The sequence below is a fragment of the Rosa chinensis genome, chromosome 1, assembly GCF_002994745.2.
Source record: "Rosa chinensis cultivar Old Blush chromosome 1, RchiOBHm-V2, whole genome shotgun sequence".
Taxonomy (NCBI): domain Eukaryota; kingdom Viridiplantae; phylum Streptophyta; class Magnoliopsida; order Rosales; family Rosaceae; genus Rosa; species Rosa chinensis.
The window spans coordinates 14,440,480-14,512,568 of record NC_037088.1 but is presented as its reverse complement, the minus strand read 5'-3'; the positions used below and the strand labels follow the sequence as shown (position 1 = coordinate 14,512,568).

Genomic DNA, 72,089 nt, shown 5'->3' with positions numbered 1-72,089 from the left:
CTATATATTACTCTTAAGTTCAAACTAGAAGTTCACCCATGACTACTATTGCATGATTTCTATTACCATGCAATCCACGTGATTACATGATTTCTATTCTATTACTATTGCATGATTTCTCAAACCTTATTATGCTTGATTACATAACCTTTTAATTAAGGCATATATGTACTATTTCGAACAGCACATACCATGACTGCACAAATTACGTCATGCAATTTACGTGTGGTAGCCACATTAATTGGTTAGAGGCTTTGGCAAATTATCATACATTTGCTGCACTCAAACTTTACGCTCCTCATAATTATATATTTTTACTAGCCACCCTGGGGGCTAACATCTATTTTCTATTTTGAGGAGTCTCGATCACTCGATCCGGATATATCACTTACACATTCTAATGTGATGCTACTCCAAAATATAGACACCTATATTTGGACAACTACAGTTTTTCTTACAATATTTACGTCATTCTAGGACGGCTCCAGATAAGTTCTCACTTATGCTCTTTAAATTTGAGCTAATACAAATGCTTTACATGCTTCAATAATGACTACAATAATCTAAGCATGCCTATGACACTTGCTAATTTAATAGCATATCCTATTATGCCTACGCGTTTATGTCATACTTTAACTTGATTGCAAATCAATTAAATTGCTACACATGTGCGTGACACTAAGTAACATGCGGCACTTAAAATCCCCGCCCCGAGCGAGGTACCCCAACGGGGTCACGAGGCACAAGCCCTCATTATACCCGGGGCCATGCCACCGGGTACCGGGGCCCAAGGCCACCTATTACCCCAACGGGGTTACGATGCTCAAAGGCATCATTCTACCCGGGGTCATGCCACTGGGTACCGGGGCCCAAGGCCACCAGTTACCCCAATGGGGTTACATCATTCTACTCGGGGCCACGCCACTGGGTAAAGGAGGTCTACCGGCCCTCATTCAACCCCATTGGGTTAAGGAGGCTCAAGCCCTCATCAATCCCACCGGGATCACGGGCTCACTCACCTCATCGGGTACATGAGGCCTCGGGCCTATCTACTCCACTAGGTATACGAGTCAGCCCAAACCTCATCGGGTACCGGAGGCTCAAGGCCAGACACCCTCATCGGGTACCGGAGGCCAACTCCACCAGATACCCCACCCGGGGCCAAGCTACAGGGTACCGGAGGCGAAAGCCACTAGGTAAAGGAGGCCTACAGGCCCTCATTCAACCCCATTGGTTTAAGGAGGCTCAAGCCCTCACGTGACCCCACAGGGCCAAGCTGTACAAGCCCTCATGCTACCCTATCAGGTACTAGAGGCATCAAGTCCTCACTCTACCCTATCGGGTACTAGAGGCATCAAGCCCTCATGCTAGCCCATCGGGTACGAGAGGCATGAAGCCCTCACTCTACCACAGCGGGTACCAGAGTCGTTATACACAAGGCCCACAGGCCCTTAAATCCTCTACTCGAGCGCGGTATCCCAATGAGATAACTAAAGGGTAGCTCCCTTACATAAGCCAAGGTCCAATCCTTTGCTTTTGAGTCATCCCACCTCCCGAGCATTCTCTATACTTGGGGGACTTATTCATACCACTTATCACTAGAGGTTGTACCCGCCCGGGACTATCATTGAGCTTCACGCTCATACTTTCCGTGCTACGGTCTATTAATGGAAATATTGAAATTTTTCACCTATTGTTGATCGCAACAATTAATTTCTTTTACATCCCATTAATAGGACCATAGGACCTAATTCACACAACCTACTGCTCGCTCAATATGAGCGATCACAATTCTTACATTCATACTTGGGGGACTATCATGGTCTTGCCATAATCTCGCTAGTATGACACGTAACTTCGATACTGGTGCTTCATTCTTAGTCTCACCGACATCGTCGAACATAATCTAAGTCCGAATTCCCGTTTTACTAACTGCGTGACTTGGGGGATTCGGCGAGTAACAACACTCCCGATCCTAACACATGTGCATCATGTGCATACAACATTCACATATCATGTCTTACTGTGTTCATCACACATCTTTGGATCATGCATCTCATAAACATTCATGCACATTGGTGCATTTAACACAAATGTCACTTCGATTGCCCTAGAGAAATCCATATGCTTTTGTGCACTCTCATCATATTTGCAGGTACTAGCTTGATGAGGGCTCCGGGGCACCAACATACCCGTAGAGTCCCTTCTTACTTACGGAGTTGGGGGACTAGTATGGGTATGGCGTTCAACAAGGTCATCACTCATACTTGGCGGCATCACATTTAAACTCCCCAACCAAGAAGCGCCTCTCACTCGGGGACTTGGGGGACTTGTACATACCACCTATATCACATACCACCAAGCATAAGCAGCGACCTCTTAGGTGGGCCCCGCGACATGGCTAGTCCCCACTACAACATGCATCCGGTAGTCCAACACCCGAGCTACCTCACTATGGTGGAGGTCGGCTGGTACCTCGTAGGGAGGCCACCCTCCTATGCTCTCCAAGAGGCTTCAAGAGAAGCAATATGTATGTTGTATCCCACATTGGAAATATAGAATAGAGTGTGACTTCCCTTAGCTATAAAGGGAAGTCCTCTCCTTCTTAGAGAGGATGGATCCATGATCCCTATACTTGTATCACTACAAAGGCTACTTGGCCTCACTACTAGTGAAATCTCTAAGTGGACATAGCCTTGCCTCAAGGGCAAGGTGAACCACTATACATGCTTGTCTCTCTCTCTCTCCCCCCCTTCCATGATCCACTGTTAGTTCTCGTTTTGTATTCTTCAGTAGAAACACCACTCAACTTGAGCCTTCTTACTTTCAGGAGTTTCACATTTTTTGTTTCATGCTTTGGCAACCAAAGAAGCTGCATCTTTCATGTTGGAGACCGCCAAATCTATGCTGCTCTGAATTGCAGGTGGATTGTGATCTATGAAAATCATATCAACTCTATAGATCATTGCTGCGAGAAAAGACGAATAAAATCATTCTTGCAAAAAAAAAAACTCAGAGCAAGAAATTTATGCATCATGCACTTAAAGGCTTATTCGCATCAACCAATTCAAGCATTCCAGGCTCTGTTCTTGTTACTGCTGTGAGCACTTAAAAAAAAAAAAGGTGTACTGCGATAAAGGCACAAGCACGCCTCTTACACGATATGCAAGCATTCTTTTACACAGCAGTCATATACGTGACTCTAAAAGGTCAATATTGCAACTGTAGAAAGGCACTTGCTCAGCAAACCAGACCTACCCTAGCATGCTAAGCTTTATTGTCCTAGAAGCTTAAAACCAAAATTTTAGCCTAGCACACAAATTCCAACACCATACTTTAACCCCACATTTCACATGTATATCCACACCCACCAAATCAAGCTGGTACCTCTCATAAGTGCATTGTGAGCTGCAGTGGACTTTTCTTGACTTACTGTTATACATGTTTATCCATTCAAGCCTTCAAGTCAAAACGAGATATCCAAACTTAAAAAAATAAAGAGCTAGCCAAGCCATTCATGCTCTTTCCCAAAGCTCATTGCCTCAACCATGCTGATTTGAAATACTAAACACACATCGAAGGAAACAATTAGAACAAGCAACTAATACTTTGTTAAGCCAAGACTATTAGGATATGCAAGCAATACTCAATCAAGCAACAAGCAATACTCAATCAAGCTAAAACCATTAGAACAAGAAATTAATACTCAATCAAGCCAAAAGCATTAGAGCAAGCAATCACTATTCGATCAAGCCAACTCTAAGCAAAAGGCATTATCCATCATCACACTCAAAAACAATCAGTACTCAGAATAATATGCTATGACACTTGGGGGCTAACTAATGGTGGTCTTGTTCAGGCTTACTGTGAAGTTTTAATTTAGTCCCCAGTACATGCATGTGATCATCATATATTGTAGTTCAAGCACAAATATTTCAAAATTCCCTTCTCTCGCGTATCAACAAGCCAATATCTCTCCCAAGCCTTTGTGTCAGCCATAATCATAGATATGCCATAGTCATTGTTTTCCACCATGGCTAAGTGATTCTAATGTCAAAATGACCTTTTTATTCCAAGTCTTTCTCTAAGCCAAAGAACCAATGCTAGTCTTAATACTATGATTTGTATTCTGGATTATTCTTTCTCCCCGCAGCTCCCAGACATGTTTCACACTTTCACTACAACAATAGAAAGCTTCTTGCTGTAGCCAAAACTTCCACTACAGTAACTATTCTACTCCAAAACCTTAGCCCCGACATTGATCACAACACTCAACTCTATACCCAACCAGGTCTGATGTCAAACCAAGACCATTATTGCAAGCGTTTCTCAAACCAAAGTAATTAGTACTATATCCAAAGTTTTACTGCTACAACAAGCAAAACCCCATCTACAGTAATTACAAATTCTATATTACACTATAGTCTTATCCTTGTAGTCATGCTAGTACACTTACCAATATTCCAGTTTGTGCATGGCATTTGCCATTTTCAATAACTTGTGTCCTCTACCATGGAGAAGTCACAACTTCAAGCAACAAAATTTAAGATCCACAAAGTCAATCCTTTACCCATCATATTTTCAGCAGCAAACTCTATTAACTTAAACCCAGATTGACATGTAAACCTTTCCTTGGATCAAGGCTTTTTACCACATTTATCGTGGTGGTGAACACACACACATTCCTCAAAACCCAGCTTCATAAACTTAACTTCTCCTAAATCCATGTCCAAACTCCATAATTCATGAATTTTATCTCTATCTCATATCCTTTTTCCATAGCTTCCCACAACTATCATCTTATACCACTTTTTTGTAGTTAACTACCCCAACAGCAAAATTACAGATATTTCATGCTCATTGCTCTCGAACCAAATGTTTATGCAGTAAATTAGTCAGGCAAAGATCTATATGCTAGATATCAAGCAAAAAGCTTTTTCATACTTAAAGAATTCATTTGTGCACCCATAGAATTCACAAGTCTACAAGTCACTGTAGCTGGAACTAATGTTATTGCAAATAGCATGATTCTTGCAATCAAGTCATGAGTAGAACGAAGTCCAACAACTATTCACAAAACTAGCTCTTGAAGAGATATTGAGATCACCTCATGAGTCATGACATATATAATACATCAAAAAGTGAATAACGGCAGTCAAGCAATGCACAACCAAGCCAAGATGTGACATGTTCATGCCCTGCTCAAAATTGATAAATCCTAATAAGTCAGCCCATGCATGAAAAAAAAACAGAGAAGGAGAAAAGAAGACGAACATACAATAAAATGCTATTCATGATCAACTCCAAGCATACACGTGCCTATTCCAAGCTAAAGCTGCATACCTTTTCCTCTTCATAGTACCTACCTCAAACACATGCACAATGCGCACACATATAAGCACGCAGAGTGCACACACAAAAAACAAAGGGATAGTTAGCTGCGGTGATTCTTGTTAGCTTAAAGAGAAAAAGCCTGGAGAAGAAGAAAAATGCAGAGAAAATAGAAGTTGTGCTACTGTATTGATCGGCCTCAGTAAAAGTTGACAAGCTTGCCTACAACTCATCATAACTTTATGTTTCCTGAAGTCTACTTCCAACTGTTCTATCAATCCTTAATGTTCCCAAAATGCCTCCAATGTGTTTGGCTTCTCAGAATCACTAACTGCCAAATCTTCACTACTGACATGTTCAAATTGTTCCATCATACCTTCAATTTCTTCATCAAATCCATCAGGCTCACACCCAGCATCTAAAGTCTGCAAATCCATATCTTCTAAAAATACCAAAGTCAACCCTTTCCCCAAAATCTATTGCTAACTAAATACCATTATCACTAAATTGGTCCATCGGTGAAAGCTCAGGGCTTGAACAGGGAGAACCCAAAAACAGAATTGGAAGTAGATTCTATTGCAACAAAAATCCTTTTTCTTGCCAAAACCCATTTTCATTTGAGGCATAAATAGCCAATTTAACATCATCACACACGAAGGCATCAGGCAATTCAGAAACCAATGTATGGCAGCAGACTTCTCAATTAAGTCCTCCTTCTCAAGGGAGAACTCCTTGTACGTGCAGCAGCCCAAACATCCTCAACAGAATTACTTGGCTCATTTTTTTATCTATGGTAGGGGATGCGGATTTTGGATGTAAATCAAGAATAACCTCAGAAACATCTTTCTATTCAATAAACTAAGTCCCAAAAGAAAAGAAAAAAAAAAGAGTTGAACATCGCAGAAGCAATTTGAATGCAGGCCACAGCAAAGGCAAAGATTGGTTCAATATCAAAATTCACTCCGGGCATCACAAGACATCCCAACAACCCATAACCCATCTGCATGCATAAGCCATTCAACATGGAAGAGCGAGAATTACCCAATTCAACAAGTCCCAAGGATTCAAGATTACATGAGATGAGAAGAATCATGCAATCAACTCCACGAATTGAAGAAAGCGTAAGATTCCAGACAATTCCCTGTAGTAGAAGAAGAAATTACAATTCCCCGCAGTAGGAAAGGGAACGCAATGATTACACGCTGAAGAAGAAGAAGAAGAAAAGAAAGAAAAAAGAATCCTAATTATTCAATGCATACAAGCAAGTGTACTTACAGAGGCTACCCAGAAGTTTTACTTGCACAGTGAATCTCAAGCGAGGGATCGATTTGAACTACCAGATCATAGTCGGATCTTGTTTTCTAATTGCTCCTCAATTTTGTCTATACATCTGGAAGTTTTGCGCTTAAGGCCCAATTCATGGCCAATTGCTGCAGTGATCACCGCAGTAAGTGAAGATCCACACCTACATTGAAGCTGGCTTGCTCATAATTGGATCATGCTTTACAAATGTAAATTCGTATACAATCCTAAAACAAAATGCAATGGAAGTCAGAAACGCAAGCAATCTGTCCAAAATTCTATAATGCAACAAGCAACTACTCAAAATTAAAGCCCTCACTTGCCATGAGTTCATAAATCAAGCCTAAACATCCTAGATATCAAGCTCTAAATGCTGTTTTTCAAACATTTGAAGCCTACCCATTCAAAAGCCAGAGAAAATTTGCCATTGCAGTAATCATCTTACCTCCCAAAGCTCAGCCCATGAAGAAGAAAATCCCCTGATTTGTCAGCCTCGGTACTGAATTAGAAAAAGCATATATCCCGTAGAATCTCTCTTAGTCTTAAACCTATGATTTGGTGAGAAAAGAGGAATTTGGCCTTACCTCCCCTTTTACCCTGCAGCAACATGAGAAAAGAACATTTTCTTATAAAAAAAACTCGGGCCAAGTTTTCTACCTATTAGTCTTGTTTTCCAAACCCAAAAAAAAAAAAAAAAAAAAAAAAGTCCAAGTGCAACTCTCTCACAAGCTCATGCCCATGCCCTCTCTCTTAATTGTTCAAAATATTTATGAGAACTCTTATCATTCATTTTTCTTTTCATGCATATCACCAATTCATATGCTAAGTCGTATATACAACAAGCTAATCCACATTCCGAGCCCATGCCAAGCTAAACACAATGCAAGGATTCATGACCAAAAGAGGTACGCCGAGCCTTACACAAGCTCATGCCAAGCACCTACTAGCTAACAAACAATGCCAAGCTCCTCTTTGTCAAGATCGTGCATATATCCGAAACCATATGGGAGTCATGTCAAGCTTAAGCATGTACATGTCAAATTCTACGCACTCTCCCTTTGTCTGCTAAATGATTAAGGCAACCTTAAGCGATCAATGCACATGCCTAACACATGCCTAAGCATAGTTACCACAAGCTCAAGCAAATTTAAGTCAACCATATATAAAAAAAACTCTCATTCTACACATGCCGAACGCATAATCAAGCATGTATAAGCCAAGCAAAGAAAATATATCTTTTTACACATCATGCGACACAAACCATCAAGCATATCTATAAGCCAAATGCAAATGCCTATTCTATCTTTTAAATACTTTATATGCTCACTATTTTCATTTTGCACGCCCTATTTTACTTTAACCACATATCATATTTCACACACATACTTACCTATTTCGTTTTAACTTCCTTTTCATTTCTCAATTATTTTGCAAATTCTTTTCTCCTTATGCTCTTCGCCATCAACTTTGAAGTCAAAAATCGTTTCTACTCTTCTTTAGCTTATTATTCTCACTCGCCAAATTACTTGTTCATCTAATATTCATGTTCTTCATTTTTGAAAGAACAACTTATTTTCTAAATCTTGTGATCGATTATCCTCGTTTGCTCATTACTTACCTATTTTTCATAAACTATGCTCAATCCTTTATGCACTTTTTCATTACGTTTAAAATTTATCCATTTTCTTGTGTTCACAATTACTCTACTAGAATTGATCAAATTGTTCTTACTCTTCGTCCAACCGCACACATGCTTTACTTTCAAACTCACTCTTATTTTACTCTAATTCATTATCAATTTTTACTTTTACTTAACTCATTCTCATTATCTTATGCTTACTTATTTTCTTCATCGTCCTCGTAAACATATTCGCTCTTCCTTAAAACAAATCACGTGAATACTTCAAGTTCTTATGCAACTAACTCTTTTAAATTTCATGTTTCTATACTCTTGGTTTTCGATCATGCTTAACTTGGGTCACTTTCTTATTGATTATGTAGCCTATTTCATAGTCATTGCATAGCCTACATAATCAAGGGGGCTAATGTTGATACCCAAAAAATCAATATTCATGCCCAATAGTTGTTTGAAGCCCAAATACAAATATAAAGGCGCAAAACTACAAACTATGGGCTTTAATAGCTTAAAGCCCATTATGCTAGAAAGAACTCTTGATCTTGTAATTCACTCTCGATTCTGCCTTATTAAGTGCATGTCATGCCACACACGTGGACCCAAGCCACAATCATGCTCTTGGGGCTTACAAGATTGGGTATGGTGTGGAAGGTAACGGAAGTACATGAGGCCCATTCTTGATTTTCGATCGTCGGCGGTTTTGGACTTGGGACCAAAATCCAGGCACGACAATCTAAATCATTACATGGACATGCATGTAGTGACCCGAGAGGGGGGTCCCACAGCGCCGCGACTCCGAGCCAATGAGGAACCGACATGTCACGAATGACATCCCGATAACTCATCAACCCGAAATCGCAAGGCCTTTTGGGTTCAGACTGTTGGTTTACAAAACATTTTCTTGGACAAGTCGTTCTAGCAACCAAACAACACATTTTCAAAAGCGGAATTTGAAATGGGCTAAGAGTTTTGGGCTTGCAATCGGAGCCCAATTTGGAAAATAAAACAAAACACTAAGTAATTACAAGCATGGGAGACGCGCCCCAGGGTTACGGGTCTCCCGGAATTTTTGTAAACAAGTAGGAAATAAATAAATAAAAAGTAACCAAACAAGTGATTTCAAGACCCAACCAGGGGCCAAAACCTCCTTTTAACAGAGTCAAAGAGAAGTGTGCCAAGCCGGACCATGTGCCTCCCAAGTACGCTTCCCGACCACATGCTCGAAACCCGCACACTATTGTAGGGGTGAGCTTTCATCCTCGCATGCCCAGTAGGGGCCGACCCAACCATGCTAGGTTTGAAAGATAATATACTTGAAAATATTTACTACATAATATTGTGCACGTTTATCGAAAATAGATTTAAAAAGAGGCAACCACAAACATTTATTCACTTTTATGAAATATATGCAGTATGCTTCACACAACTTGGAGCTCCGAGATACTTACCTGCCGGCTAAACTCAAACAAATCGGTGACCGACCTGGTTCGTCATCCTTCGAGAACCGGCCAACTACTCTATAGTCCTTGTGACTACAACTAGCGAAAGTGTCCATTTCCTGGCCCTGAGTCTCCTATGACTGGTTCACTGTCTGTACTCACTTTTCCTCGACAAACATAGGAGCACGGCCCCCTCCGGAGGTTCATGGTTATTGACACCGTGGGATCCCTAGGAATCTACGCGTCTAGGTCCCATTCACTTTCATGTCAAAAGTACAAACATACAATGGGGTACAGTATCTTAACATACAAGTCTAGCCTCGGTTTTCGTAATCTGCAAATATCAGTTATTGAAACACAGATATCACGAGGCATCGACTAATGAACAACCAAAAACGTATTTACAGGCAACATACTATCTTGGAATAGCATTCCACATATACCGAAAAGCCTCTAACAAGAAAGGGACAGCTCACCCTACCTGGATATGGAGTGCTTGTCCACATTCGGGTTCGATCCCGACTTTCGATCATTTGTCCGAATCCAAGTTCACACGCTCGAGTCCTTTGAAATAAAATTAAATCAATAAGTACATTGACGTCATTATAACTCAACTAACCGAGCTACCAAAGCATTTACTTAATTTCCTTATAGTCCATCGGATTATCCTTTAATCGAACAATGATCTAGAACTTGTGTTTGTAGAGATCTTCCTTTAATTGATAAATTCTATTACCCATTCCCAAATAATCCAAATGACTAATGTAGCATTTGAATTATTCGAGATATGGTGATTATACTTGGCACTTTCACCTTCATTTCTTTACCCTTTTTACTTTAAGAAAACAAATGGCAATTTCCATTCCCGAATATTCCACTAAATAAATTTCTTTCAATTTCCGGGACATGGAGAAATTAACAAAGCTATGATCCGAAATTAAATTTTAGGTCAACTCGTTAGACCTTTCTATTTTCTTGGTATACCTTAGCTTCTTTAATTCCCCTTTTTATCACCAAAGTATTTACTAAACGGATTTCCCTTTTTGGGTTACGTAACCAAATTATTCGGCGACCAAAACCTACATCAATTACCAAATTTAGCATCCAACTTTCTTTCCATTTTCATTTACCAATCCTGAAGTCATAACGCTAAAGCACCAATTACATTCTAGTACAACATTTCATTTGTCACATTTACTAACTTTGCACATTCTCAACAAACCAAAACTGCAGTAGAAACAACTCTAACAAGACTTAAACCTTAATAATTTTTCCTTGTCCTTACCAAAAGGATTTGATTCCAAAACAGAGGCATCCTTCATGATTCCAAGCCTTCGATCATTCCTTAACAAAGTTAATACCGATAAAACGTATCAATAAACACTTCGGATACATTAGCAACTTCAAAACGAGAATTCCAATAGAGTATTCATGTTTCTTACCCAATTCTCTTCGAATATAAGTCGACTCTAGCACTCTCACAAGGCAGTTCCATCACCCTTGGTTGTCTGGCTACCACAATAGTGAAACTGACTAAGCAGCTCCCCTTCTCCAAAATCTCAGAATTTCACAACCTCATACCCCAAATCAAATAACCAGATATTAGGGTTCACTCTACTCAAACCAGAAGCTCCAGCTAAAGAGAAATCAAGGAATTACCTAGTCGAGAAGTCCTGACGATTTCCGGCGACCGTGATCGACTGAGCTATGGTGGTCCACCCACCTGCAGTGGCGCGTGAGGCGCATGCAAGAGTTCTGGGCAGAACCAGAGATCGGAACCATGGGGTTCTGGCGAACAAGAACACGCTGACTCGATTTATGGTGGTGGTTTGGCTCAATCGTGGCCGGAAGTCATAACCCATGTTTTGCAGAAGCCCAGATCGCCGGCGAAGGAGTGTACGAAGTTCTCCGGTGTCGGGTCAATGACGAGGCTTTGGAGTAGTGATAAACAATTTGCCCTGAGCTTGTTTGTAGCGGCGGCGGTTATGGGACAAGGTTCGAAGACCGGTGAACTCAGATGGTATGGCATCGTAGCTTTCCGGGCATGCATGCGGTGGTTGGGAGCTTTCGATCAGCGGCGGGATGGCTGGACTTTGATCGGATTTGGGTTCTGGTTCGAAGGATGGTGGCGGTGACGTGAGGTGGTGACCGAAAATTGGGTTTCCCGGCGACGGCAGAAAGAAGGAGAGCGGAAGAGAGAGGTCGGGGTCGATGCATGGCTTCGATTTCTCTTTGGTTTGGGTCGCATTTTGGTGCTGCGTTGATGGTAGTGGCAATGACAAGAGGTGATGGCCGGAGATGAGATTTCCGGCGGTGGCAGAGGGAAAGAGAAGAGAAAGGGAGCGAGATCGGGGAGAGAGAGAGAGAGTTCGACTGAGGGAGAGAGTGTGGGTTTCTAGGGTTTTCTAGTTGCCAATTATCTATTTATACTCATGAGTGTGGAATGACGATTTCACCCTTACGACAAATTACGGAACTCTCCTAGCTTACTGCCTTCAGTTTTTGGGCTCGTAACTTTTCTTTTCTTCATTTTTCGTCAGAAAGTTTCTAAGTTGTTTCTCGCCTTCGTCCTAGGCCCAAAACAAAGGACTTTGGCCCAAACTTAAATTATGAAGCCCAAATTGTGATCTTGATACCAAAATAATTTTCAAAAATCAATTCCTTCACTTAAATCACCTTGCGAAAACCTTATTGGCGAAATATTACCTTCAAAAATTAAACAAAAATTTTCGGGGGCTCACAATGCAAAGATGAGAAAATCCAAACCCATAAGCTTAAACACAATCATCTACCCAAAAGTCTTTCCAACAATCCAAGTTTCAATACCTTCTTTTATCCTGCAGTAGTTATCCTATTCTATACCAAATTATGAGAATCATCAATCTGTCCATTCTTTCTTTGCTAAGGACCTTAACCCCATAGATCTTAAGTCTCTTCCCCAAATACACATTATATTTCCCTTCACATGGCCTTGAAACTAACATCACTGTGGTGGTCTTCATCACTGCAGTAAAGATCACATCGTTGCAGTAAGAGTACATGATACAAACATAATTCCATGTTTTAAGCCTTGCTGCAAGGAGATATGACACGCAAACCTAGTCTCGTTCTTAGCGATATAGTTTTCACCTTAGCACTGTGAGTTTACTCAAGTTCCTGTATCTTTCCACTTTCCTTTTGCCTATAAATTAAGGCTTCTGGTTGCTGCAATAGGGGGGGGCAGAACCTCCAAGCCATAGGCATCATACAACCTCCAAGCAACAAACTTCAGAACCTCTAGACAATACATCTTTCAAGCAAGTCTCGAGCAACAAGCCAAGCATTCCCAGCCTCCAATCCAAAACCTTTTTCAAGCTCTAAAAGACCTTAAACCCATCAACCATCACCAAAATCCATTCTTTCCTCACTGCAGTAGATTACACCGTAGCAAATCTTTAGCACAGCAATTTCTTATCTTTTGCAACTCATGTGCTTCTAGCTCCCACGCCACATGCCTTCTTGCAAGCCTTTTCATGTACTTTTCTCATCTATCAAACTATCAAAGCTATATGAAGTTTTTGAATACATATCACAAGGAGCATGCCACCGCAGCAGGCCAACATTACTGCAGGGGAGCTTAAGGGAAAATGCTACAAAGCTTCTTGAAGCTTTGGACCCAGTTCCTGAACTCAGAAGGGGTAAACAGAGGAGATGCAACCTAATCAAGCAATCCTAGCAGTCTCTGTACAAATTCACCCCAACACCAATTTCGAAGGATTCTTATCCCTATAAGAGGGTAAACTTTGGCACAAATGAATCCTTTTGACATCGAAATCTCAAACCAATTCATCTCACGAGATAAATCCGGATTATTGGTCCATACTAGAAGAGACGATGTTGGGGAACACTCCAACATTTAAACCCACTCCCAAGAATAGAGAAATCTTGGTAAATTTAGTGAGATTTGGAATCGGAATGAGATTATCATCGATGATATGTTTGTATTTGAGGTGGCTACAGAAACTATAATAAGCGATGACCTCGAACCTTACTTTGTTGATGAATATCAACAAAGAGATGATTGGCCAAAAAGGAAATAAGTAATTCAGGTCGAATTAGATTCCTTGACAAAGAGAAAGGTGTTTAGCCCTGTTGTTCCTACATCTCCCCATGTTAAACTTGTAGGATTTAAATGGGTATTTGTCAGGAAGCGTAATGAGAAAAAAGAGATTGTGATACACAAGGCTCATCTAGTGGCACAATGATTTTCTCAACGCCCTGTGATTGATTATGAGGAGACATATTCTCCCGTAATAGACGTTATAACATTCCGCTACCTTATCAGTTTGATAGTTTCTGAAAAACTGAATATGCAGCTTATGAATGTGGTCACAACTTATCTCTAGGATCATGGTACAGAGATATACATTAAGTTCCTGAAGAACTTAACTAATATACCTGATGCAAATAGTTCTAGACCACAGAACACGCTCTCCATTAGTTTGAGGCGTTCACTTTATGAATTGAAACAATCTAGACGGAGGTGGTATAACCGTCTAAGTGAATATTTGATCGGGATGGAATATGTGAATATTAAACTATGCCCATGCGTGTTTATTAAGGAAATGATATGTGAATAATAAACTATGTCCATGCATGTTTCTTAAGGAAACAAGTTTCGAGTTTGCAATTATGGCAGTCTTTGTCAATGACATGAATTTGATTGATGCTCTTGAAGAGATTAAGGAAAACACAAAACACCTGAAGTCGGAATTTGAGATGAAAGGCCTTGGGAGAACAAATTATTGTCTCGACCTGGAGCCCGTGCACAGTGTAGATGAAATTTTGGTCCATCTAATTACATCCAGAAGATGTTAAGACGCTTTAATGAGGATAAAAGCAAGCACACCCATGGTCGTCCGAAGTCGAGAGAGAACTGTATCATCCTGCAGATGATAATAAAGAGATATTGGTGCCGGAAGTCCCATATCTAAGTACAATTGGCGCATTATTGTACTTGGCTCAATGCCCTAGACATGACATCTCATTGATGTGAACTTGTTAGCTAGATATAGCTCTGCGCCAACTCGCCGCCACTGAATGGTATAAAAGACATTTTTCGCTACCTTAAGGGTGCAACGGATATGGGCTTATTCTATCCCTATGCATCAAGGAATGGATCAAACCCCTTTGATCCTCAGAATGATGCTCGCCTTGTTGGATATGTTAACATGAGCAATCTATCATGCCACGCCCCGATTGTTACATACAATTAAAAATTAATATATAATCCCATAATTATACATGTGTGATGGTTCAGCCATCAATACAAAATACCTGGAAAACTTTTTCCTCTTAAACCAAGTACATGCTGATGCCCTGAACCCATGCCACAATGTCAATATATACTCGCTCCGCAGAGTCATATATTACATAAGTTTACAAATTAAATTGACACAACAATATAATAAGTAAATGCTCCTCAGAGCTTACTACAAGTGGAAGTCTTAATAACAGTAAAATTACAAAATTGACTTCCTACCGTAAAGCTGCAACTATCAGAACCAACTTCAGCCACGATTACCCTGACCTGCAGGATTAACCCTTACACCATCTAATAGTGCACCGGGTTACTACACAACAAACCCGGTAAGCTTATGAAAGCTCATATGAGTAACTCAAAACATAACCCACTCAACTTTCACCAAAACGAGGAAAGCCTTTCAACTCGAAAAAAAGGAACACATACCATGCTTCCCAAAAACAATATTCTTTTCCCAAAAGAAAACAACAAAAGTCACCCTGTGACAAAGTCATATTAATTGAAACTCTGACAATTAAAATATGTCTTTCCCCAAAGAAACAACAAAATTCACCCCGTGACAAAATCATATTAATTGAAACTCTGACAATTAAAATATGTCTTTCCCCAAAGAAACAACAAAAGTCACCCGTGACAAAATCATATTAATTGAAATTCTGACAATTAAATATACCTTTCCCCAAAGAAACAACAAAAGTCACCCCGTGACAAAATCATATTAATTGAAACTCTGACAATTAAATATGATAAACAAGTCCACCCTAGACATTTAAAAGAAAGAATCCCCAAAACTCCCTTTTAAAACGCGTACTCATAAGCATCAAGTAGCTCCTCGCTACTCTCCATAAATAGAATGACAACAGACTAGAGTTCTAACTGATCGTATCCACTTGGCAGGCCAAAGGCGCAAAGTCTCGATAGATATGTCTGAGGTCACTCCCAACAACCCCGAATCCTTAGGTCCCCAACCTTCAGATCAAAACATTTCAAAACGGTCACTCAGGACCAAAATGTTACTCAACTCTCAAAGGATATGTCACCACCTGTGACCCCCAATCATCACACCTCCCCGGTCGTCAAATCAAAACATTAAGCAAGTCACTCTGGACCCAAAATATTAAACCAACTCAAATGGACATGTCACCCCGTGACCTCTGAATCTTCAGACCCCCAGTCATCAGATTCAAAGCATTAAGCAAGTCACTTTGGACCCAAAATATTAAATCAAATCAAAAGGACCCTCAGAACACAATAGAAATTCCCTATTCGTAACACATTGTCTCCCAAAAAGTCAAACCTCAAAACAATAGAATGAAACTCGTCATTCATACTGTTTAAATCACCCATCAACCCATAAGAATATACATATTTCACATAAATATATACACACACACACACACGTAGTCATTCACTCAGGAATGCTACTAATACTAACTATAGTTTGCAGTTAAATAAATAACTTCTAAAACGATAAGGTAACTTCTGTTCGTAAATGAACATTGTGAGATTACTCACCTCTGAATCCTGCTGCATCTTCTATACAGAATAAAGATAACACAATCACAAAATATCCATCCAAGAATACTTCGTCAAGTACCTAATCATATACGGACACATCTCAGTACACGAACACAAAGCGATTAAAGTTCAAAACCCCTATTTGAACTAAAATTCTGAAGGTAACACCAATCGAAGCAGAACTTCATCCGAAACCACCCAAAGTCTCCGGAATACTTCTATGATCGATATGTCAAAGCTACAAGTCAATCGAATGGTTGGATCCTCACAGATCGATAACCGAGACAATCAAAAACGGTAAAAACTCTAACAAATTCATGCGATCTCCAAAAATTAAGCATTGTATATCGAAATGCTCGTATCGATGAGTAGATCAAAATCAGGAACATAAACTGTCCCTGAGGTAGCTAGAAGCTGTCAGAAAACACCGCCGCGGGCTAAACTCAAAACCACCACAAACCAACCATCCAAAATGTCAATAATACCAAGTAGAGCAACTTTAATACTTGGGGTTCAAGCTAACTCGGCCTAGATCACCGCCGGTTGCTGTCACAAGCTCAACACACTATTCATCTTGAGTTGACTAAGCTCCTGTGAAAATCGTCCAAAACCACCACCAATGGTCGAAGGAGGAAGCTCTTACGAGAAGAACAAGCCTAGTTTGAAGCCCTGCCGTCGCCGGAGTTGGGATTTCCGGTCGAGTCCGATCGATCCTAACTTTGCCGTTTCGATCCTCCATGCACGGTGCAAATCGTTGTAAGAGACCACCGTAGGGAGGACTGAGATGAGGAGGCGAAGCGGTCTGTGGTGGTGCCACTGCTGGTTGTCGCTGGAAAACGAAAAGCCGGCCGGGTCGGGTTTCCGGATATGGGTCAAGTCGAGTGTTTCAAGGAGAGAGAACAGAGCTTCCGGAAATTTCTGGAAACTGACGAAAAAGGAAAGTGATTTCCTTTTTCAGAAAACCCCTATTTATAGTAAATTTTAGAAAATAGTAGATTTTTCCGCTGATCATAACTTTCTGATACGAACTCCGATTTTCATGTTCCACATGTGTACGAACTCGTATTGATGTGTACTACAACTTTTGTGAAGGAAGTTTTCAGAGAAGCCCCACATATAAAAAGTCTAACTTCGTGACCCCTCTAAAACTGTGGAATTCGAATAATTATTCGTCCGAAAATAATTCCACTCCATTCCCGAACCACGCACTAGTACCAACAACCACATAATTAATTCCAAAAAACTCTCAAAAAATAATAAAAAATTTCCGGGGTATTACATATCAGACCCGCACAAGGCGTATTCCCAAACTGGTTATGTCTTTACTATTGGGATTATTACAATTTCTTGGAGGTCTACGAAACAGACCCTTGTTGCTACCTCTTCGAATCATGTTGGGACTCTAGTTCTTCGCGAAGCAGTATATGAATGTATATGGCTAAGAGCCATTACAAAGCATATTCGAAGCACATGTGGACTGCATTTCACCACTGATAAACCAACCATTATCTAAGAGGATAATGCTGCTTACATCGAGCAGATAAAGACAAGTTTCATCAAAGGAGACAACACCAAACATATTGCACCGAAGTTCTTCTTCAATCAGCTTTAGTCAACAACAAAAGGAGCATCAGAAGATTGAAGTTAAGCAAATTCGATCTGAAGACAACTTGCAGACCTCTTCACCAAGTCACTACCAAAGTCTATATTCTAGAAGAATGTTCAAGGTTTTGGTCTACACAAATTATCTGAGTTACTAACATGTAATTTTTAGGGAGAGTAGAAATTAGGGGGAGTGTCCTGAAGCATACTCATTTGCCCATCGTGTACTCTTTTATCCTTCGTCCAGGGTTATTTTGTCTCACTAGGTTTTGTTACCTGGCAAGGTTTTAACGAGGCACATTTTTTAGCATGGTCATCCCACTTATACTACATCCTAAAGATGCTTTGATTCGACATATATATGCATTTGCTCATCTTTTCCCTTCGACGACGGGTTTCTCCCACTGGGTTTACCGGGCAAGGTTTTGGTGCAGCAACTATAATGCATGTCTCTCATAGGCATACTACCTAGTTATGATCCCGATGAGAAGACTTCATCCATCTGTAAAATTCTGATACGATTACTCCATACTCACACGCATTGGGCTCTTTTTCTCCTTCGACCAAAGTTATTTTTTCCCACAGGGTTTTTATTACTTAGCAAGGTTTTTGACGAGGCAACATAGAAGCGCACAGCAGGGACAAACACTATTAACATGGAATATCCAAGGAGGAGTGTTGTAAATATTAATGTGGCTATTCATGTTATAGCAATTAGTGTTGCATGATTTACACCAATTAAGATTGATTGGTAATCAACATATTATAATTAGCAATTGATTGATTTGTAATCAGATGAGTGATAGGCGTAATCGTTAATAGTTACATTTTTGTAGACCTGAGGTAGTCCTTTATAAACCTCATGGTGAGATGAATAGAAACACCCCATTCTCTGCATCATTTCTCTCTTCTCCCAAACTTTCTTACTTTATGTTTTACAACAAAAATCAATAAAAACTAAAAAGAGAAAAAAAAGGAAGAAGAATAACATAATAAGGAGTACTGTTCTTATCAATACTATACACGATCAAAAGAAGAAGAAAAAAATAGCAGAAGAACCCAAGGACGCCAAATGCTAAGAGGGATTGGTACGGTCACCCTCGATTGGGCTGGCATTTTAGATTATCACGCCATCCCCCTCGTCACACCTTGGGCATTCTCAATGTCGGAGTTGGTTTTGTCATCTTCATCTACATAAATCTCCCTCTGTGCTACTGGAAGTATGACACTTTTGATGCTCGAAAGTTTCCTATATTTTCCAACCAGCTATACACCAATATAGGCCTTAAATATGACACTACCAAGATCATGACACCACAATTAGAGCTGGACATTGCAGCTTATGATAATTATGGGAAGCTCTATCTTAGCCCTCTTTTTGCTGTATCCATTGGATCAGGAATTGCTAGAGTTGTTTAGTTCAAATTAGATGGGAGGATGGAGATGAGAGCTTGGAGTTGGAATAGACAATGAGAGCTTGAAGTTAGAGAAGACGATGTTTCTTTTGGCATTTAGCGTCCTTGGGTTCTTCTGCTATTTTTTTTTCTTTTGATCTTGTACAGTATTGATAAGAACAATACTCCTTATTCTGTTATTCTTCTTCCTATCTTTTCTCTTTTTAGTTTTTATTCATTTTGATTTTCTAAATTTCAATTTTTTTTCTTTTAATGAAGAAAATTTTAATGTTAGATTATCTAATGCCATGTAATTTCCACATCACTTGGTGTTGTGTTGACATCATTCAAACAATAAGCCTGAACCATGTAACATTTTAAAATCTAATGGCTCACAAGATGTGTCAAAATTTGTGTAAAATATGGTGTCCCTTGATCCGGACCTATATTTGTGTATGTCTTATTCTTCTCACGAGGATGTATCCTCCAAGTACAATTGTGTACAATAAAGTAACTAATACATCTAACTAAACTAGAGTGCTATATATATATATATATATATATATATATATATATATACACGAAATGTGCTAAATACATATGATAATTATGACTGACGCTCACGCTCCTCTTCAATTTTGAGCATATAATAACGAATGCTTGAAAAATTCAAAAGACCTAATGTTTTTGTTAGGATTGCTAGCTGCTAGCTATTGCTTATCTATCTAGTTAGTGTTGGAAGTTATGAATAATTTAGAATTATGAGAATTTTATGTTTTGAATAATTGTGACATAATGTGACTATTATAGTGGTTACAGTACTTACAGAATTTGAGTTGTCAAGTACTTAATTATGTCCATTGTAATTGCCGTAGTTATGGCATTGTCTAGTGTAGGCCTATATAAGTAGGCTAGTCTAGTTGAGTAAGGTGTAGAAGAGTATTTTGTAGAAGCATTATCAGAATAACTTTATTACCGGGTGTGTTGAGAGTCTTCTCCATATATCTCTTTCTAGGAGCTCTGTACATGTCTTTCGGCTGTATATCTCCCATATTGTGTGTCATTCTTGCATCATATCTCCCTACCCCAAATTAGTTTTTCATATTTTGGCTTCCACTGCTATCCAACAAAGTGGTATCAGAGCCGAAGACTCGATCTAGTGGTGTTATTGGTTGTTGCAGTTATTGTTGCAAGGTGGTGGAAGAAATCTATGGTGTATGAAGTATTGTTGATGGGCATCGAAATAGAAGGATGGGTAAAAAAAAAAAAACAGAGAGAGAGAGCAGGGGGAGAGCAAACACAAAGTTGTGAGAGAAAAGAAGAAGAATAGAAATGAGAAGCAGAAGAGGAGAAAAAAAAGGGAGGAAGAGAGAGAATAGAAAGAGGAGATTTAAAAAATAGAGGGGAAGAGACAACGAGAGAAAGAGAAAATGAGAGTGCAGATGAAAAAAATAGAGGAGAAAGTGTGAGAAAGAGAGTAAAGAGAAAAGGTGACAAGAAAGTGAAACAGGGAGAAGAGTTGAAGAAGAAAGTATCAAGAAGGATAAGAAAGACCAATGTGGTCTTCATGGAAGGGTAGAAGTCCCTCAAAGATGATGTAGGATAAATGACCCTAAAAGAATGTGTGGGGTAAAAGTCCATGAGAGAACGAAAGAAAGTTAGGGTTAAAGTTCCTGAATGAATGAGGCACATAGGTGCTAAAATGAAATTGTATACTTTCTGGAGGCACAAAGGTGCCTAGATGAATCACTCCCTTGTGGCATTATCGTGCCTGATGAGGAAATGCACCATGAATGCATAGTGAAGTTGCATTCATAATGAATTTGTATGCATGATGAATATTGATGTTTATTTAATACTGATGCTCTCTTTTGTAGTCTAGTAAGGGTGCCAACAAATGTTGTTGTTCCACTCAAAAGAGTGTTTCAAGAAGCTGAGTTTTCCTGAACCTGTTTTCGTGACAATTACTGCTGGCTCCTCTCACGATCCCAGATACAAGTATGAAATTGACATCAAAGTTGTAAAGCATCCTATCTTCATAGAAATGCAGTTTTATATAGTTGAGATGGAAATGGAGCAAGAAGAAAGAACTCTCAACAACTAGAATGCAGAAGAAAGTATGGATCAAAGAATAAGTATCGATCCAACGGAAGAAATTGTCAACATTACTGATGACTACGGCTAAAAGCTGAAGAGACACCTTAATGATTAGAGTGAATCTAAATTAAGGGAGGATGTTGGAAGTCATGAATAATTTAGAATTATGAGAGTTTTATGTTTTGAATAATTGTGACATAATGTGACCTTTATAGTGGTTACAGGAGTTATAAAATTTGAGTTGGCAAGTACTTAATTATGTCCACTGTAATTGTCGTAGTTATGGCATTGTCTACTGTAGGCCTATATAAGTATGCTAGTTTAGCTGTCTAGTTGAGTAAGATGTAGATGAGTTTTTTGTAGAAGTATTATCAGAATAACTTTATCACCAAGTATTTTGAGAGTCTCCTCCATATCTCTCTCTAGAAGCTCTGTATATGTCTTTGGGCTGTACATCTCCCATATTGTGTGTCATTCTTACATCATATCTCCCCACCCCAAATTATTTTTTCATATTTCAGCTGCTATCCAACAGTTAGAGAACTTAACATTAAAAGTAATTATTAATATGTAAGTTTATCTCGATGGTGAGTTGATTGTATAGAGGGTGAGTGTAAGACCCCCAGAAATTCGTTATTAATTTCTTGGAATCTCCTGGAATTTATAAAGTGTTCGTTGGTACGATTTCATGGTTCAAGGGTGGAGCGGAAATTATTTCGCACAATTATTCGCTCAAAATGCTTTGTTTCAAGGGTTGACTTTTTATACGTTAGGAATCTGTGAAAACGTCATTCATGAAAGTCGTAGAGTGCGCCTATACGAGTTCGTGCATATGCGGAACGCAAAAATCAGAGTTCGTGTGAAGAAGTTATGGGTTTCTGAAAAAGTTTCTATTTTAGTATAAAGGACAGATTTTTCTGGAAATTGCAAAGAAGGACAGAATTTCCAAAATAGGAAACCCAACCCCTCTTTCTCTCTCCCTGACCAGAAATCATCTCAAACCTTCTTCCGGCCATTACTTCCTCGTCCGGCCACCTTTGGACGTGAAACCAACGGCGTTAACTTCGCCTCTTCCTCCTACACCTGCCAGTGGCAGCTTTGCAACCTATCTCCACCGCTACACAGCACTGCAACAAAAACCCTATCCAAGGTGTAGTTTAGATCAAAGCCGATATCTTCACCATCCAGCCACCATAGCTCGAGCCACTTGCCATTCTAGAATCCCCTGAAGAAGGTGATCATGCTCTCTAAGTAGCTCGAGCTGAATTGAAGCGTGGACGGAGAACCAAGCAAATTGAAAAAACTAGGCAAAATCCAATCTATTTACTGTTCAAGTATTTTTCGGCTAATCTACGGTGATTTAGGCTTGATGCTAGTTGGGAAAGTTGATATGCATGTTGAGAGGAAGAGATTGATGTAGGTTCCGCCTCCCAACTCGAAGCTTGGCAGCGGCACTACCAGCTGCCTGTGGTGGCGCTTGGTTGTGGCCACTCCAGGGACAGTTTCTGTTTCTGATTTAGATATACTCGTTGATACGAGCATTTCAATATGCTACTTAATTTTTGGAGACCGTATGAGCATTTTAGGGTTTAGCGTTTATGATTCGATCGGTTTTCGATCCGTGGGGATTCGGCAGTTCGATTGACTTGTAGCTTTGATATATTGCTCGTTTAAGTATTCCGGAGACCTTGGGTGGTCTTGGATGAAGTTTCGCCTCGATTGACATTACTTTCAAGGTTTTAGTTCAAACGGGGCTTTGAAACTTAATCGCTTCTGATTTGTGTACTAAGTTGTGATGTATATTACTTAGGTGATTGATGGAGTGCATTCGATACCTTATCTTTGCTGTAAGAGAAGACGCAGCAGGATTTAGAGGTGAGTAAATCTCACATGGTTCATTTACGAACGGATTTACTTATTATTCAGAATTATATGATAAATTGTAAATCGTTTTTAGAAATGAATATTTGTTTTAAATGATATGAACTCTATCGATTACAGTTCATAGAACTGCGGTTCATAGGTATGTAAAATGAGATTTTAACTATAAAAATGATTTTTATGAGTTTTTGCGATTGTGAACTACAGTTGGTATTAGTGGCATTCCTGAGTAAATGACTATGTATATATATATATATACGTGAAATATATATATATATATATATATATATATATTGGAGGATTAGTTGGATGCAAGCAATATTTGTGCGTGAGTTCTTGTTATTGTTTTTGGGCAATTACTCTTTTCGGGAATGCAATATTTTATGTAATTGTTGATTTTATTGTGTTGAAAGAGTACTTGAGTTATGGGTGTAACATTTCGAGTCATGTCCGGCTTATAAATATTTTCGGATCTACGGATCTGGTGTCACAGTAGTGATAGAGGCAAATATATCAGGACATCACGCCTTTGGCCAGGTGAGTGATTATGATCAGCTAGAGCTTTAGTCTGTCTGTCATTGTATGACATGGGGGTAACACGTGGTTACTTGTGACTCATGAATACACATTTTTAAAAGAGAGTTTCAAGTGGTTTCTTTCTTTTATTGTCCGAAGAGGGACTTGATTTTCATCTTATAGGTGAGTGGAAATAATATGATTTTATCACTTTAGTGATATACGTTACATTAAGGGGTGAGGATGTCGAGTTTTGAAAACAAGTTATTTTGTAAGATCATTTATTTGGAGTTGAAGGCTGATCTTCAACTTTAGTGTGAGTTGTTTGACTTCTTTACTTATTTCCCTTTTTCTATCTAATTGTTTGATTTTATATGTGATCTCCTGAAATAAACTATATGCAGGGATTACTATGATATTTTGGAATGTGTGTTTTTCGGTGATCTCCTGGACTAATTTTCTATGCAAGGATTACTGGTTTTTATTTTGAATGATTTGATTTGTCACAGTAGTGACCTGTGTGTTCTTTAAAAAGAAAAGGATACTGATGTTGGAAGTAATTATTGTGTTGATTTATTGTTCTTGAGTCAGAAATGTGTTTTTGGTGTTATTTAGGTTTACTCATACAAGCTTGCAAAAGCTTACCGAATTTGTTGTTTCAACCCGGCCCGGTGCACTATTTCATGGTGTAGGGTTTATTATGCAGATCAGAGTAACAATTGTTGAAGCTGAGGTTTTGTAGCTGACGCGGCTTGGACGTAGAAGGGTACTTTGGTTTTAGTCCTCTGCTATGTAGTGAGTTGTGGTGGGTGTGTTTACTTATTGAATTGTTATTCAGTTTAATTTGTAAACTGTCTGTAATGTAATATGTGACTCTACGGAACAAGTCAGTATTGACATTGTGAGCTCAGTTTGTTTAGTTGCTTAATTTAAATGAAAATTTTCCTAAGTGTTTTTCTTGTGCTTGTTAAGTTATCACGTTTCGGATTGAATTTCTTTATTCAAAATTCGGGGCGTGACAGTGAGACTTTTAATTGAGATAGAAATCTGCATGTAACAATGCTCAAATTGCTAATTGTGAGTCATGAAAGGTTCTACTTGGAATAGCCTGAGTAAGAATGTAGGCAAGCTTTGCCTTTTGAGTTGATAAAAGAAAAGGAAATAAGCTTGGCATCAAGTTTCTCCTTGATATTATGTCTATCAACTTCAATGTGATTAGTTTAGTCATTTTGAAACGGATTATGTGTTATGTCTGATGCCTTTTTATTATCACAATAAAATCATGGATCGTTTAGGCTTAAAACCCAAGTCTCGAAGGAGATTTCTCTACCACAAGAGTTCACACACACCATGTGTTATACCATGACGCTAGAGCTTAAGCATTGGATCGAGCTACCACCTTCTACTTTTTTCTTCCAATTAACAAGGTTGCCTTCAACAAAAGTGAAATATCTTGAAGTCAATATTTGATATTCGATCAGTAATGTAACAAGTCCAATTTGTATTAGTATATCCACTAATATCGAAGTGTTCATGCTTGGGAACATAAGTCCTTTTCTTGATTTAGGCTTGAGATACTATAATATTCAAATCACTACTATCATATGAGTTTCATTAGGATAATGCATGAATTAACTAACAACACTTAAAGCATATGCAATGAGACGTCTAATGTGAGCCAAATAAATCAATATATTTTCCGACAAGCATTGGATACTGAATAGTGTGTCTAAGTTATTCCGCCAAGTTTTAAATTATTTAGAGCAGTTTAGAGTTATATGCCAATCAAATCTTTCTGATTGGACATTTTGGATCGTAGTTTAGCAATCAAATCTCAATCTCTTGTGAGTAGGGATCCCATACTCCCATCGACATCCTTCTACTCTTGTAAAGTTAAGTTATGCATTTTGTACATCTATTTTAGGTGTAACTAAAATATCCATCAACAAAAGACATAATCTCAATTTTACGGTCGGGATTTTTATTGTTATGCTGATATTTGAAGGCCAAGACGAGGCAACGTCGCAAAGGCTCCCACGACCGATTTCAAAGCTTCTATACCGAGTCCGAGCAAAGGTGTAATCCCAAGACTCCAAGAGAAGAAGCGAGGGACGACGGGTCGTGAGACATTATGATATGTTAGAAGGGTCAACATGTAATATGATCCATCTTGACCCTTCTGAACGACCGGTCACAGTTCTTCAATTCCTCCATCCTCTCTCAAGCCTTTTCTCTCAAGGGAGGCAGCATTTAGATAGTCTGATACATTGTGCAGCCCTAAAGCAGCATTTAGATAGTCTGATACATTGTGCAGCCCTAAACAATCTATTCTGTTGTGATTTATTACCTCTAACTTTGCCTTCATTTCTTTGAGGGGCATCAAGCTAATCCCGTTCTTCAGACCCCCTGTTTTTTTCTTGTCTGAAAATTATGACTAAATAAGAAGCCTTTTAGTTTCAGCCGGGCCATGAAAATCTCAGGGCAGAAAGAAACTCCACCTTCCCTGACGGCTAGCCAGTAGCCACCACCTCTACATACTACTCCACAGTCCACCCCAAAACCCATGTATGATCCAAAATCACTGCACCAATACCTCCAGAATTTCAGCTTGTCGAATGAGCATCAAAATTCGGCTTCAATGGTGTGCCGAATGTGGTTGGCAACACTGCCTCAGGCTTTTTCGTTCTAGTAGGCAACAATGCACTATGATAATATCGGCAAGTGTCAAAGTAATCAGCTTTCGGCTTCAAGAATGTAAGTGTTTCAGATGAACCTTGTAGTGATCCTGGGTCAATATCAGTCTATTGCATTGGAAAAGGAAACTTGAAGTTGATGAAATGCAGCTATAAATTCTTGCAGTTAATTTTGGTTCAACAATGGAATTAACTCTAGATAATTTATGATTGAGAGGATATTTAGTTACAGAGCGTATCAGACACTATCAGTACTGAACTCACTGAAATTTACCTTGTTTGGTGATATTTATGTATTTGCAGAACAGGTAAACAATATTACTACACACTGCTACTACTCGGGAATAGGAACCAGCACAGGTCGCCAAGCCCTCTTCAGCAATCGACACCTAAACGACGCCGTCAGGGGTCGACTTAACAACCCGCCGCGCCGAGTCCTCGCCAAGCCACCGACGCCACCGCCGACGTCCGTGGCCGACAGCAATCCTCGCTCCTCTCCACCTTCCACCTCTCGGCCTCTCCTTCCATCCTCCAGCGGCGGCGGCGACGACACGAACAGGTCCCTGAGCTTACGGCGGACCCGAGCCTGCTCCTTGCTGTTCTGCCTCCTCTCCGGCGGGTCGTCATTTTCGCGATCGTCGTCGCCGTCGTCGTTGTTGGGAGCATCGGAGGAGGTGCTCCGGCGAGGCATTCGGCGGCGGTCGGGGCGGGTGAGGAACATTCTGAGGGTTTTGCGGCGGCGGAGGTGGATGACGGGGCTGGCGGATGGGCTGCGCGTGGGGCTTCCGGCGACGACGGAGCATTGAGTGGCGAGGAGCTTGAATTTTTGCAAGGTTGCCATATGGATCGAGGTGAAGTTTCGATGTGGGTGTTGTCAGGTAGTGCTTGGAAATGGAAAGGGTTGGGTGGTTGAGAGAGAAGGTGAGATCTGATCTGAGGCCATGGCTCCTTTTTTACCGTTGGCACTGAGAGCTAAAATGGATGTGGAGCAACGCAAAACTTTAGAGAGAGAGAGAGAGAGAGAGAGAGAGCAAATAAAGCGGCTTTAATAATTGGAATTATTGGGGGGTGCAACTTTTGCTTTGGGTGTCGAGCCGACTGGGGTGTTGGGGTCCATTTGGGTTGGGACTACGTTATGTGGTTACAGGCGGCAGGCTGTGGATGGATGGATGGAATCTTTGTAGGGTTGAATAGGATCATGTAGATGAAGATCGTAGTGAAGACAAGGATGGTTGGAATTTGAGAAGGTTTAGCTTGATGATTTGTTGGAGGTTTCTGGTTTTAAATCTTGTTTTGTTGATAATGAAAGGAGAATAGAATCTGGATTTGGCTTTTGCTAGATTCTAATGAAGCCTATACACTTAAAACCAAATAGAAATGTTGTTAGGCGTTACAATCAATTGTCCATTTTTACATTCTTCGTCTAAATACACATGGTACACATTCACGTACTTCTGAGATCGTATTTTCATTGCTATTGAGTATTTTCATTGGTACCTACTGGTTATTTGAAATATAAATATTGTGTTGGTCAAGAATTCTGATCTAATTAATAGATAGGGATGGGTAAGGTGGGTACGGTGGGGATAGAGAAAAAAAAAAAAAAAACTATATGTGTTATTGTGTATACAAGTATATAGAGAAATTTTATGTGAGGATAAAAAATAAATGAATGGATTTTGCAGGTTGAGTGAAGAATATAGGAGTGGATTTGGGTTTGGATTCTCCCATGCATCTATTAATTGGCTTAATTTTAAGTTGAAATTATCCAAAGCCGACACAACACAATTCATTAATAATATTTTACAAGTTAATTTTAATTAGTTTATTACTTTATTTTCTCTTGATTTTTTTGTGATTCAATTATTTTGCCCTTCATGCTACCAAATCAATGTTTGGACCTGGTTTGGCAAAAGATGAGCTTTTAGACTCACCTAGACGGCTAGACCGGTCAATTTATTGCACTTTATGTTGTTGCTTGATTACAACTCAAGTGTGTTGGCAGCCACTATATTAGTATTGAAGATTTATTATGGACTATGTGTCACGCCCTAATCTTTAACACATATAAGATCAGAAGCTATCACAATTATTTAGCACAAGAAAGGCAGAAGAAGGTAACTTTAAAGAAACAAGTAGACCGATAGATGTCTTTATAAACATTTTAGCATGATTTGTTGCGTATGTACAAGATTTAAACTTGCCTATAATATAATTGCAAAAACCCTTACACCAAGAGATCATGTCCAGAAGCATAGAAGATAATTACAAGACAGGGTTCACCAAAAGAGAAAACAAAGCACAAGTTCTAACACTCAACACTCAATTCTTGACCCTGCCACCTATGAATCTGCAAAACAAGAACCGCAAAGGAGACATGAGCAACAAAGCTCAGTGAAAGAAATACTCAAAAGTTACAAACAAAAGACTAAACAAGTATGAAATCAAACCATAAGCAAAATCTAACAAATTGGTTCCTCACCAGAACACAATTACACAAATTGTAACTAACCAACTAGAACATTTAATCTCTAGAACAATCATCTATAAGGAACATCAAGTCACCGCTGCAGACTTATGCATTATATTGGTAATGATCGAGAAGCGGTCTGTTCAATCCCCATTCTCAAATGAAAACGAAGAGTTGCACTCCATTTCCAAGTAATAATATTGGGCTACAAAGCACGCCCATTAGCTATGTCTGAGTTCCCATCGCATACTCGATTATAATATTGGGCCACTCAACACGCCCTTTAGCTATGTCTTGACTGTCTCAAGCCGAGCTACCTAAGCTCAATGATCGTGCTACTAATCATGGTCACGTCATAAGCAATGTGCACATTGCCAACACCCCATCTCTTGTTGGCTAGAGAATTAATATATAGCGAATACCAGAATGGTTTTGATGCTCCTACATTGATGCTCCTACGATATAATTCATAGGTCAATAAACACCCAGACATATGTTCAATAATTCTAGTACACAAACACAAATTCATAAACTTAAAGAGTGATTACAATCCAGAATCAATGTGCTAAATCACCTAATTAACCATCTCTGTCCAGATTCATTGTATTTTGTAATTGCTTGATCTTAGCTTCCTCTTCATTATGTAATTGCCTAGATTAAAGATCTAATTAGCTAACTCATTGTAATTGCTTAGACTAAGGATCTAGATAGCTTAGACAGAGGATCTAGATAGCTGTAATTTAGTAATCCTTTGTGTATATAATGCTTTCCTCACAATGAGAAGAATACACAGCAAATTCTATAAATCCTTTTACAATGTATGATTGGGAACTAAGGAATTCTTAGAATGTGAAGAAGTATATTTCTTAATTCAAATTGATACATGATTACAACGTTTTATACAGCTAATCCCCTAACTTGTAGGACTATCTATGTTGCTAACTATAGTAATACATATCTGGTTAATAACTGCTTGATACAGCAAATCACCTAACAATAAGTATTCTAGATCATGTAGGATTTGATTCCTCAATACTCCCCCTCAAAATAGAGTGTATGTTGATTACACCTATCTTGCTCAAGAGAACAGTGAAATGTTTAGAATTCAGCGGCTTGGTGAACAAGTCAGCTGGCTACTCCTGTGTTTTGACATGAATGGTCTGAACCAATCCTCTTTGCACCTTTTCCCAGACAACGTGACAATCAATATCAATGTGCTTTGTCCACTCATGAAAAAATGGATTTGATGTTATATGAATTGCGGCCTGATTGTCACAGAATAATCTGATTACACGTGTGTAGTTAACATTCAAGTCCTTCAACAGATTTCTAATCCATGTAATTTCTCAGCATGTTGTTGCCATAGACCTGTACTCCGCCTCTGCACTGGAACGAGATACAGTTCCTTGCTTCTTAGTCTTCCATGAAATTGGTGCATTGCCTAAGAAAATACAGTACCTGGTAGTAGATTTTCGAGTGTCCTTGCAACGTGCCCAATCTGCATTACAGTAAACTTTTATTTCTAATTGTCCGGTGGAAGGCAGTAATATCCCTTGACCTGGGGTCTGTTTCAAATATCTCAACACTTTGTAAGCTGCATCCAAGTGAGGTTGGCGAGGCTTGTCCATGAATTGGCTCAAAATGTGCACTACATACACAATGACTGGTCTAGTGATTATAAGATAAGTGAGTCTTCCAACCAATCGCCGATATTGAGACGCATCCATTAACAATATTCCCTCACCTTGCCGTAACACCAAGTTTTGATCAATGGGAAATCGTGATGGTTTAGCTCCTAGAAAACCAGCATCCTCAAGAACTTCAAGTGCATATTTGCGCTGACTCAAAACAATACCTTGTTTAGACCGTGCTACCTCAATACCGAAAAAATATTTCAACTGCCCCATGTCTTTGAGCTTGAACTTGCTTGCAAGAAATTGCTTCGTCTTCAAGATGTCCTCCAAGTTGTTCCCGGTTACTATGACATCGTCAACATATACTAACAAGGCTGTAAATCTTCCTTGGTAATTTTAGACGAAAAGTGGATAGTCTGACCAGGATTGACTAAAATCACTAGCCTTAAGAGAAACAAAAAGCTTCAAAAACCATTGTCAGGATGCTTGTTTCAATCCATACAGTGATTTGTGAAGTTGACAAACTCTATGCTCCCCCTTTCGTCAAAAACAAGGAGGTAGCTTCATGAAAAGCTCCTCATATAAGTCACCATTGAGAAAGGCATTGTTGACATCCAATTGGTGGAGATGCTAACCCTGCAAAGCTGTTAAACTGAGAAGGATACGAACTGTGGTGAGCTTGGCTACAGGAGCAAAGGTTTCTCGATAATCAATGCCGGCAACTTGACTGTAACCTTTGGCAACTAAGCGAGCCTTGTAACATTCCATGGTGCCATCAGGATTACGTTTGATCTTAAAGACCCACTTACAGCTAATTGGTTTCTTCTTGTTGGGAGGAAGTGGTACCAAACTCTACGTCGTATTTGCTTGGAAGGCCTGAATTTCTTGATTTGTGGCTTCTCTCTACTTTGGTTCAAGTACGGCCTAAGAAAAAGACTGGTTCCTTTTCTAGACTAAGATTGATAGTAAAAGCTTTGTGTGTGGGAGAAAGTCTGTCATAGGATAAGACATGAGCAATCGAATGAGGAGTACCTAAAGGCTGAACTTCGCCCGTGGAGGACGACGGTGTAGGGCGAGAAGGAAGGGCTTCCTCAATGTGAAAGCCTTGCAATGTGGTCGGTGTTCTGGTGGCTCTTGTGGACCGTCGTGGTTGTGGAGCGACTTCTTAGGAAATGGAAGAGTCTAAGATGATTGGAGAATGAGTGGCAGGTGATACGGTTGAGGAAGAGGTAGGAGAGTTAGGATTGGAATCAGATTGTGATCTTGGAAGATCTGGTGACATGATGGGATTGGAATCAAACTCTGATTTGAAAAGATTTGGTAAGAGGTGGTGATCTGTTTGGGACGAATTAATGGCTGAGAGTTATCAGGAGTCAAAGATGTGGGAGTCCTAGCCTGATAAGAAAATTCAGTTTTGAAAAAGATCACATCCCAAGATACTAATGCTTTCTTGTCTTTTAAGCTATAAACCTTGTAACCCTTTTGACTGTGAGGATAACCCAGAAAAACACAATCAGTAGAATGAGGGCCAAATTTACTAGGTCGCAGCGGATGGGTGGGAACAAAACACCTACAACCAAAGACACGAAGCTGGGAATAGGTCGGTGGTTTGTGAAACAACTTCTCAAACGGTGTTTGTCCTTGTAAGAGTGGTGTTGGTGTCCTATTTATTAAGTAAGCAGCCGTCAATATGGCATCCCCCCAAAAAGGTTTAGGCAAGTGTGACTGAAAGAGAATTGCATGAGCAACGTTTAACAAATGTCTATGTTTACACTCAGCGATACCATTTTGCTATGGCGTATTAATGCAACTCGTTTGGTGTAAAATACCCTTAGAAGAATAGAATTCGACGCACTTAAACTCGGGACCATTATCACTCCTAACAACCTTGACTCTTTTCCCAAACTGTGTTTCGACTAAAGTGATAAAATGAATGAGTAAATTTCTTGCTTTGGACTTATGATGCATGAGGAAAACCCAAGTACTCCTGAAATGATCATCAACAATTGGTAAGAAATACTGAGCTCTAGAAAGGGATGGGACATGATAGCCACCCCATATGTCCACATGAATTAAATCAAAACACGAAGTACTGGTCAAAAAACTTAAGGGAAAAGACTGTCTAGTTTGCTTAGCTAGAGGACAAACGGAACAATGACTAAGATCACAAGTTTTATTTTTCATAAAAGAGAACAAAGAAGTTGCCTTGCTAGAGGGATGGCCGAGTCGCTGATGCCACAAGTCTTGAGTTTTGGTCTTCACCACATTGCACGTTCCTTTTCTTGGGCATATTGAGGCAGTAGAGTCCCTCACTTTCAGCTCCAGTCCCAATCATCCTCCCCGATTGAAGGTCCTGTATAAAACAAACTTGTTTGATGAATATGGTGACATAAAAGGAATCCAAAGCAAGCTTGCTAATAGATATGAGGTTCAAGTAGAACAATGGGACGCATATGACATTATGCAGCATAAAATGTGAGGAAAAGACTACAGTCCCAATATGGGATACTTGTAACATGGTACCATAAGGTAATTTGACTGTATGATTATGGACAGGCCGAGATGATGTAAGATGGATATGATCACATACAATATGGTCACAAGCTCCACTGTCTAATATCCAAATCACATCTTTATTGTGTTGTGTGAGAGCAAATGCGTTACCAACAAAATTTGTAGAAGATGGCTGTGTAGTGTTCAACATCTCTAGCAACTGATGGCCGTCATTGGTCTTGCTAGCTGCAGCCTTAATCTTGCTAAAAAAAACCCATCATCTGCTTGCATTCACTCTATGATAAAGGAAGACCAGTAAGGTCTTCATTGCCTTCATTAGACATTCCCACAAAGTTTGCTTTCGAGCTCCCTTCTTCTCCTGCCAATGTTTTCTTTCTCTTGCGGCCGTAGTCATACGTATGGCCTTTGAGGCCAGAATACGTACACTTGAGGTGTGCCCTGCAGCTTTTGGTATTGTGGTTGTCAATTTTGCATTTTTCGCACCACTTGGTATCTTCTCCCGTAAACTGAACTTCATGAGAAGACTTCCTCACAGCAAAAGCCGAAGATTTTGAGGCCTGTGTGTTTTTCCCGGTGGATACCTCTACCTGTTTCTCCTAACGAAGGACTATAGCATAAGCCTTGTTAAGAGTTGGTAAAGGATCCATATCGATAATGTTACTCCTGGTCTGCGCATAACCTTCATTTAGCCCCATCAAAAACTTCATGGTTTTCTGCGTCTCGATGTAATCTTTGACCTTAGGAGCAACCTCGCAACTACAAGGAGGAAAAGCACAGAGTGCATCTTTCTCATCCCATAAGCTTTTAAGCTTTGTAAAGAATGATGTGTCACATCCAAATATTTTTTTTCTTTTTTTATGCGACTTATTCCAATCATGAAATAAATTTCCAAAATCGAAATACGAATAATTGGAAAAGAACGATACTAGACAAGTTTTCGAAATTGAAACACAACATTTATTACAAGAGGGGTTTACACCAACATTTACAACAAAATGTCAACTATATTTCAAGTTCTTGTCTAGGACCCAAGCATGATTAACAATAACACACATGTATATTAAGTGGGGGTTTCCCCACCATGTGGCTTTAGGGCCACCCAATCAGAAGAAAGAAATTTTTTCTTTTTTTCTGAAACTGCCTCTGCTCCCTAAATGTACAATACCCAAAAAACTCCTCTGCTTGGCAGTGATTGGTCTGCCGCACCACGTGGCGGTGCGGGTGCCCCACGCAAGGTCATGAAGAAGGAAGAGGGGCATCTCATTTTCTTTTCTTTTCCAGTTTTGTAAAGGGGTATAATGGAAATTAAGTTTGTTAAAAAATTTAAAGAGATCTGCATAACAATTGTGTAGATATAGATAGAAGTATGCTAAAAACACACCATGTGATGAGTAGTTACAAAAAGTGGTGCAGCAGATTTTAGAAGAAAATTGCCGACAAAATGTCTCTCATGTCATTTCAAAAGTTTGAAGACCGCAAGGGAGTTACCTCCATCTCTGACGTATTTACTAGACTTTGCCCCCATCTCCAAATTCTAACAAGAATATATGTATTTTCTTGAAAGTTACAAACAGCACAGCTATTTAAGTAAATATATTTTTGTTTTTTAGCTTTCATATTAGGTTTCTGATTGTTATTTTTAACTCTCCCGTATATATATCTTGTATGTGAATAAAATTTCACATTCATCTCAAAAAAAAAAAAAAAAGTAGCATATGTTGGGGTAAATTCCAAATATATTATCCGGACTCCGGAGTAACACGGACGTTGCAAATTAGTAGCTGACACTCTCTCAACTTCTCAATTTAGCCTTGAATCCCTCTCAACCCTGACACATTCTGTGTCATCCAAGAGATAAGCTCATCAATCTCTTCTTTCAATTTTAGTTTTCACAGCATTTGGGTTTGATTTTCTTCTTTTTGTTTGGTGATTGTCTGATCGTGTACAAAATTGCTCAACCATCGACTGCGTTCTTCAACTTACTAGTTCTGTGTTTAGATTGAAAGCTCCATGTTTTCTGGGATTTTTAAACACGAGTTAACCACAATTCTCTCCTGTAACCGGGAACCGGATATGGGTCTTAAGCCTGAGAATTTCTCATTTGTGATGTGCCTTTTTAATAAATTTCTTAGCATAATTATTGTAGGAACAAGTTCCACTATGGTCTGGCATATTTTCTTTTGTTATGATCAATGGTGGTTCATTTCACAAGGACAGAGCTTAATGGTGGCCTTTAGTTTGTCATGTTTTTCTGAGTAATTTACGTTGTTGGTGCTAAGTTTTCGATTTGTTAATCTGATCCCTGTATTTAATTCCGGTAAAACTACTGGGGGAATTGCTAATTTCTAGTTTGCTACTTTATTTGCAGAGGTCTAATATGAGCTACTTTGTAGTCATGGTCACCGAAGAGCCTAAAGACCCGTTGAGACGGGTGAACTGGAAAGGTGTTGGTAGTGATATGCAGAAGAGGCCCTATGGTAAACCAGGCATAATGAAACGGCTTCCCAGAAAGATTAGTCTGAATCCAGATTGCTATTTTCTTCCTCTGAAGTTACTACCCTACAACATTGCATCCTTAGAAGCATGTAATGCTGTTGGATATATGTAATCAACAAAATTAGAGGTATTCCTATAATTCCCATGGTGGATTTCCTTCACATTTTTTTTTTGGGTGAACTGGTGATCCTATTCTGATCTGTGTAGACAACTATAAGATGCTGCATGTTTGGTTAACTGCCATGTTAGCATTGCATAATGAATCTTTGAGCTTTTTTTAAAGGTCAGAAAATATGCACTTTGGGTTAGTATTGCTGATCCAGACCATTAAGTGATATAAAAGGGGATGTTAAAACAAAGAAATTTATGATCATATTGCTCTTGTTCTGTGGGCATTATATATGGTAACTTATATTTCTTGATCAGATATGTGCTTGCATTGCTATTGTATACAAGAGTTGTTTTTCCTACAAAATATTGGGTTTGTTTTCATTTTGTGAAATCAGTGTTTGGCTGAACTAGTGGGAACTTTTGTAAGTGTTTGTAAGACCTTATCTTTGGTTCTTGGTAAAATGATCTCTACATTTATGATCATTTGGAGTCTTGGAGATTCATCATTTAGTTTTTCCTCACAAAATAGAGTTGAGGGCTTGAGGCTAATGTATTCATCTTGATATTGCAGAGTATGGAGGCATAATATGGATTTTGACAAATAAAGCTTGGAGGAGTTTGTAAAGATGGCATTATTAATATCCCCTCATCTCTGGCCCCCTTTCTCCAGCAGAAGTTTCTTCATGAGGTATAGGCTGTAACAGAATTTTTTTGTTTTTGTTTTTTGTTTCTATGCTCCTATTGGTCTTGCATTGCACTATGAGTATTTTTTGAGTTGTTCTAATATCCTCTTTCTTATCTTTTCTGTTTCAACTTTGTAAAGACTGACACAGAGATTTCTGTTCATTCTCCATTCTCCCCTTCAGTTGATACGGAGGATGCCTAATTTCCTCAATCCAACCCTCAAAATGTTTCTTTGTGCAACCATCAAGCAGTACGTTATGCAAGCAGTACGCCTGGGCCTCGGCCCCTCTATTCAACCAAAGAAAATGTGAAAAGTATATCTAGCACATTTTGGCTTAAACTAACAAGAAGGTACTTGAGAAAGCTATTGGGTAATTGTTTTGGTTTTCTTGTTTCCCTCCTGGCCTCCTTTATATCTCTGGGGTGATGCAAATTAGCCAAATCATATTTGATGTGCTCCATGAGGCATTTAATTTCTTCTAAGCTTTTATTACTTCCTATTAGAGAGGCACATTGAAGGTCTCTGATATGGATTTGATGAGGCTATAGAAATTTTCCTCTTGTAGAAGCACATCTCTCTGATGATAACATAGAGATTGGTTGCGTGCTGACCAGAATTTTTCCAGAACTATGTCCATTTCACTCTTTCTGATATTTGTTACTTCTTGTAGTCCACTAGCATAACCTAACTTGGTAGTGGCATAAATGCAGTCTGGGTCAAATTATACTCATGCATGATACATGTATAGCACTAGTGTAGATATACAGAAAATTATTACTTTTGAATACTTCATAGCCTCATAGGTTAACTTAAGTACTTAAATGACTCTATCAATTGTTATTGCTGTTGGAGTAGAGGCAGCCCACAAGCCATCCTAGCTCATCTATGTTTTCTAGTCATTACCATTGATGAGCAATGTTTGTGGATTTGTGCATAGTTATTGGCCTATTGGGGTCATTTCTGCAATAAAATGGGACGATAAGTTAGTTTATACTTATATGTAATGTTATTACATACAATCTTTCACATAACGTTATTACCTACTTTTACTCTTTTTAACTTTTGATCAATCACAGTTTTTCATGTCATCAAACTTACAAGAACTGTTCAGCTCATTGATTTGTATATGAAATGCAGTTAGTATGATATGCTTGTTTAGTTGTTCTAGGTCAATTCAGGGTTTGATTTGAAGTGTATCTGTGCATAATCAACCTGAGTACTGAATAGTGTGTCTGAGTAAATATTGTATTTCAGAGTGAATGATCCACCTTGCTGCATGATTTAACTTGTTTTTTGCGCTGCTTATTTTTTTTTCTCCAGGTATCTTGTTATTTGAGTAGAAAATTCATGTGTACTATCTGAAATTTAGAGGAAAAACCTTACGATTTGCTGCAGAGGGGTCAGGTGACTGGAAATTGTTGCTTACGGTTAGTCACTTGAACTCGGTTACTGAGGAAAAAAGTGGTTTAATTATGATTTTTTATGTAATGAAATCATAGTCATAAAGGCCAATTCACAGTTAAAAGTCTTATAAGGTGGCCTTCTAAACACTTCTGGATCAGATGTAAGACTCACATGGATTGAGGGGAAGCACACACTTGGAAGGGTGTTCAGCATGCATGTATACCAGGTAATGCTCCGGTTCATCTGTAGAAGATTGTTCACAACATATTACCTGCGATTGATCGTCTTTTATCAAGGCATGTCCGGATAGAAGATGCTACTTGCGTGTTTTGTGCTAGTGCAATGATCAACAGACCACTAAAGTTGACGATGTCCTTTCACGACAACAGTCCTGGAATCCGATGAAGAGTTGCGTACCATTTGGTTTACACCAGCACTGATCGACTTAATCCTTCATGAGTGGTTATGTCATTGAAAAGTTATGCATCTTCCCAAGCTTGGAATACTCTTTTTTGCTCTTTACAGAGTGTTTGGAAGGAGAGAAACAATAGAGTATGGGAAGCTTCATCTCTGAGAGCTGGTGATGCTGTGTTTACGGTAAATGCAAGACTCGCAGAGTATCAATTTTATCATAAAAAGCAATCTGGTAATAGAAGAAGCATGTTCAAGTGAAAACCACCACCTGCAGAGTGGTTGAAAATCAACATTAATGGCGCGTTTGATCTAGCAACTCATACGGGGGGAATTGGGTTCATTGTTCTTGACTGTGATGGGTCTTATGTAGAAGGGAGATCTTAACCGGTGAGTAATGTCCATTTTGCTGAACATACATAAACTTTAGCAGGCAAGGCAGCTCTCTATGCACATGAACACAACTTCAGTCCAGTTAGCATTGAAACAGACTATGCTTCTTGCCAATGCGTCGAAGCAATCTGTCATTAATTCCCCATACATTGACAATTGGATGTGTGTATGATGAGAATGTATTCGAACTCACCATCGTCCTAGGTTCTCTTTTCTCTCGTCTGTATCGTGAAGCCAATATTGTGGCTAGTAAGCAAGCTTTGGTTTGGGAGACTACTCCCTCATTTGTTTCTGATGTAAATGTAATCCAATGCAATATCGTTTGAAGCTGACATTTTCCTTCAAAAAAAAAACACTGGTGCATTCTATTTGTATTTTCTTTTTGTTTTTAAGTATAATATTAAAATATATAATGAGATATACACATGCACATTTTGGAAGGGAGCAAAAGTAGATCATGAAAACAACAGTGGTTAGAGTATCAACTACCTATGTACGAAGTCATGGGTTCGAGTCACTATGGGGGCAGGAGTGAAACCCTTTGATCTTCTTATAATCAAAAAAAAAAAAAAAAAAAAACAATAAGACCTAAGTGAGAAAAATTATCATAGTTTAGACCACATCTATCAAGTATCAACTAACATCATTGTTATTGGACAGTGAAATTCACAGTCCCTAATTTGTAAATTCACTCTTTATTTTTCTTTTTATTTTTTGGTTGAAATTTTTTAACAAAAAATCTAAGTTACTAGAGACAAAATTTGAGATACTAAAATTTAGAGTAAAATGTATTGTGAAATGTAAAGTTATACTAGAGCAAAATTTGAGTTACATTTTACATTTTACAAAATTTGAATTGTACTTTAATAAGCGGTGTGAAATTCACACTCTACATTTTACTAAACCCGTAAAAATCTAATAGTATTATGTTACTGGTTACTTAGCGCTTCTCTTTATGTTAGCAATATGTATGTAGATTTAGGGCTCCCTTAGCAATGATTCAATTCATACGTGCCTTTCGTGAGTGATTATTGTATATTGTTAACAACATTTTCTTTTGATGGATTGACACTTAACTCCTTTAAAAAGAAACATTATTAATTAAAGAGAACTCTTAAATAATCTAGTTCGTTAACCCTGCTGAGCTTTAATCATTTTAGATTCAATAATAAGTTATCTAGTAATGAAACTAGTTCTAATTTCGATCGAGGATAGAGACTTTTTAAAGAAAAAAAAAAAAAACTTTGCCAACAAAATAATTACGAAAAAAAAAGAGGGGGTAATAGGGGAAAGTGAAAACTTTCAAAGCTCCTATAAATCTCAAATCGGAAAGGACGTCAATCCCTAAAACCCGTAAAACCTACAAAGCTTACTCGCAGCGAAGAGAGAGAAAGCTCGGCTCTCTCTATCAATGGCGGCATCAGGCGGAGGCGTGGAGTGGCACGTGCGTCCCCCGAACCCTAAGAACCCAGTCGTCTTCTTCGACATCACCATCGGTACCATCCCCGCTGGCCGCATCAAGATGGAGCTCTTCGCGGATATCGCCCCTAAAACCGCCGAGAATTTCAGGCATTTGCTCCTCCCCTTTCCTCTCTGCTTTTTGCTCATACGCCGTCGTTTCGTTTCTAACTTACCTCGATTTTGTTTGTTTTACTTGTTCCAGGCAACTCTGCACCGGCGAGTACAGGTAGTACATCTCCGAACACACAGCATCACAGTTTCTTCAGTGATTTTGTTATTCACTAGTTTTCTGTGTTTAATTGGCTCTGTGAAATTACAGAAAAGCTGGATTGCCGGTTGGATACAAGGGGTGCCAGTTCCACAGGGTCATTAAGGATTTTATGATTCAAGCTGGGGATTTTCTCAAGGTCTCGCCCTTGCTTCTACTATTCTATTTTATCTCAATATGTTATACCTATTTGTTCTTGTTTCTGTTCGTAGTCGACAGTTGTGATTTTTTGGGGTTATTTCAATTCTTTCCAAGTATGAAACTATGAATAGCCAGCGATTCTATATTATAGTTGTGTTGTTCGTGTAATTTATTCATTGCTTGATGCCAATCACCAATATTGCTTACAACAGTATATTTTTTTTCCCTTAAAAATGTGTATTTCGCATATGAGAAAGGGCAAATGCTAATTCCTGGTAACCATGTTATGGCTAAAAATACATATAATGGAGGCCGTACTTATTCAGCTGACTGCCGTGGGGCAACATGGTTGTTGATCTGGAACCAACATTATCCTCAAAAAGAAAAGAGAAACATTGTTGTTATTGTCTGCAACTATATTGGCTCAGACGTATTTTCTTTTTGTTTCTCTTGTTATAAGAGGCTTATCAGGAGGTCTTGCTATGCAGGGAGATGGTAGCGGATGTGTTTCCATTTATGGACTTAAGTTTGATGATGAGAATTTCGATGCCAAACACACTGGTCCCGGACTCTTGTCAATGGTATGCATTTTCCATCTCTCTCTTAGTAACTGGGATTCCCCCCCCCCCCCCCCCCCCCCTTATTGGAATACATTTTCATATTTTGTTCACATTATGCGGACGGGTTATGCTTTTACCATCCTTTGATGTGGTTTCAGTAGACTGTATAGAACATCTTATTTGGGACCTTCAAAGACTCATTTATGTGTACATAAAATCTAAGCTGTAAAATTGATGGCTTCAGATCTGCATTTCTCAATCATGGTGTCAGGGTTAATCTATTGCAGGAATTTTGGGTGTAATATTGTGTATCTAGTTAATTGTTCTTGTTTTTCATCCCCACCTTGGCTTTGGGTTTATATATAGATGATGCATTTGGAGTTTAAAGTCTCAACAGCCTATAAATATGGTGGAATTTGAATAGAATGATTTACTTTGCAGAGTTATGAGCAAATCAAATGTGCCTGGGTTTTCCTGGAGTTGGTTGTTTTAACCATTAATTTTTGTAAAGAATTTGTTCAAAGTCTTGGCATTTCTTGGCAGACCTCTGTGTAGGCTTTTGTCCTGATCTTCTCTTCTTGTTTGAAGATATAAGATTTTCATACTCATTACTTGCTCCTACAGTCTGAACACATTGTAGTGTAGAGATGTTGCTTGTGTACTGTGTTCATACATGCACAATATTTGTAAACTTTTTCAGTCAATTTATCCACCCACCTGTGTTGCTCTGTATTTAGAACAATGGGAATTCATGGAAATTGTGATGGTATAAAACTCTAGAGTTTTATATATTTTCAATCTCCCTTTTGTAAGATTTCAATCTAGATTGCTTATAGAAATAGGATTACACGATTTCATAATTGAATGCCATTTTGCCTCTTCATATTGAGATCTCAAATTTTCACAACTTTTGCGATCATTTTTAAACCTCTGTTTGTTATACCTACGTTATGTATGACATGCAAGCAGATTCGCTAAAAGACACCTTTGGTGATGTGAGTGGCTCTATAGAATCTGCTATAGGCACCATTTAGGCCTTAGGTTTACATTCCAACTCTTGGCTTTGGGCATTGTGTAAACCCTAAATTGGGTACAACAAAAAGCGGCCTCAATTGAGCTGGTGTTCAAATGGTCCTTGTGGCCATTTGAATAGCATGGGATCGTATTAAGTGGCATCTTGCATCTGAAGGAACTGCTGTGTTTATGCAATAGTATATATGCTAGAATATGAGATTCTACTTTTAAGACTGATTGGATCTGATGGTTTACTCCTTTTTCAGGCAAATAGTGGACCAAATACCAATGGGTGCCAGGTAGTCCAACAACTCAAGCTCTGTCTTTCCGGCTGAACAAAAAAAAAAAAAAAAAAAACTTGTCCTGTCACACATACGAATTATTAAATTGTGGTTATGTTTACTAAAATTCTAAAATTTCTTTGCAGTTCTTTATAACTTGCGCGAAATGTGACTGGCTTGACAATAAGCATGTTGTTTTTGGGGTATGCTATGATCCCTTATCTCTCTTCTGTCGATGTATTTATTGCTTTACATAAACCTAGCAGTCATCTGATTACTATCTGTTTATCAATGGGAATTTGTATGATTTAGGTACTAAAGAAAAAACATGATTAAAAGCTTAAGCATTGAGGTGAAAGTCAATCTGGCATGGAATTTTGATATAGTACTAGATCCCAAACACATTTTGCGTAAAATAGTTTGTGTCAAAATTTACTCCATGCGAAAGCTCAAAGATGTACTTTCAAGAGTTTCTTGTTTCTACAAATTTTAGTCTATTTCATTTTTTGTGGCACAGCCCAAGGGCTACTATATTGTACTGATGATCTATTTTTTTCATATGAACTTTTATGCAGAGAGTACTTGGAGATGGGCTTTTGGTTGTTAGGAAGATTGAGAATGTGGCTACGGGACCCAATAATCGCCCTAAACTAGCCTGTGTTATTGCTGAATGTGGGGAGATGTAAATCCCAAGTTTAGAAGGCAGCTCTGTAAGAATTTATGTAACCAATAGAATCTTAATTCCTAGAAACAGAAACATTCCATTAGTTGAAATCAATATTACTTTCCTGAGCATGTTTACTACATGTAAGATTTGACTTCTTTTATTGATGGAGTTGGATCCTTGTTCATATCAAGATTCCATATAAGCTGAAGGCTATTAAATTCATCAGGGAAGTAACGTATCCCCAGTGGCTAGCTAATGTGGTTATGGTACCAAAGAAGACGAGAACCTGGCGTATGTACCTTGACTACACAAATCTGAATTGGGCTTGTCGCAAGGACAGCTTCTTGCTCCAAAGGATGGACCAACTTATATACTCGACAGCCGGGTACAAGCTACTTAATTACCTTTATGGATGCGTATAGCGGGTACAATCAGATACGAATGAACCCCGTAGATGAAGAGCACACCGCTTTCACCACTGACAAAGGATTGTACTGCTACCAAGTAATGCCTTATGGTCTCAAGAATGTTGGTGCCACTTATCAGAGATTGGTGAACTCAATGTTTGTAGACGTCATTGGTACAATCATGGAGGTTTACGTCGATGACATGCTTGTTAAAAGCCTCACCGCAGAGGATCACATAACCAACCTAGCTATTGTATTCACCATCATCTTGCGGAACGGGATGCGGCTCAACCCGTGGAAGTGCATCTTTGTGGTTGAAGTTGGGAAGTTCCTTGGGTACGTGATCAGTCAGCGAGGCATCGAGGCCAAACTAGAGAAAGCTATAGGCCATCCTAGATATGACTTCACCGATCCTGCGTAATGAGGTTCAATCCTTAACAGGAAGAATGGCGGCTCTTTCTCGATTTGTTGCAAGACTTGTTGATAAGTGTGCGCCATTTTTTTAATTACCAAAGACACAGCATGTGGAGTTCATCAACTGGACCACTGAACACGAGGTAGCATTCTTGGGAATCAAAGCATACCTTGTTGAGGTACCTGGTCCCTGGGGAAATGTTGTTCATTTACTTGGCTGCATCTGGTGCTGCCGTTAGTTCAACCCTAATCAGATGTGATGTTGACATAGAGTACCCGGTGTACTACGCAGGCAAAATATTCACAGGGGCAGAAAAAAGGTACCCAAACATCGAAATACTGGCATTAGCACTCCTAGTCTCGGCAAGAAAACTCAGACACTATTTCCAGGCACATTCAATCACTGTGTTCACCAATCACCCCCTCAGACAAGTATTGCTAAAACCAGAGACTTCTGGTAGGTTGGTGAAGTGAAGTGGGCCATCGAATTAGGGGATTTGACATTCACTATAAACCTCGGACATCAATTAAAGGTCAAGCAGCAGCAGATTTCATATCTGAGCTTATCTCCCAGCACGATAAGACAGTTCAAGTTGATGAACCACCACAAGAACCTACACAAGCACCATGCGACGTGTGGGATTCTATTAAACAATCATTCACGAGTACTGACTTGAGTACTGAGCATTACATATTATCTTATTTCATGAACACTATCAAACCTTAAATGAAGAAAGATTCCTTCAAGAAACATAAGCTGCATCAAAATTAAAGCAAAATCCACTCTACTAATTGCCAGAAATAGATAGTTCATACAGACTTCATAAACAAAACGCATTATTTTTTTAGTACTAGCTAGAAAGAGACCACATGCTATTATGCAAGCACTTGATCACCATTAGGTAGCAACGCCATCCAAGATCTTAGCAACAACCTCTTTGGAATCCCTAAGCTTTTTGATGCTCTTTACCAGCTTCTCGCGCTTGACGGAAACTGCTGGAGATTCCTCCAGCATTTTCTCAAACCCACCACCACAATTTGGTCCCATCAACTCATTCACAATCTCACTCTCCATGTCTTGGTTCAATAGTTTCGAAACACTCAACTGCAAATGCAAAGCCATACAATCAACAAGCCTTGTCAGAACAACTTTCCAATAGGCAGTCATCCTCATTTTCAAGTCGAAAGCCTGAGACAGAACATGATTATACTGCCAAAGGACTCCAACTTCAACTCCCCCAATACCCTCTACAGAGATCGTAGAGTAATTTTTAGATAACACCGCATGTACAAATGCGTCTTTTTGACCCATCAGCCTGCTGCATTCGGATTCATATTCTGCATTACATGTATAATCAGTCAGCTGCTCCATTTCCACTATCTCCATCATCCACTCAACTGACCTTTCTTTCATCCTTGTTATAAGATTACGGCCAGCTCTTCTGGCGCATACCTGAAGCTGATAATAGTTTTCTGTATTATGAATTAACACAGACATAACCACTTCTTCAATATAACTCCAAACCTTCTCAACAAACCCAATAGGTATGCTTGAAATTCCCTTCACTTTTCCCTGCAAGATAGCAAGAAAAGCATTGTGGGGAACAAAATTCGGAAGATTAATACCTTTTGCTTCCTCCAAAATCTTGATCTCCTCTAATAAGAAGTTACTTTTTGGGTCACTTTCTTCACCCTTGTGAAGTTGATCTGAGTACTGAGTGAGCATCTCAGAAAGCCGAGCAGTGCAATGCATGCGCTTGTCATCAGGGAATTCATCAAATTCTCCTCTCACCAGAATTTTCCTAAGCGATTCTTTTGATGATCCGATGATCTGCATAAACGCGGTCATGGCTTCAGCAACAGACGACAGCTTCTTTGGCATTTTGTTCAACTCCAAAAGACAAGAACTCAGCTTGTCATTTATCTTCTTGACAATGTCTGGCAAGTTTCTAGCTATGCTAGAAGCTTGAATCTGCACCAACTTTTGAGCCAGAACGGGAATTCCAACCATAGATTTGTCAATCTTAGACAGCAGAGGATGAGTTTGAAATAGTTGTTGAGATTTAGCCCTTGCCTCCTCATAAGTTTCATCTCCAATCCGGTTCCTCACACAGACATAACCGAGACCTATACTAACATCATCTGCTGTAACCTTCTCTAATAGTCCTTCGGGAGCCTGATCAACCTTTGTGACCACAGCCAGAGTCCTATCACCAGCTCTATCCACACTCTGTGACATCCTGATGGATTCACAAGTTGTAAAATCAACAGTAGCAGACAACACATTGAGAATGATGCTCTCTTCAGGCTTGATATAATGCATGATCATGACTTTGATTTGATCATAGATATCCTCAGGCTGACCACGAACAGGAACTCTAGTGATTCCAGGGAGATCTACCATAGTCAAATCCGGAACACCATCCTTTTTCACCAACAAAGTCAATGGGGTGTTAGAAATTCCCTTACCTCCCCCAGCAATAGCATTGGTGGCATTGATAATATCATCAGCTATGTTGACCTCATCAGTGTGCTCAACTTTGCCATTGTACTCCAGCTGGAACTCTGGTTCAGGACTAGAGTGGTGTTGAAGCCTCATTATAAGGGGTACCCTGGTGCAGATACCTTGTCCACGTGGCAGGCTGATGCCGGCCAGGGATTCAAGGACGCTTGACTTGCCAGATGATTGGTCACCTACAACAACAATGGTGGGGAGCTGAATGCCTTCCTCCATAACCATGAGGCTCCTGAGCTTGTCAACGGCGTCAAGGAGAGGACGGATTTTGTCATTGTAGGATGACACAATCGGTGCGGCTTCAATGATGGCATGTTGTTCTACACATGATGATCCTTCACCTTCTGAAATGCATGCTAAATCTGTTTGCCTTGCTACTCCCATCTTCTTGATAATCTGATGTATTGACTGAAAGAAGACTTGAAGAGTGAGATGGAGGAAGAGATGGGATCAGAGTAATAAATAACAGAATACATAGTAATGTGAAAACAAAGTAGGGACCTTAATTTAGACTTTCATTCTTTGTTCGGAAAAGTCATGAAGATGACTAGGAACAGTAGGACGATGATTGAGGCTCATGGAAGCCCCACCAATCCATGTGAATTGAATCTGTTCTGCTAGGAAAAAGTGAAAGGTGTACAAACAAAATGTTAAAGCAACATAGTACAATAATGTAAAATTAAAAGTATATAAATAGTAAAGCAAAAGAATCGAACCGGTCAGCTGGTTAATTTGGACTTCACGATCTCTGCGCTTTTACATTTTAGAATTTCCCGCAAAATTTGTTATTTCATGCGTCATAGTCCAATAAGTTATGACTCCAATAAAATCATGATACTTATATGATATGTCTTGTGATATTGAATCGTGATGTGCAGATAACAAAATGATCCATATAAAGGCCTTCTTAATGCTTCCTATAATAAGGAGGACAAAAATCAATGAACTATGAAAGAGGTAGCTGATTATGAAGCAAACACATTAATTAACATCCCGATGAGCTTTTTTTTTTTAATATTTTTTTTTTTGATTAGAAAGGACTTAAATTAAGTTAAAGATGGAAGCTCCTAAGGCAACCAGAGGTTACCGAATCAAGGAGTTGGTTTTTGCAGATACCACCATCTTTGAATGGAGTTACTGTTGTAAATAAATCCTAGTGCATGAAAAAAAACAAAGTGACCTGACAAGTAATGAAATCAAGCATGCACAACAACAATTGCACAGAACTATTGTGGCTCGGCCTCTAGTGAGACCTACGTCCACAAGAAGAGTAGCTTGATGCTTACTGTAACAAGAACAAGGTATATGTTCTCAACTTCTCATACACAATCCCCGAATATATACACCTCATTTCTCTCTAGAGTCTCTATTACCCACAAGTGATTGGGAGCTAGAAAAGAAATTAATCAGAATAAAAGATGCGAATGGTCCAAAAGCCTCTCCTTTTTTGAGCTTATGAGGTGCGTCTCCATTCATGAGGGAGAACTCAATTCCATAGGTAATGTTGCTGATGACCCATTATCGTCTGTCTTTGTCAATCGTTGACCCATTATCTTGAAGCAATTAATGACGCAACGACTTCATCAGGTAACCTTTAAAGATGATACCATCAATCAAAAACTGAGTATCATGCAAGGTCTATCTTTTTCCACTTGAACAAGAGCTACAAAAGAAACATATTGACTGATGAATGAGAAGTTTAAAGATGACTAGCGTGCTTACCTATCTGTAGAGCATTTGATATCATCAAATAGTTGCAAGTTGCAACTTTGCCACTTATAAGAAGCATCAGTTAATTTCCAACATCCAACAGAAACGTGGTGTACTTATCTCTACCTATACCAGATCATAAATTTTCTGTTGCAGCAAAGATATTAATCTATAGCTAGATTTCTGATAAATTAATCTACACAGACCCTTACAGATGTGCAATGAGGAAGTCATTTACCATGGATGAAACAGCTATTTATGTTTACATCCATGATGCACTATCTTTCCAAACTTGAAGATCATGGTTCCCTATGAAAGTTGGTTTAACCTCCAAACAAGGGATAAATTCTTGAGATATTTTATATAGTATTAGTGCGCCTTCCTAACAAGACTAGCTTGGTTCACTTGGCAAATTGTGGAGTTGATTCCTTTCTTACTAAGATCCCCACCTTGGTTTGAGTCCTCACAACCCCCTTATGTTGCTGTTTTCCCATTTCCTTCCTCCTTTTTGGCATTTTCCCCCTTTTGTTCCTGTTTTTTTTTTTTTTTTTTGGTCTTTTTCCCATTTTCTTCTCCCATTCTGTTTTCTTACAACATTTTCTATTCCTAGTTTCTTAAAAAGTTTCTTCTCTTAAAGGCAATCTAGCCTGTTAATTTTTTTTTCTCTTTCCCCTTTTTGTTCTCCTTTTTTTTTTTTTTTTTCCTTTAGTTCCAGCATGCTTTGTTAGTATTCCTTATAAATTTGAGTCCCAAAATTCTTGGAATCATCGTTGACCAAAAAAAAAAAAATTTTCTTGTAAGCAGAGCTAAATTAGCCCACCCCTAATTTTCATTCTAGTTCCACCACTGCTTCCTATAACGAGGAGGACAAGAATCATAGAGGTAGCTGATTATGAAACAAACGTTGCATGTTGACTGAATGAGAAGTTCAAAAATGAGTGTAGAGCATTTTTTTTTTTTGGCAAGATCTGTAGAGCATTTGATATCATCAAATAGCATGTTGTAACTTTGCCACTTATAAGAAGCATCAGTTCCAGCATCCAACAGAAACATGGTGTACATATTGTTTAAGTAATAGAGAATGGAGAGGTTCAAGATGAGCATGATGTGCAGACCAAGTCTAATGTGACAAGTGAAGAAGGGCTTTCATGACACTTGAAGGGTAATTCATTAATTTATGGTGAGAAAGTTTTGATTCATTGATGACGCCAAAAGGGTCCTGGACACCTTGTTCATCCCCATTCATAATAACTGGTAAAGAACATAGAAGTCCTTGCTTTTACACGATTGTAGGGAAAAAGTTTCAGACCCCAACTAGTGATTCTGTCGCATTGCTAACTAGGGCTGAGGTGAACAAAGGTTGCTCTGTAGATTTCATATGAATTCTGGATTTACCTCGCAGGACCCATAAAGCAGCCAAATGTTTATATCTCATGCGCCCACCACTCTTCTTCTTCTTCTCTTAAACTCTCTTTGCTTAAACCCGTATCTTCCCAGTTCTGGATTCATGTCAGAGCTTGGCCCAGATCACCCAAATGCATACCCAATTGACCACTTGGGGTCTTTTCGATTCGTTCGGGGCAAGAAAGCTACTTAAGATCTATTCGATTTTGGCGAGATTAATTATACGATTCTCAAATTATGCTGCTATGCATGTCAAATTGTCAACTTCATTGGCGGGCCAAAGACAGATTTGCTTCTCATAAACTACTACTGTCTCAAGTATGAACTCCCTACCTAGTTCAACAACACAAAAAGGAAAAACCTCAAAATCCGTGACTACCAAATCGAACCGAGATCGGAGAAAACCCCTAAAATTTACGACATTACAAACTCGCCCAGATTGAGATTGGAAAGAAGAGTTCCTGCGATGAACTTCAATGGTGAAATTGAGCGGCGCACCGGGAAGAACCAGACATGAATCATATGAATGAAGCGCAGACTGCGGTTTTCAGATTCTCCTGCTATGCATGTAAAGAGTCTTGAGTTGGGTGTCCAGATTTTGAAACCGCGTCGAGGAGACGAAGCGATGGGGAGCCATGCGCCACCGCTTAGTGGCCGTACGGAAGAGTCCCGACTGGGTTACGTACTTTCGCAGGTCGGCGGTCGAGAAACAGGTCGAGCATCTGGGATGTTTGATCCGTTAAGTACTTTTTTTTTTTTTTGTGTGAATTATGTTCAGTCATTATACACCTAGAATCGATGGTTCAGATTAGACGGTGTTTGGAGTTAATGGTCCAGATTGCACCGCAAATTTTCTTTTATTTAAAATAATTTTACATAATTTTCAAATTTCATAAATTCATAATAATTATTCCGGGCATCCCAAAAATTTGAAATCAAATTAATTTGCTCACCACATAAACACAAGTGGTGATACCACCACTGCATATGCAGCCGCCACGTGTTACACTAACTAACTCTGGTTAAGGGCATCTTCCACCATAGGCCAAAGGCCAAATATATTTAGCCTACCAAAATGAGAATATTCCCTCTAAAATGCTAATTTGGCCTATTAATAAAAACCGGTGCTGGCACCGTAAGCTAAATTGTATAAACCAAAAATAAAATATCATCATCTTTAGTACTCTTTTTTCCAGCTCGGAATATATTTCCGAGTATGGTTTTAACGGGGCTATTAATAAAATTAATTTATTTTACTTAAATAAAAACAAATATGTGTGTGTATCATAAAACTTGAAAATTACTCCAAAAAAAAAAAATTTAAAAAATTCTGAACATATCAAATATTAAGTTCATATTGAAGATCTCAACAAGATCTTAACAGTAGTGTAATTTTTATATTCAGAAACATTATAAATAACACATTTATATAAGAACTATAATTTCATAAATGTATAAAACATAATATATAAGAAAATAAAACATAAAAATTAAATGGGACCCACCATTTAGCCTTCCAAATGGGAAGCCAAATTTGGCTTATGAAATGTTAGCAGGCCAATTTTTTTTTTTTGAAACCCGTGTAAGAGCAAGTGCACCAGTGCTCTTTTGCCCGGGCACCACCTCAGCATTCCATGATTTTGATTGGGCAAGCTCTATTTTTCCCCTCCACCGGGTCTATTTTGCCTGGCCAGCTTTTGCCTTTGTTTGACTAAGGGCAAAAAAAATGTCAAGCAGCTGCCTTTTTCTTTGCCCAGGCTTGGCCTGCTGCCACCTCTGCCCCTCACTGATCGTGGCTAACATCACATGGGCCAGCAAGAGAGAGACGCGCCAGAGCACGGACCAATTAATGTGAGGAACTGTTTTTGTCGCATAGCGACAATTAATGTGAGTGCAGCCACCACGTGGCAAGTAGCGGTTGGCTACTTTGGGAATTTAAACCCAACGGTCAACAAATCTGGGCCTTCCAACATAACAGTAAAAATGGATCTGATGGCTAGGAATTAATCTGAATGTAATATAGGTAACGGTAAGAAAACGGGCAGAAAAAAATATGTAAAAAATTCTAAAAATCATACAAAAAATTTCTCTATAAATACCTACAATTTTTTCTAACATCTCACACCCAAAATACTAGAGTTCATAGTTACACCTTCCTCCTCTTCATATAGCTCTCATCATCCATATTTTTCATTATCCACTATGGCCGAACAAAGGGGAAACACACGTCCAGTGGCCGGACAAGAGGGAGATCAAAATGAAGATGAGGTTACCCAAGACAAAAGGAGATGGACGGATGAGGAAGATGTTCAATTGTGCAAGTCTTGGAAAGTTGTAGGTCAATGTCCGACTGTGGGCACAAATCAGAAAAAAAAAAAAAAAAAAAAAAAAAAGACTTATGGTTGCGCGTGAAGCGACACTTTGACGAAATTGGCCCAAGAGCCGATCAGTCCAATCTTTGCAGGGAAGGTGGAAAATTTTGAAAGTAGAACTCTTTGAGTGGCATTGTGCATTAAGGCAAGCGAAACATTGGTACAAGAGCGGTTCGAATGCGGTTGATGAGGTATGTATTTGTTGATAAATCATTTAATTTGTTGATACATTATAGTAAAATATTACATGATAAATAATGTAGTAATTATAATATTGTTTTAATTGTAGTAATTGCTTTTCGTTACAATTAAGATAATTAATTGATAAATAATAATGTAATTACAAGGATGTTTATATTTGTACTTATTGATTTTTATTGTAAAACGGTGAGATAGTGGTTTATTAAAATTATGACTTTTATATTTGTTGATAAATCTTATTGATACATTATAGTAAAATATGGCTTGATAAATAATTAGTAATTATAATATCATTTTAATTGTAGTAATTGTTTTTCATTACAATTAAGATAATTAGTTGATAAATAATGATGTAATTACAATGATGTTTATATTTATACTTATTGATTTTTATTGTAAAACGGTGAGATAGTGGTTTATTAAAATTATGACCTTTATATTTGTTGATAAATCTTATTGATACATTATAGTAAAATATGGCTTGATAAATAATTAGTAATTATAATATCATTTTAATTGTAGTAATTGCTTTTCATTACAATTAAGATAATTAGTTGATAAATAATGATGTAATTACAACGATGTTTATATTTGTACTTATTGATTTTTATTGTAAAACGGTGAGATAGTGGTTTATTAAAATTATGACCTTTATATTTGTTGATAAATCTTATTGATGTTTTAGGGAATCAGAAATTGAGAAATAATCGTTGTGTATTCTCATTGATAATAGGGGCCTCTTTATATAGAGGATTACAATGTATAGAATCTCAATCATACAAGGAAAGTAATTCTACATTGATTAGGATTCTAGATCCTTCTAATTAAATCATATTACCACTAGGTCAAGTAACCTAGAGTTTGGGCTAAACACAAATTAGGTTTTCCTTGAACACTCCCCCTTGTGTTGCCCAAACGCGGTGCTTCTCTCGTTGCCTCGTTAAAAACCTTGCCGAGTAACAAAAACCCAGTGGGACAAAAAATAACCTCGGTCGAAGGGGAAAAAGAGCACAACACACCCTTCACGTTTCGAGGTTAACATGTAGACATCTCCCCCTGATGTCTGCGTCTCCCCCTGATGACTACGATCATGGGAGTTCAGATAATTTCCGCAAGCCAATTCTTGCCACATGTTTCTCGAACGTGGATTTAGGCAATGATTTAGTAAACAAGTCTGCCTCACTATCCTCAGATTGAATCTAGTTCACTTTGATCTCGAGGAGAGTCTGCTGTTGCTGATTGTGCTTGGTGTTATCACTTTTGATGTAGCCTTGCCTCATTTGTTCAAAACAAGCAGCATTATCCTAAATGCTCGTAGGCTCATTTGTGGTAGACTTCAAACCACAATTGTTCGAACATGCGTAATTATGAATCCAATCCATATTCATTCATGAACCACTTCATGAAGAGCAATGATCTCTGCATTATTCGAAGATATAGCGACTAGGGTCTATTCTGTAGACCGCCAAGATGTCACGGTCTTTTCCCATGGTGAACACTTAACCGGATTAGGAATGACCTTTGTGTGGGTCAGAGAGATACCCAACATCAGCAAAACCTTCCAAAACACATGTCGTTTTGGGATGGGGATAGTGGACGCAAGCCAGGGTTGGCGACGTACCTGGTGTGTGATGGGTCCAAATCCATCAACTTTTCATAGGGATAGAACAAGCCCATATTACTCATACATCTCAAGTATCAAAAGATATCTTTTACACCAATCCAATGGCGTCGCGTTGGCGCAGAGCTATATCTAGCTAACAAGTTCACAACATATGAGATGTCCGGTCTTGTGTATTGGGATAAGTACAATAATGCACCTATTATACTAAGTAAGGAACTTCTGCCTCTAGCACATCTTCGTCATCATCCTTTCGACGAAGAGGATCATTTTCAGGATCAAGACTACGGACGATCATGGGGGTGCTTGAAGGCTTGACCTTGTCAAAATGCCTAAGCATCTATCAACACGATGCTCAAGTTCCAAACCGAGACATAATCGTGTTTTCCCAAAATCCTTCATCTCAAACTCGGATTTCAAGTGTTCAGCGGTTTCCCTTAACTCTTTAAGGGCTTCTAATGAAGATCATGTCCAACATGAACCGCGATAGAATCCAAAACTTGTCATACAAACGCGTGGGCATATCCCTTCCCAATCAAATAGTCACTTTAGTGAGCATTTCAACCTTATTGTAAATGTGCTCCATGGTCTAGAGCCACTTGACTTGGGTAAATGAAGTTCGCCATGAACCTTCATGTATATTCCGTATCTAGATCCCTATAGAGATACGTAGTGACCATAGTTGTAAGCTGCATGTTCAGTTATTAGGAAACTACCAAACTGACAGGGTAGTGGAGTGCAATGACATCCATTACGAGAGAATATGTCTCATCGTAGTCGATTCCAGGGCGTTTTGTGAGAAGCCTTGCGCCATAAGGCGAGATTGCCATCTCTTTTTCTCATCACACTTTCTAACAAAGACCCATTAGTCAACAGGTTTTATGTTATGAGGTGTTGGCATCTCTAGCTCAAAAACCTTCCTCTTCGTTAGAGAATCCATCTTAACCTGGATCGCATCTTTCCATTTAGGCCAAAAACTCTCTACGTTGGTATTCATTCATCAACGGAGCGTGGTTCGATATCATCTGACTCAACAAACTCATGCGCAACGAAATGCGCAACTACATCATCAATTATGATGGAGTTTTTATCTCACGTCTCATGTACACTAGTGTAAGTTTCATAGAGCTCTATATTCTCAGGAATAGGTTCTGATGTTGAGGCGTCCCCCAACGGTAACCATAATCCGGAAGATACTCATGAGACGGATTTTGAGTCTTGATGATCAAAGGATTGGAATGTGCCAAAGTATCCTTCGAACCCACAGGCCTCCCACGCATCCTAGCTGGGGCCATGGCCTATAACGCCATAGTGCCACTCTCTTTGGCATTGGCGCCATGCCTACCTCCGTGTAGGGTGGCGCTACGTCCTCTCGGAGGGACGTCCTTCCTTGCAGGCATGTTTGCAGCATATTTGTGTGATCTCGTCACTTTAATAGGGATCAAGATGAGACATAGTGGGGACAGACCACGACAAATCCTGTCGTTCCTGTTGAACATCTGTGTTCTTATCTCCCCCTAACGACGGGAAGACTGTCTCATCAAAGTGACAACCCTCAAAGCTAGCGGTAATGAGATCGCCTTGCAAGGGCATTTAGTGGCGAACGATTGTTGGAGTCTCAAATCCAACGTAGTTGCCTATTCGTCTGTAAAGACCCATCATAGAGCGCTGTGGCGCCGCAATTGGCACATAAATGGCTCACTCAAATGTACGTAAGTACAAAAGACGTGTACCCAGTCACTAGCTGTAACGCATAGGTACATTGAGTGGCGGTAGGTAGTAGACGAATTAGCATAGCTGCATGCGATATTGCATCACCCCAAGCAGATGTAAGAAGATTGGTGAGCATTACCAATGTTCGGACTACCATCGCGAGACCAATTGGGTGTGTACATGGAAATGTGATGTCCAACATCAAGCCCATTGCAATATCCATCGAAAGTCTTTCGATGTAAACTCTCTAGCATAGTCAAATCCAATTGACTGAATAGGATGATCTGGGGAGTGAGCCTGTTGTCATATGATATGTGCTAGGAGTGTAGCATAAGCAGCATTTATAGGTGGACAATGGCACAACACGTGACCGGCGTGTTTGCGTGTCACCCAACATCATAAAATATTTAAGCGTCCGCAAGTTGGTTGAATTAATCCACAAAATCCCTACGAATTCTTCGTAAGAACAGAATGAGTATTGTCATATCCTTTGCATAGGACAGTCTCAGTCCTAGTTTCCCTAAGGAATGGGCTTTGTAAAACGAGCGAGAGGCCTTAGAAGCAACCATTAAGTATTTTGGTTAGGCCTGAGCGTTCGAAACGCTATGTGAAGCAAGTTGGTGATTGCAACATCACCTGGGGCGCCATCACCATGATGGACACTATCCATGGCGTGATGGATATGGACTACGCCAGCCCTAGGCTGATGGTGGACAGAGGCGGTGCCTAGGCAACAGCGTCGGTCACACTTAGTCTAGGAATCAACTTTTGATTCATGCTTCATTTCGCTCGAAAGAAATGATGTCCATGTGAAGTCTTTTGTAGATGGATCATCATATCATGACTAGGATGATCTATCCTGTCGTGACAAAGCTAATATGTGTCTAAATCCAAGAGATCTTCTCTCATAACTTTATTGGATTAATAGCTCGAATAGTGACATAGAATCTACTAGAGAGACACATAAACTTCTCTAAGATGCGTCTGTGTTCGTAATCATTAGAGGTAATGCAAAGGAACTCATTTCCGTTCTCTACATGCATGTTCGCATGGAATTCGTTGGCAATTCATAGGGTACAATTTACCCTAAGAGCGTAGAGAGTTTCTGTGACAGCAGTAATCAAGGTGCCATTTGGCAAGTGGAACTTGGGCTATTCCATGTCCTTGAATTAATATTGATGGCCCAGCCATCGTAGTCACAAAGTAATATGCTCAGAATCAAAACTGAGTCATAATGAAAAGAACTCGAAATTTTATTCATAAGCCAACGGAGTACATCATTGTTTCTTTGATCAAAGAAAATCTAATCCAATAAAAAGTAATATGGCAATCGCCTACATCTCTTGGAAAATAAAGACTTAAACAGAATTGGCGATCTATTGATCCCAGCCAGATTTGTAGTCTTCAACCCTTCACTCTAGATCATCTTCTTGATCTTCTTGTTCCACATAGTGAGCTTCTCTTGCTTCACAATATGCTTTGTAGGCGGTGACAAGTTCTTCACGAGCTCTACAAATGTGTGCCCAATGATCAGACACTCCACATCGAGAACATACATCTCTTTGCTTGAACTCCATTGATTGAGGCACTTTGAAAGCGTCATTTAGATGGCTCTTAATGTTGGTGGCACCACCAACATGGCCAGAGGCGTTGCCTCCCTATCTCTTTCCACGTTTACATCTTCGGTTCCGTGTTCGCCTATTTTGGCGGTTACCTTCCCAAGTAGAGCGATTATATGGATCAGAATGTCCAGAAGTATACCTAAGATTAGGGTTTCACTCTTGGCACCCTCTCTTAGAGGTGCGACTATAATTGGATTTCGGAATATGTTCTGTTTCCACGGATCTCGAATTATAGTTCTTCACAAAGATATTATCGTGCTTTTCAGCGACATTCATAGCTCCAATGAGCTCATGAAACCTTGTGATCCGTCTTGCATTTACATCGATTCGATAGTTCTTAGCAATCATCAATGCAGAGACGGGGAAGGTAGAGAGAGTCTTCTCAATCAACATCGCATCTATGATCTTTTTACCACAGAATTCCATTAAGGATTTAACGCGAAGTGCTTCCGAGTTATAGTCAAAAACTGTCTTGAAATCACAGAAGCGGAGGCTATGCCATCTCACTTCTAGGTCAGGAAGCAAGGAATCACGGACGTTGCCAAATCTTTCTTCGAGTGAGACCCACAGCCTTCTGGGGTCATCTTCATTCATATACTCGTACTGGAGCGAATCATCCATATGACAAGTCATTAGGATGATGGCTTTCGCCTTATTTGCCTCTAAGGCTGCTCTATTTGCTTCCAAAGCTTGAGCTTGCTCAACAGTTATCACGTCTTGCCTAGGCTCAAGAATCATATCCAAGATTCCATCGGCCTTGAGATGCTGGCGGATAACACGAACCCACCTGTGATATTTAGAGCCAGTTGTTCCCAATGAGCAAAGTCCAATTTGTTCAGGCTACTCATCCTGAAAGAGAACAAGAAATTAGGATTAGTTTCGGAGCGAAGTAGGCTACCACGAAAACATATGAAATTTCTAAGCGTAATCGCTTCCAAGAAATTAGGAATTTTCGAGCGTAGTCGCTTCCAAGAAATTCGATTCCAAGAGATATTGGATAAGATCGAAACAATGATGTAAGTGATCGATCATAAATTCTCTACAAACTCTAAGTTTGGAGATCTCAACAAGCTCTAAGCTTGGAGTGAGCACGAACCCCCACAGTTCGGCTTAATTTGGTCTCCCCTATAATGAAGGAAGGGGGGTAGAAGAAGGGAGGTTGCAAGTCCCCGAGAAAAAGAAAAGAAATTGAAATAAAAACTCAAAAACGGGAACATTTAGTAAACCATACCTCTTAGGATTGCGGATCACATTTGATCCTCATTGTAGGATTGCAAACAAGCTTCAGTTCTAGGCGAATCAAACTTGTTGAAATTTAGAGCAGATTCGCTTCTAAACAGCTCCCACTCCGATTGGTGTACAGGTCACAAAATATCTCTAATAGGGCTTAAATTTGGAATTCAGAAAGAAGAGACCGAGGCGAACAACTTTGATGAAGGAAGAATTTTGATCTGAAAATCCTAAATAGAGGTTTCGGGGCTTGAAAACTGACTGATATGCACAGGAACGAGCATGCTGAACAGCTCCCACCTTGAATACTGTACAGGTCTCAAAATGTCTCCAATAGGGCTAAAATTTTGAGGTCAGATAGAGGAGATAGATATGAACAACTTTGATGAAGAAAGTATTTTTATCAGAGGTCCCGAACAAGACGTTTCGGGGCATGCAAGCAGACTGATCTGCACAAGAACGAGCGAGCTGCTATGCTGCAGGGGCAGCAGGAGTGCCGCAATGCTGCATGGGTAGTAGGTGGCACATGGGTGCGGAAGGGCTGCAGGGGCAGCTTACGGCATGGCTAGCAAGGGCTAGGAGCTTGCGGCTGTTTTGGTGAGAAGAGTTTTGGTTTTTAGGGCTAGGGTTAGGGCTCGTGCTGATAACGTGTTTTAGGGAATCAGAAATTGAGAGATAATCGCTGTGTATTCTCATTGATAATAGGGGCCTCTTTATATAGAGGATTACAATGTATAGAATCTCAATCATACAAGGAAAGTAATTCTACATTGATTAGGATTCTAGATTCTTCTAATTAAATCCTATTACCACTAGGTCAAGTAACCTAGAGTTTGGGCTAAACACAAATTAGGTTTTCCTTGAACAATTGATACATTATAGTAAAATATGGCTTGATAAATAATTAGTAATTATAATATCATTTTAATTGTAGTAATTGTTTTTCGTTATAATTAAGATAATTAGTTGATAAATAATGATGTAATTACAACAATGTTTATATTTGTACTTATTGATTTTTAACGCAAAACGGTGAGATAATTTCTTATTAAAATTATGACTTTTATAATAGATGACCCTTCATAATATCGTTCTATTTGTACTAATTGCATTTTTTTTTTTAATTACGTAGCAAGATGAAGCACATAAATTGTGGCATGCCGGGATGAAGAGAAAAACTGGGAAGGACAAAAGACACAATTTTCAGAGGTTTGATAGTTACGTTGTTGTGGAGGTCTTTGCACAATTTAAAGACATCCCTAGCCATACATCCGGAGGAACATCAAATGAAGGAAATCAACATATGCGCACACAACCAATTGCTGAAAATTCCCCCATCAACTTGGACATGGATGTAGATGAGATAATTGCAGGTGAAACTGCAGATCCTAATGTGAGGCCTTAAGGCAGGAAGGCTGCTAAAGAAGCAATACGGAAAGGAAAGAAGGCAGCGAAAGATCAAAGTCCTTTGTCAAGCAGTCTTGAGAGTATAGCGAACAACCAAATAGAGGCAACCAAGGGCAAGAAAAAACTCGATGACGAATTCGCTCGAAGTCTCCAAGAGGAAGAGAAAAGAGCATGTATCCTCTTGCAAATCGAAATACGAAAAGAGCAACTCCTATTTCAAGAAAGGCAAGATCGAATTAAAGAGAGGGAAGAGCGAAATAAAGAGAGGGAAGAGCGTATTATGGAGATTGATACAAGTAAAATGACGCCAAATAAAAAGCGTTATTGGTCAAGAAAACAAAAGAAGATAGCAGAGAAAGAAGATCTTGAAGAGCAGCCGCCACCTTCTATGGGTGGATACTATCCGCAACCCAATTTTAGTGGTGCATTCCCACAACCAAATTTTGGTAGTGCATACCCACAACCTCCTTACCCCGGTGCATACCCACAACCACCTTACCCCGATGCATTTCCATAACCTCCCTTAATCGGTGGATTCCCGCCACCTCCCTTCACCGGTGGTTTCCCACAACCCCCTTACCCCGGTGGATACTATCCGCAACCACCTTACCCCGAGGGATATCCTACACAACCACAATTTTCACCTTTCCCTACGGGTGATTCCACCAACCCTAACTCTAATGATGAGCCTTCAAACACAAATTGGATTTCTAGAAAGGATGAGGATTATGATTTAAATAATTAGCCCACAATCTGCATGTTTGTAATTGTATTGTACTTATTCCTATTTTTCATTTATGTAAGCGACAATTTAAGGAAATAAAAGTTGTATTTGGAAATTCCCCTTATTAAAGCACACACCTTATATTAAAAATCATAGCACATAATAAACATAATACAAGCCAAATTCAAATCACATTGACATAAAAAACATAGACATTGGCCAAATTAAAAGCACACCAACTTTCCAAAACATAATACAAGCCAAATTCAAAACACACAAACATTAAAAAAAATAGATATTAGCCAATTATTCCAAAAAAAAGCTCATTTATGATCTAGATCTCCATGTTGCCTTAAACGTTCCAGAAATGCTCTATCAGATCCCCTTGAAGGTTTGAGTGACTGTTTGCACTTCTAATGGCATCGTATCGATCCATGAATCCGTTGAAATTATAACCATCTCTACCAACAGGATCGAAGTCATCACCAGTCGGTCCTTCCCAAACCTAGGCCAACCTGGGCCTCATATTGTTATCCTCTTCTTCATCGGACTCCAAATCCTCATCGCTGTCATCTAGTGTTTCATCCTCGATTATCATGTTGTGTAATATAATACAAGTCAGCATGATGTATCGAAGGTCTTCTCTTTCTCAGCCACGAGCCGCTTCTCGAACAATACTAAAGCGCTACTGTAAAATGCCGAAACATCTTTTGACATCCTTCTTGTACCCCTCTTGAGTTTGGGAAAACTTCAGATCCTTGGGTCGTGTAGGCCTTGGAATTGATTTTACGAAAGTCGCCCATTGCGGATAGATACCATCAGCGAGATAGTACCCTAAATTGTGAATCCTGTTATTTGCTTAAAATTGGATCCGAGGGGCTCGACCAGCAGTGAGCTCGTCAAACAACGGGGACTTAGCAAGGACGTTGAGGTCGTTGCATGATCCAGGCATTCCAAAGAAGGCATGCCATATCCATGTGTCATAAGAAGCGACTGCTTCGAGGATGATAGTGGGCACACGTTTTCGACCGCTGTATTCTCCAGCCCAACCTGTTGGGCAATTCTTCTATTGCTAGTGCATGTAGTCGATGCTTCCAATCATCCCAGGAAAGCCCCTTCTCTCAGCTTTGGTGAGAAGTCTTCTGAGGTCGGCCGGATTAGGAGCCCGGAGGTATTCTGCCGAGTACAGATTAACGATTCCTCTTGTAAATCGTTTCAGAGCCGCAATGGAGGTAGATTTCGCCATCCGACAATACTCAGCACATTGATCTGCCCCGGCACCATAAGCAAGCATTCTTAAGGAACATGTCAGCTTCTGCTGGGGAAGTAGTTCGACTTTGCCTGCAGCATCTGATTTCTGGACAAAGTACGGGTCATAGTGACAAAGATCACTGGAGATGCGGTTGAACACATTGTGACTCATCCTGTACCTTGTCTGGAATATCTCTTCACTGAAAACTGGACGCTCCACAAAGTAATCTTCCATCATGTTTTTCCCTCTTGATTCCCTACACCGCTCCTCATTCGGTGCACGGCTCGGTTGAGAACCCCGTTGTCGTGATCTGGAGGAAGCTTCAGCTTCAGCGACTGCTGCTACCACAAGAGCATTAGTCGTACACAGCTCTTCAAGATCTTCATCTCGAGATTGTCGATACTTAGCCCACAATCTCTTTATTGAAATAAGGGAAGGAGAGGAAATGTGTTGGATCTGGAGAATATGAAAACGAATGAGATTTGTGAATATCAGCTTGTGAGGAATGGTGTGTTGTCTCTTGCTCAAATTATTTACAATTTTCACATAAAACGTAATCAGACTTCGAGGACACGTGTCCACTCCTGGTTCGACGTAATCTGATCTGAAATTTTAGATAAGATTACATCAACAACCACCGTTAGATTGAATAGTATGCAAATGATCTGGTCCGTTCAAAAAGTGTCGGTTGTGCCTTCACTCATTTCAAGGAAATTTGTCCGTTGTGCCTTCACTCATTTTAAGATAAATTGTCGGTGGCTCATAATTTGTCCGTGCTTTCACTCATTTCAAGATAAATTGTCGATGGCTCATAATTTGTCGGTTGTGCTTTCACTCATTTCAATATAAAATGTTGGTGGCTCATAATTTGTCCACCTTAAAATATTTTTGAAAAAAGTAAATTGCATAATTATGACATTAATTATTCAAAAATATTCATTATCAACAGCAAATTTTATTTTATTGAATTTTTTTTTAAAAACTGATGAACAGTGCGATGAACAGTGAAACCCACTAGTGAACAGTGAATTTTGGGTGAACAGTGGAAATGGTGAACGGTGTTGCCCGGGTAAGAAAAACAACGAGTGCAAACCCATATCCAGTGGCAGTGAATAGTAACTTGACCGGTCGAATTCTTGACTTCTCAACTTTGCCTTTTCTTGACTACAAGTGGACTTGCTCTAATAGCCTACAGTGGGAGAGAGAGGTAAACCAAATATGGACATTTAGCCTGTGGGGAAGATGCTCTAACTGTTATTAATAATTATCCCTTTATATATATATATATATACCAGGCATCAATATAATCCTAGTAAGTATAGTGTTGAGGAATAAAATCAGATACTATGCTAAACTGTGAGGAGTGGTCTTCACCGATGTACTGCCACCATGATTTGAACCATGAAGGAAATTTTGGGCGAAAGTCAAAGGTTCCTATTTTGTATATTTCATTGTAGCTTTTCTTGGGTAATTTCCAATTTCCTATATATATATATATATATATATATATATATATATATATATATATACAGGGCCCTTCCTCTAAGGGATCCCTTTTTTTGGTATTTTATAGGGATAGGCCTTATACCAACTTTTCGATCATATTTTCACATCTTAACCGTTAAGTTTTTAGGTTCTAATGTATAGATCACTTCTGCAAATTTTCAGCCAATTTGATGATCGTTAAGGCATCCAAAACTGCAATTTACTATTATAAACACGAACGGTTCCGGTTCGACAGATTCGGTCCGTTCGTGTAAATTGCAGTTTTGGATGCCTTAACGATCACCGATTTGGCTGAAATTTTGTAGAAGTGATCTACACATTAGGACCTAAAAACTGAACGGTTGAGATGTGAAAATATGATCCAAAAGTTGGTATAAAGCCTATCCCTATAAAATACCAAAAAAAGGGATCCCTCATTAGAAGGCCTCTATATATATATATATATATATATATATATATATATTATATATATATATATATATATATCCCTATAAAATACCAAAAAAAGGGATCCCTCATTAGATGTGGATATGCGACCGAAAAGTGACCCTAAACCCTAACCTCGCTCTGAAATTTCAAAGCGATGCCTCGCTCTGGATAGGATCTGTATATATATATATATATATATATATGTTTTCCTCTGACCACGGTTCATCCATATCTTTTACTTTCTCTCTCTACTGTATTCTTCTTCTTCATCTCTGTTAATGACGAGAAATTTTTTTGAATTCTACTCTTCCACTACCTCTTTGAATCTTCGGTAATATGAATTTCAAGAAACTATCATTCCTAATATGTTCTTTTTCTTTCTGGATTTCCAGATATTCTGGTCTTCTTACGTCCTTTCCGTTTGTATCTATTTTCGGAGCTTTGAAATTTTTTGATGAATTGATGATAATTGAAATACCCCGGAACCACGTAAACACAGTTTGATCATATTTCCCATGAATTGATGATAATTGATGAATTGAAGTGCCTTTGGCAGAAACCAACAAAAAAATAAAGTATGATGAATTGATGATAACCGAGATGAATTTTGGAAAGTAGTAGAAGAATGAGAGAATGGTTGAAAGAAGATGCAACTCGCAAGAGAGAGAAGAAGGCAGAAGAGAGAGAAAACAGTGACATAATACATCGGAGGGGGATGAAACGCCGTCTCACTAGAGAGAAATAAATATAAAAAAGTTATAAAACTGAAAATATTTAACCAGAGTTAGTGAGAAATAAACGTGGCGTCTACAATTCTACATATACGGTGGTGGTATCACCACCTGAGTTTTGGTGGTAAGCAAATTTGATTCCCAAAAATTTCCAAAAAATCTTCACAAACTCATTTTGTTGCGTATTTTATTATTGAACCTTTATATTTAATATTTTATCTCAAAAAAAGTTTAGAAAATATTTCTCGTAAATCACATAATCTAAGAATTTCTAAAAAAAATTTCCATTTGTTTTTTCTTTATTTGAAAGAAGCATCATTTCTTTTGTTTAGTACTTTTGTTTCAGTAGCAAATTTTGTAGAAAAATGATAAACTACACATTACTTGCATTATATTAAAATGAGTAATTATTTTTTCAATAAAAAAATAATGCATTTTAATTTCAATAATGGAGATGGACTTTTTCCACATTAGGCATATTTTTCCATATTTTGTGAAATTCAAAGAAAAATGAAATTAAAAATTAATAAATTAAAAATCTTCTATATGTTTATTGCGTAGTAACATGTCTTACATAAAAATATTAACTAAGTTCACTGTTGTTTCGACATCGTTCAAAGCGGCCAACCCTATAATTCTATAAATGCTTATATTTTTGTAAAGAGAGCCGAATCACTATGAGATAAATGGCCTAAAATTTTGGATCGCACAAAATCTTTATAGCCTACTAATGTTGTCTAGTATGTTTATTAGTTATAAACTTGTATGGACAAATATACCTTCCAAGATGAACAAGGTGAAGGAAATAGAATTTGACAAATTCAACCATTAGATGTGATCAAGGCAGGGAAATATGGCTATGGTAAAAATTTGACATGTTTTTGTAATCGTTTAAGCCTGGATCCTCGTGGTCAGCCCTAATTCTAAATACTCATCAAATTAAAACGCTCATAACTACTCTCTCGCAACTCCTTTTCTCGATCTATCAGCCCTTACACTCTCATGGAGACGAGGTTTATCAACTCATGTAAATTATTCGGGACATTTATCTCCTTGTGATTTTAGTCCCCTTAGGGAAGCATAAACGTATATTGGGTTGACCCCTTTAACCAATATAAAAACAAAAACCGATTGGGTTAGTTTTTTAACACGGCACCTATTAATCTGTGTTAAGTACATGGGTATTGCCAAATCGATCGATTTCTAATTTGTATTATTTGCATCACACAAAATCCTTATATACCTACAAGTGTTGTATAACATGTTTATTGGTTGTAGAGAAAGTACACCTTCCAAGATGAACAAAGTGAAAGAAATAGAATGTGATAAATTTGACCGTTGGATGTGATCAAGGCATGGAAATATGTATATGTTTTCGTCATCGTTTCAGCCTCGATCTACGTGGTCAATCCTAAATTCTAAATACTTATCAAACTAAAATGCTCGTAACCACTCCCTCGTAGCTCCTTTTCTTGATCTATTAGTGCTCACAATCTTGCGGCGACGAGGTATATCAACCCATGTGAAAAATTCGGGATGGTTATCTCCCCGTGATTCGGCTCTTCTTAAGAAGACATAAACGCTTATTGGGTTGACCCTTTTGACCAATATGAAAACGAAGGTTGATTGGGTTAATTTTTTTTACACGGTACCTATTAATACGTGTTAGATATATGGGTAACGCGACTAACGCCAAATTGATCAATTTTTCAATTTGTATTATTTGGGTCACGCAAAAATCTTATATGTCTACTAGTGTTGCATAGTATGTTTACTAGTTGTAGAGAAGTGTATACCTTCCAAGATGAACAAGGTGAAGGAAATAGAATTTGACAACTTTGACCGTTGGATTTGATCAATGCAGGGAAACACGTATATGGTAAAAAATTGACATGTTTTTGTCATCATTTCGGCCTTGATCTGCGTTGGGGAGTTGAATTATGCTTTAACCCAATATGCACTTATATATCCCTAAGGGGAGTTGAATCATGGGGAGATAAACATGTTGAAATTTTTACATAGGTTGATACAGCTCGTTCCCATTAGAGTGTGAGAGCTGACGGATCAAGAAAAGAAGTTGTGAGGGAGTGGTTATGAGCGTTTTACTTTGATGTATATTTAGACTTTACGGTTGACCAAGTGGATCGAAGCCAAAACGATGACGAAAACATGTAAATTTTTTACCTTACCCATATTTCTCCACCTTGATCACATCCAACGATTGAGTTTGTCGAATTCTATTTCCTCCACCTTCTCCATTCTAGAATGTATTTTTATTTTTGTTTATTTTTTACAATCAATAAACAAGCTAGACAACATCAGTAGACATGTAAGGATTTAGTGTGAACCAAATAATTAAAATTGAAAATGATTAGATTTGACCTTACTTAATCTGCACAGTTAATTTTTAAAATGTAAAAAAGAAAGGGAATGAGTTGGCTCGATCCAACGCTGCCACCTTATATACTCTATGCCTTAGCCAACGGAATACCATTGCAAATTTATTAATGCAGTCTTTACTTTTATTTTTACCTTATCTGAACCGGTTTCTTCTAGTTTTAGTCGGTTTTCCAGATTCTTCTTCGTTTTCCTCCGTTTCCTACCTCTGTTCCTCACCGGTCACCACCATTTCAAACAGTTCTATCGACAAATACCCATTACTCTGAAAATAAATTCCTACAGCAATATCCAATTCCATAGATCAACATTCAATTTACTGATACCATGGCAGTGATGGACTAGAGATGGCTCCAACTCATTCGACCCATCTCACAGTCTATGGAGAAGCCTCCAGAATCAAAATCTCAATTCAATCCGCCCATCTGTTCACCCATTAAATTTGATCAAACATTTAATTCCTAAACCCATATATTCTTATCAAAGATGATCTAGCTTCGATCTCAATTTGGCACAGATGATTGGATTTTTCTTCTTCGTTTCTTATGAACAACTAATATTTGCATTGGACTTGAGACTTTCTGAGTTCATGTCAAGTGGTCCTGCATCAATATAACGTGGTGGTGGCACCTCTAGCTCATGTTCAGTGAATATTGCAATCAGAGGCTATAGAGATGGATCTGCTTCCGACATCATTACTTCCACTCAAGTGGTTTTGCATCCTCTCTTTGAAATTCAAAGGGATTGTGTTGTTGTTTTTCTGCCCTTCCTCTTCAATTTCGGTGTGGATCAGAAATTTTAGATCGGTATCTCAGTGCCTTCGACAGTTCGACACTTTGACTAGCGGTGATCTAAAATATGAAATTACTGCTGCAGTAGAAGATTTTTAACCCTGACCACGTATTCTTTCTAACATGAATTTGAAGGACTGTTATGCCCTTCCGTTGAGGCCCGTCAAAGGCGTACGCTACACCCGGCGTAGCCCAGAATTATGCCTACTATTGTGCAAAAGATTATGCACAGTGAGGCTATTGTGTGCGGTGGTGTATCTGATTGTGTGCAAACTAGCAGGCCTAGTAAGGTTAATACCAGTACCAGTGGGCATAGTGAGGCTAATATCTGTTTGTGCAAACAAAGTCATCTGAGCAACAAAACTCATACTTATAGCATGACCTTCATTTCCATTTGGCTATTTGAATCTGTTGCATGAAGTTTGAATCTTGACCGTATCATGATGGACGCGTGGCATGATCTGCTTGAGTATCTGGAATAATCCAATTCAATTTGTTGTAACGACCTTTACTACCAACTAGTATAAAATAGCCACTCTTTCTATTTTGTCATATTAGTGGAATCTCCTCACAGTTTCTGCCCGTGGATGTAACCATTTGATTTTGGGGTGAACCATGTAAATCTTTGGTCTTCTGAATTTTTCTATTAATTTATCTTTTTTCATATTTCGATACTTCATACTTGTTTGACACTTCCGCACAACAAGACCCTTACACATGTGCAACGAAGAAGTCATTTACTATGGATGAAACAGCTATATTTTCATCCATGATACACTAACTTTCCAAACTTGAAGATCATGGTTCCCTATTAAAGTTGGTTTGACCTCCAAACATGGGATAATATATTCCATCTGCAATTACATAATCACCATCTCATGTCCCAAAGTTCTATCTGCAAACATGAGAAATGATGTCAATTGAGCTTTGCTGATTGCTTAACTGGTGTTGTTCAAAATCGTACATAAGAATAGTGAATTTGGATAGTCTTCTAAAGGTGGTTGTTCTGTTTTTAACAAATATACGATACATGATTGATTGAGTACAACTTCACAACTGGTCAGGTTCAAATTTTCTGTTGTGAGATTTAATTCTCTTTTATTAATACATATGTTTACAATGATCAATCAAGAACTTACGTAACGAATAAAATCTTAGGCCTCGTTTGGTTGTCGGAAAGGAAATTGGTTTCATGGTCTTTCCCATGAGCATGGGAAAGTAAATTTCCCATTTGTTTCCCTACCAATGTTTGGAAATGCCGGAAAAGTAATCGGAAAATGTATTTTACTTTCTTTTCCGATGTTTGGTTTGTGCATGAATGAAAGTATGTAACATCAATTTTTCAATAATATCCTTATTATCAAAACATAAACAATCCAGGATTAAAAAATATCTTGGATAATTTGGTAATAACAACATTAAAATAATATTTAGAGTAAGCAATTAATGTGCAACTAATGCAGGGAATGTAGATACCTCTACTAGCAAGGCTATTTGCTACATCACCAAGTATAAATAACACCCTCTTTAGGACACCCACAAGCCATGGTGGGACCCAACTGAGACATGCATCTTGTAGCCCTATGTTCAAGCTACGCCACGGTATCCGAAAGCAGCAAGTACGTCACAGGGAAGCCACCTTCCCGGCCTTGCCAACATGCCCTCACAACTAGGCTTCAAGACTAGAATAGTGGGTTCTTGTCCCACATCTAAGAAAATGTAAAAGAGATGGCTTCCTTCACCTATAAAAGGAATGCCTCCTCCCACTTAAACACCATCCCATTACATACTTTGTAATCCCCCTTGGGCTGCAAGGCTCAACACACTAGTATAACATTCAAATGGACGTAGTAAGGCGGGAGACGAACCACTATACTTCTTATGTCTTCTCTCTCTCTCTAAAGATAACTAGAGACCCCCTCGGATTTCTAACGTTAACATTGGCACCGTCTGTGGGAAGCCAACACAGAGGCTTCGTCACCTACCAGGAGCTTTGACCCAAAAGTGTCGAGTCAACACTCGTTCAACATCAAATTAGGGTTGGTCAACGCCCATATGGGCCGGTCAACGCCAAACAAAGCTGATTAACGGTTGGTCAACGCAAACTTCAAAAAAAAAATTTTTAGGTGCCAAGTACTCTGGACACCTAGAGATCTCCTATAGACACCCATTCCATCTTTAATCATCACCTCCGCTCCGCTGAGCTTCTGCGCTTGCACCTCCCTGAGTTTTCTACTCCGTTAGCAAAAACCTCCACCAAAAACCCATGTTCTTCAAGCACCACCGGCCAAATGCTCCGCACCGCCGGCCAAAATCTCCGCTCCGGCAGGCCCACTGACAGCACAAAGCCTTCACTGCTGGACTACACCACCGGGCAGCCTCCGCTGGGCCTCTCTGCTAGTCAAGCTCTGCTGGACGTCCTCCTCTGGACAAACATATCCGCCGGAGAAATCTCCGCTGACCAACCAAGCAGCTCCGCCAACCAGCATCACCGCTGGGCATCTTCTGCTGGCATCCTCCTCTGGATAGCATCACCGCTGGGTAGCATCTTCTGCTGCGCACTTTCAGCGGCAAAATTCCTCCACCAAAGTCTTTGACACACCGCCGAGAATCAACGTCAATTGCTAAGAGTCAACATTAATCGCCAAGCGGCCAACGACGAGCTTCAAACACCTACAAGTTCACCGCTGAACAAACCACAACTCTCCCCACACCCAGAAAAATACTCTGGGCACCATAGCAACCATCAAGCACCGCCAGGAAGTCTTACCGCACCGCCGGTCAGCTCCGAACCTCCGCCGAGCTCCAGGCCTGCTGTCTCCGCCTCTCTCTGAGTCTTCGGCGACCTTGGGTCTCCGCTGGCCTCACGTGTCGAGACCTCCGCTGGCTAGAACCCCTCACTCGTGTTCATTTCACTCATCGCCCACTCTTCGGCGACCGCTGCACTTCCATTTGATAAAATGGAGCTTTTGGTCCTCTCAATTGCATCACCCGCCCAAAGATAAGTCTCTTTGACATGGACTGGTTTCCTATTCATTTATAAACATAAATCACTGCAAGCTGCACATGGCAATCTGAAAACTGTAATCATATCACTTGAGTATCTAACACACGTGGGCAACCCTGCAAGCATGCAGCTCACCTATGCATACATAGCCACATGCATAGCCTACACATATATGTTTGGGGCATGTCCGTAGCCACATGTCTTGATAATGGGGTCGTTAGACACATTACATGCACATAGCTTACACATGTTTAAGTGCTTGCGGCCTTCACATACATATACCTTCATGTTTAATTACGTTCATGTCTTCTTGATATGTCTGTGCCCCCACCGCCCAAGCACCACGTGCTTCCGCTTTCTACATAAGTTAGGCGACACCTGCCTGCACAAACACTTCACACACACACACACACACACACATATATATATATGTTTGTACATGGACTTCTTGTACCTTCCCCATCCGCTATGGACACATAAGCTAATTATCAAGTGACAGCACATATCTAATGCCTTGCCAATTATGCCTACGTGCTAATTGTGCATGCGCCACCTGATAACTAGTGTCATAAGTTGTTCTTGTCCTATATAGCATCTCAATTACTTGGGATGGTATGTATGATTCAATTTGATTAACAGAGAATGCCCACATATGACTTAACTGTGCAAATCAATTATGTGAACTATTGCGCATGAATATGCTAATTAATATCCCTCCAGTTGTGTATTAGCTGCATATCAACTTATGGACACCTAGGCATGTGCTATTGAGGTAGTTATCACACATAATTACACATACTCCAACTCAACCGCTAGCATTACTTGCTTATTTGTACTTCTCCTACGTGACCTACCGCAAATAAGCATAAATACTAGTGTTGATTTTACACACTAATGTACTAATCTCATATTTTGTTTCAAGGAAATTCAATTATTTCTATTAAGCATTCAACCTCAACTACGAGTTGACGGACATTATCGGAGCACTTTATCCGCCACAAGCAATGGACCGCCATGCTTGGCCAACTCCGCTAGCCTCCAAATCGGCATAAGATAAGTCACTATCTTATCTTTTACGCTCTTGCAATTAGAGCTTTTGCCATGACTGTACACATATGCCATGCTCCTATTTAATTGCAACCCATTAAATAAACATGGGACACTCAAAACAAAATATTCTTATTACTTGCTCTATTTTGTTTGTCATTTTTCATACAAATACAAGCTTTACGAGTCTATGGTCACCGCCAAGCGGTAAGGCAACGCCTCATAATGACAATGACCGCTACGCGACATTGCAGTCAAGCTTTTCTTCTTCGAGAAAAAGTAAAGGGACCAGTTAACACAGCCCACGGCAGCCATTGATCCGGCAGTTAACCCCGACGCTTGGGTATCTAAGATTAGGTTCGCTACCT

The 72,089-nt window shown here is 39.2% G+C and overlaps 3 protein-coding genes, 1 long non-coding RNA gene and 1 other non-coding gene across 6 annotated transcripts; 3 read left to right on the top strand and 2 right to left on the bottom strand.

Moving 5' to 3' along the window:
• Positions 1 to 27,045: 27,045 nt before the first annotated feature.
• Positions 27,046 to 27,552, bottom strand: LOC112201893. Its single transcript, XM_024342819.1, has one exon. It carries the CDS (start codon positions 27,550 to 27,552, stop codon positions 27,046 to 27,048), a length of 507 nt encoding a protein of 168 aa, XP_024198587.1.
• Positions 27,553 to 35,075: 7,523 nt separating this feature from the next.
• LOC112182128 lies at positions 35,076 to 38,557 on the top strand. Of its 2 annotated transcripts, none has more exons than XR_002929294.2 (4): positions 35,076 to 35,952; positions 36,508 to 36,624; positions 36,760 to 36,971; positions 37,942 to 38,557. It is a non-coding gene; the product is annotated as an uncharacterized LOC112182128 (long non-coding RNA). The 2 variants fall into 2 exon arrangements; XR_005804664.1 differs by having other exon boundaries at positions 35,078 to 35,952; positions 36,803 to 36,971.
• On the top strand, positions 37,039 to 37,236 carry LOC112183202. Its single transcript, XR_002929792.1, has one exon. It is a non-coding gene; the product is annotated as a small nucleolar RNA snoR127 (small nucleolar RNA).
• A 1,611-nt stretch (positions 38,558 to 40,168) lies between the features above and the next one.
• LOC112192940 (peptidyl-prolyl cis-trans isomerase CYP22) lies at positions 40,169 to 43,381 on the top strand. Its single transcript, XM_024332888.2, has 7 exons — positions 40,169 to 40,398; positions 40,493 to 40,516; positions 40,610 to 40,697; positions 41,188 to 41,280; positions 42,540 to 42,572; positions 42,701 to 42,757; positions 43,130 to 43,381. Exons 1-7 carry the CDS (start codon positions 40,241 to 40,243, stop codon positions 43,238 to 43,240), a joined length of 564 nt encoding a protein of 187 aa, XP_024188656.1. The 5' UTR covers positions 40,169 to 40,240; the 3' UTR covers positions 43,241 to 43,381.
• Positions 43,382 to 44,810: 1,429 nt separating this feature from the next.
• On the bottom strand, positions 44,811 to 47,040 carry LOC112192930 (dynamin-related protein 4C). The gene has a single exon (XM_024332876.2). It carries the CDS (start codon positions 46,939 to 46,941, stop codon positions 44,941 to 44,943), a length of 2,001 nt encoding a protein of 666 aa, XP_024188644.1. The 5' UTR covers positions 46,942 to 47,040; the 3' UTR covers positions 44,811 to 44,940.
• Between the last annotated feature and the right edge of the window lie 25,049 nt (positions 47,041 to 72,089).

What these genes read in the sequence shown, in the direction of transcription:
- LOC112201893 (XM_024342819.1), bottom strand. Translation starts at nt 27,552, where the DNA reads ATGGCAACCTTGCAAAAATTCAAGCTCCTCGCCACTCAATGCTCCGTC.
- LOC112192940 (XM_024332888.2), top strand. Translation starts at nt 40,241, where the DNA reads ATGGCGGCATCAGGCGGAGGCGTGGAGTGGCACGTGCGTCCCCCGAAC. An exon ending in AAAACCGCCGAGAATTTCAG is followed by an intron (nt 40,399 to 40,492) that starts GCATTTGCTCCT and finishes TACTTGTTCCAG; the next exon opens with GCAACTCTGCACCGGCGAGT. An exon ending in GTCCCGGACTCTTGTCAATG is followed by an intron (nt 41,281 to 42,539) that starts GTATGCATTTTC and finishes CTCCTTTTTCAG; the next exon opens with GCAAATAGTGGACCAAATAC.
- LOC112192930 (XM_024332876.2), bottom strand. Translation starts at nt 46,941, where the DNA reads ATGGGAGTAGCAAGGCAAACAGATTTAGCATGCATTTCAGAAGGTGAA.